Source organism: Mytilus galloprovincialis, chromosome 10 (genome assembly GCF_965363235.1).
Source record: "Mytilus galloprovincialis chromosome 10, xbMytGall1.hap1.1, whole genome shotgun sequence".
Taxonomy (NCBI): Eukaryota; Metazoa; Mollusca; class Bivalvia; order Mytilida; family Mytilidae; genus Mytilus; species Mytilus galloprovincialis.
Genome location: NC_134847.1, coordinates 35,875,246 through 35,931,496, shown reverse-complemented (window position 1 = coordinate 35,931,496; position 56,251 = coordinate 35,875,246). Strand labels below are relative to the sequence as shown.

Genomic DNA, 56,251 nt, shown 5'->3' with positions numbered 1-56,251 from the left:
ATAATACATTTAAACAATCAGTCAAATAATCATATAAGTAAGTATGCCCATATAACAGTACAGCAGAGTATGATAAAATATAACACATATTTAGCATTTATAAATAAATTAAATTACGTGCCTTCTCGGACAGAAATAAATACTTCCCTAAAGTGTTAAGTTCCTTTACATTATGAGTAGATAGCAATTGTACGAGTTTAAAATTCGATGGTTTTCTCTGATAATATGATTTGATCAACTATCGAGGTTCATTCATCTTCGCTAGCCAAGGGTTACGATCCACTCCCGTTTTCTCCATCCTTGGCGGATAAAGATACAATTTCGGAGACACAAAGTAAGGATATTTATTGGTTGCAGGAGAAACTCGCTGCATCCAATCAAAAAGCGCATATAACATGATCACGTGTAAATGTAAAAATTGTATACAATTGCCATGTGTTTATGGTGCAACAAGTCTTTACATTCCTAAACACATGGCAATTTTAAGTGACAATTTAAAAGTTTTTAATCAACATAATAATAAAAGTTCCTGTGTATGTTTCATGCTCAAATGCATGAATGTTGACGTATATTTTCGTTTCCGGCTTTAGCAAGTGTGTAAATTCTGGACGCTACCGTCAAATGAAAGAGTTCATGTGCTACCATTAGTCAAGATTGATGTATTCGGAATGAGCGTGACTTTAATCTTTCGATGGATGGTGCAACATTGTTATCACAAATGTTGACTTAATCTGCCAAGGGTGGAGAGAACGGGAGTGGATCGTAACCCTTGGCTAGTGAAGATGAAGTTCATTATACTTTTCACATACTAAAATGAAATGATATTCATCTGCAATTACTTGTTTATCACACATATAACAAAGTCACATATGTTTCTCAATATTATAAGATCTACCAGTTACTATATTCAAACAATGAGCAGATATACAATATTAACAAATAAATTGTTTATAAATATAATTTACAGTATGATCTAAATAAAATAGGTATCAAGTGTTTGAAATTTTAATAATATGTTATATTTTATTTAATGCAGAGTATGATTATAAGCCTCCCCAACCAATAAAAAGATTGAAAAACCAGAAAAGCAAAAACAAATAAAATGAGATAATCGTGTTTTGAATAAATAGTTCGTTAATTTATTGTGCACTTGGGTACAACTATTATCCGTGCAATTGAATCATCGCTCGTCCTTTACATTTCAGTTACCTTAAAACTTGTATTTCTCATACTTTACCATATTATCCATTTGCTGAATATTTGCTTTGAAGAGCAAATAAATGTTATCAGGTGATCATGCCAACATCAGAGAAACAATATTACAAACAATAAAACAACATATAATTAATCTATCGTTGCTTTTTCGTCTTGTTTTTTTTTATCTTTCCAATTTGTATTACCACAATGGGATATATAAATCTAGACTATTACTTTTATTATTTGTTGGCATTCTAGAGCCCCTAAAACATTATATCTATTTTTCCAGTTTGTGTTGATTTGTTTCTCGAATTATGTGAGGTAGTCATTATATTTGCTTTCTAGAACCAATAATAATGCCCCATTTATGAATATTATGTTTTCTGGTCTGTACGTCCGTCCGTCCGTCCGTCCGTCCGTTCGTCCGTCTGTCAGTCGCGCCTTTTTTGGTCGAGGTAGTTTTTGATGAAGTTGGAGTCCAACCAAATTGAAACTTAGTACACACGTTCTTATGATGTTATCTTTCTTATTTTAATGCAAATTTAAAGTTAGAGATTTTTCCCCCATTTTCACAACAATTGATCATAGAAAATGGTAGTTCGGATTGGGCATCCGTGTACTATGGACTTTTTTTTATCATTTAACTGTTGTATATGCATCAAACATGTGTATTTTTTTTTTTATTAAATATGACGTGTGTATATATTTAAACATTATAATGTAGGTAGAACTGCCAATCGATCTTTTTACATATTAAGATTTAAAAAAATGTAGATCGAATCATTTCCATTATGTAGACAAATCACCTCAGAGAGAGTCTTTTAATATGACCAGGGCTTTTTAAATTAATGTGATTTTTTTAGCGTAATAAAATTCTCATTTAAGATACTAAGCCTATCTTAGTATTCAAAGTTATAAAAACGCAACTTGACGCTCAAAACATATTATATCATAGTAAACCATGAAATAATACATATTGTAGCGTTTTATGATATCTTTTTTTTTATGAATGTGTACATTTGTTCGTGTACAAGAGTCTTAAATTAAAATATCGCATGTGTTGACACCGCTTTTATCACATGTATATAAAACAATAAACGTTCAAAGATAAGAATGACAAATAATTGAAACAAAGAATCTATTATCCAAGTAAAAGTAACACAAACAAGAGTGGGTAAAATTTGAAAATATTTCAATGTATTCATCATTTATATCAATGTACAGTTTTATCATGTTTATTTGTATAATCAATATATATCATCTTAGTTAGAGCTTTAATTAAATAAAATAGTATTTATACGAAAGCCTTGGTGTTGTGGTTTTTTTCGTTATATCATTGAACAAAAATAAGAAAAAAACAGAAGACAACAGTGTATATTGGTTCTGTTGGTTTTATCTAGACATACTTATTTTGGTAAAGGAATTACAATGTACTGACCAGCATACGAATATAGTACTGTCAAATTAAGCAGCATATATTGGTAATTTTCGTACAAAGTAATTCGTGCATCTTAGAGATTTTAGATCAGTGTTACCAGGGTGACAATTTGGTATGCAAGAGACTTGTTTCTTCTCCTTAAAAAATATCAGTGGCGCTCGTCTCAAAACAGTTTGAAGGCCAAATAAAATATGAAGTGAAAATGCACTTTAAAGCAAACGTGACTACTTGGTTTGTAATGCTTCAAGCTTTCAACTGTTGGTTTTTTTGGGTACTTTTTACGATCAATCTTTTTAGTCGAATGCGTTATTATTTGTTTTGGGGAAATATGAATATAGTCAAAATCTTGAATGTCTAAGACTTTAATTGCATCCATTTGAAATGTGTATATTTTTAACACATATTTGTTATTATTGTCAGGCTCAAAATGGAGTATATACCAGTACCCTTTCCAAGTGTTAATTTTAACACTTTAATTTTAAATTGAGAAACCATGATTAGAAAAGTTTCCAGCACTTATAATTTAGTATTTTCAAATTAACAAATTTCTCAATTTTCTGCTATCTGTAACACTCAGGGGTTCACGAAAAAAATCCTCATGCTCTTATAAATTATGTGCTTGATTAAAGCAACGAGGTGATGGAAAATTGGATTGACATCTTAACTAACAGGGTTGATTTTATACGGATTTGAAAATCACCTAAGGCATATTATATTTATCTTCTTTTGTTTAGATATTTGAGTTATAATTAGGACAAGAAGCTGCTGGTAATTTTCGATGGGAAGAAGGCAACGATTATAATGCATTCTGTTAAGTCTGTGCTATACATACTCCCTGTTTATATCCAAACCTTACCACAAATGGACATAGCATTGTTCCGATTTGTAGAAATGGTTTTTATATTACAAAATATGTCTTGGAATATATATATATTTACTGCTTTTGTCCGATTAAAGTCGCATCTCAACTTTATAACGTCATTATATATATTTTTTTAATTACAAAAAAAGAAATATGACAAATCAATCCATTAAATAATGATGAATATCCTTTCAAATGAGATAGTAAACTACGAAAAAAAGAAGGGAATGACGACAAGAATATATTAAATCGTTTTGCACCCTTCAACTCAATTGATTAGCAACGACAAACAATTCAATGGGAACCTTAAATGTAATCCTTTAACAGTTTAACAACAAGTATATTGTGATGAAATATCTGTAAATTTGGAATCAATATTTTCTTGTAAAACTGACAATATAAATAATGTTTTTGAACATTATACTCACGCAAAGTAATACTTTATAAGTTCCAGTTGGCATTTAAAAAAAGTCATATTTAGATATGATATTGAGACATCTGCTAAAAATCAGGTAATGACAATTTTGTTCTTTCTGTATACGCATAATAGTTCTAGATATACATATATTATTCAAAATATTCTCCATGTGTTCTTTAACATATTCAATTGAACCTGAACTTTTACTTTTACGCATAAATTGTAGTGTACGGTAATTAATGTCTTCCGTTTTATCTATAGACCCGGTCAGATAGGATACTTTATTGCCTTTGAGTGAGGGAATAATGCTCTCTACTTATAGTAAAACTCTTGAAACTACTGTACAAGGAGTTGGGGTAGCCTGTTCTGCACTGTCGATACTTTCAAAATTTAAGTCCAAAATGACAAGAAAACTAAACATTGACCAATGAAGCATGAAAATGAGGTTAAGGTCAGATGAACCATGCCGGGCAGGGATGTACAGCTAACAATTCTTCCATACAACAAAAATAGTTGACATATTGCTTATAGTTTAAGAAAAACAGACCAAAACACAAAAACGTAACACTGAGCAATAAACCGTGAAAATAAGGTCAAGGTCAAATTAAACCTGCACGATTGACATATATATTATAAAATATTTCCATACACCAAATATAGTTGATCTATTGCAATTAGTATTAAAAAAGAGATCAAACTCAAAAACTTAACTTTGACCACTGAACCATGAAAATGAGATCAAGGTCAGATGACAACTGGCAGCTAGACATGTACACCCTTCAATCATTTCATACACCAATATCGAAGACCTATTGCATACAGTATAAGAAAAACAGACCAAAAACACAAAAACTTAACCATAACCCTGAACCATAAAAATGAGGTCAAGGTCAGATGACATCTACCAGTTGTACATGTACACCTTACAGTCCTTCCATACAATGAATATACTAGAATTATTGCTTATTAGTATCTGAGATATGGACTTGACCATCAAAACTTAACCTTGTTCACTGATCCATGAAATGAGGTCGAGGTCAAGTGAAAAATGTCTGACGGGCATGAGGACCTTGCAAGGTACGCACATACCAAATATAGTTATCCTTTTACTTAAGAGAGAATTTAACATTACATAAAGTGTTACCTTTTTTTAAGTAGTCACTGCACCATGAAAATGAGGCCAAGGACATTAGACATGTGACTGACGGAAACTTCGTAACATGAGGCATCCATATACAAAGTATGAAGCATCCAGGTCTTCCAACTTCTTAAATATGAAGTTCTTAGGAAGAGCGCTAACACCGCCGCCGCCGCCGGATCACTATCCCTATGTCGAGCTTTCTTGAAAGTTGCAGGCTCGACAAAAACTACAGAACTTTTATGAAAATTCAAATCGGGAAGTCCTTTGTCAAATGGCAAAATCGAATTAAGCTCAAACACATTAAACGAATGGAAAACCAATTGTCATATTATTGAGGTGAACTCGTCCTGAAAATACATTCAAGAAACAGGTTCCAATTAGACTTAAGCAAGCAAGACTCGATAAATTATTCAACTAGCAAAATGTTTTAAAGATAATCTGTCGTTATTTTCTGTAATCAAAATAATAAGCATGCCCAATAACGAATTAAAGATACAGAGTGTTATCATATGATTTATAATGGGCTATCAAATAACACATTGGAACATCTTTTTTTTGAATTTTGTAGTTATTAATACTCTCCACTTCGTAATACATAATTTGAGTGAAACTGCTGAGTATTATGTCAGCGAAACCGTCGTCTCACGTGACAATTGTTAAGCGTGGTATCTTTTGTCAAGAGTTGGCAAACATTGTCGTTCCAGACGGTTTCTTCATCCAAGTAATCAGGTTATTTGTACTACAAGACCTTCACTGTTTATAAAACGTTCAAATATTCAAAACGCTATGGTTATGTATATGCCTAATATTATTTTCCTTATTATATATATTAGTCACAACTTTTCTGTATTTATGGTCTCCCAGTCCTTCAAAGTATTTGAATGGGCTTTGCGATTGTTTTTATTTAAGCATAACTATTGCTTTTTACTTAACCACAACGCGCGTCAGCAATACCAAATTTAAATCCTTTTTTTTTTAGTTTTTAAATTGAGTGTTTGCCGGTTTCTAAAATCATATCAAACTCATTTAGACGATTACAGTTATACTGTTTATTTATTAAAATGAAAATACAATGTATAGTGTTTAAAAAAATATTATTTCAACACTACATTGGAAGCTATTAAGAGGCCTGGCATTTGCTTATTTTATAAAAGATTATGGTATTGAAAAATAGATTAACTTTTGTACTAAAAAATAGTCAGTTTTAGTCAACAAAATAACAATTTTGCTACGATTAAAGACGAACTATCAGTTAGTATAACAAAAGGAGGTATTAATCATAATCCTACAATATTTATAAAAAAATCATTGCCAAAACAACATTTCTCACAAACGATTTTATGTGAATATAAACAACGAATAGACACTGGTTATCTAATATTTAATGTTTTTTTCTCATTCAGGTCGATATACATCATTTTCTCTGTTTATGATTCGGGAAATTAGAAGGAAACAAACTACGACTTTTAACTTGGTAAATGTGTTTATTATAACTTAGAGTTCTTTAGGGAGTAGACCGTCTTGGGAAATATTACTCACAAATTAAAAACTGTAATTAAGAATTTTGTTTCATTCATTTTTTGAGAATGATCTAGCAGCAACTTATAAAAATTAGACAAGTTTGATTATATCAATCATTTAAATAAGGAATTGCATTTTTTTAAACCTACGAAAATTCGAAAATTCAAAACTGAAATGTTGAAAAATGATCAGTCATACTTTAAATGCTTCTACAAAATATGTACTTGAAAGTTTTAAGAATGACTTTGACTACATTTTGAGTTTCGGAAACTTGACTAGATCACCAACGCTGTATTTGGCAAAACTTTTAGGAATTTTTGGTATTCAGTGCTCTTTCACTTCGTACTTTATTTGGCATTTAAAAAAAATAATAATACGAGCGTCACTGATGAGTCATTTGTAGACGCAATGCGTCTGGCGTAAACATAAAATTTTAATCTTTGTATCTTTGATGAGTTAATTATTTATCATTCAGAGTTTCGGAATGAGTGAATAATGTTACAGCGGTAAATAATCTCTTCATAGATCAGTGTATATAAAGTGCGAATCCAGTCAGTTCATTTTCACTGTTGTATGCGAGTATGTTCATTGTAGAATAAAGGATCATGGGAAAACTTTATTTGTTTACGTTTTGAAATTACCATAACAATTGATTTGAAACTAAATTTTAACATATTTTCATTATGATGTGTCTTTTTAATGTAAAATAAATGCATTAAAGTTCAAATATGTGTTATAAAAGCAACATAATATAGAATATCAATTATTAAAAGCGATCCATTTTCACTATAGATGCGATGAGTTATCACTGTACGGCATTCATTCCTGATGTAGAATTTTCGAAGATGCGATGAATTTTTATTGTAGATTAATGTGATAATTAGACTTGCAACAAATGAAAAACTTGTTAGATTGCTTTAATATTTATATCTATTTATAACTTGTAGATGTCTATAAAAACTGGCTGGCCATTTATACGTTTTCCCACAGTATTGAAGTTAATATAAAACATGTGTGAACTGTTTTGCAATGTTTCGCTACTTTGTGATTCGCAAGGTCTTTTGAAGTTCCAAATTCCTGATTACACAAATCACACAGATACTTTTTGTTGTTTTTTTTTTGGTGCATGTTGTTTCAAATTATGTTTGTAAAAAAATTACTGTCTTAAATTTATAGGGCTTGCTGTTTAGGTGCTTGTTGACTTGGCCATCAAAGAGTTGTTTTTATACGACCGCAATTTTTTTTTTCGGTTCGAACATTTCTATGATGTCGTCAACGTCTGCGTCGTCCGAAGACACATTTCGTCGCTGGGCTTCTAAAATGTCGTATATGACTTTTTTGGCTAAAAATACTTTTTGACACCAATGGTCTGGGCTGGAGAAATCTTTGGTATTACAAAAAAGCATGCAGTAGACCAATCAAAATGTGCGATATAAGACATATTACAAAATTGCCAATGTCAGTTGTTTGTAAAGTTTGCTTCCAAAATGTTGTATGAAAACTTGAAAATCGTTGTAGAATGGCTTTGGGGAAAAAATAATTGTACATTTCTTTATTTCTGTGAAAATAATTTAAGTTCTTGGATAATCCAGAAATGTCAAAGTTTTTATTTCACTGCTATTTACAAAAATGTTCAAGTTTACATACGACATTTTGGAAGCATGCATTTTGCCAAAATTTTCAAAGCCAGTTTGTGAGCTATTTTTTTCTTGAAAATTTTGTAATTTACAACATTTTAGAAGCCCAGCGACGAATTTTGGTTTCCGGACAACTTTAATTTAAGTGAATGGATCTATATAAATTTTAAAGAAGGTTCAATACCACAAAAGGAAGGTTGGGATTATTTTGGGGATAATGGTTCCAACCGTTTACGAAAAAGGGGATAAAAGAAGCATTCTTTTTAGTTTCAGGATAATTTCTTGTGTATAAGAATTTCGATTGCTCTGAAATTGTACTACAGATTCCAATACCACAAGTAGAAGGCTATATGATTCATTTTGGGGGTTATGGTAGCCTACTAACAGTTTAGGAATGAAGGAACCAAAAAATGGACAAAAACAATCATGTTAACTTTGTAGTTTCCGGACAATTACTTGTGTGTAAGTTTTTTGATTCGAACTCTGCGGTCAGCAAAGCATTTTAAATGTTTTACTACAAAACGAGTTGATGTGATTAAAAGTTTCTGTTGCTTTCTTCATATGGTGAGCCAGGCCAATGTTTTACTACAAAACGAGTTGATGTGATTAAAGTTCCTGTTGCTTTCTTCATATGGTGAGCCAGGCCAGCATAGGCGTATCCAGGGGTGCCTGGAAAAATTTGGTTGATAATATACATTGTATATATAGGGAATCACTAAAGCGTAACTGGAGCGCCCCTCCCCTTTTTTTTTAGAAAATCCATCGGGTCCGCCTTACAAATAGTTCTGGATCCGCCACTGTCCAGTTCAGCTTTTGAAGTGTTTGAAACAATGAGTACAAATCAGGCCTTCTCCAAGCTATCAGTTTTCATGGTCATAGAGAAGTCGTAAAATTTTAATTCACACTGGTCACATTTGTGTTACTCATTAATGTGGATCTTTTAATGCCTGTGCAAACTAGCTACACATTTTGTCTTGAAAAAGGACAATAAGTGCATTGGTATGAAGAACCCTCCTTCTTAATTTTAGTTCTGTGGTTCATCTTCACTTTCCCCGTATTGTAGAACCCCAAATACTTCAATATTCATATTCTGAAGGAAAGATAGTTTTAGCTCGATTATTGCTTGCATGTTCTTTACTGTATAAAATGAAACAACATGTGACACATAAATTATCCAAAGTCATCAAAGCGTGAAACACAAGTCAAGATGTGAAGGGCAAACTTTTTCTGTCAAAAATATAAACTGATAATGTTGCATTGGTACATGATGTACGGTGTTGTAGAGCACCCTTGATACTACCGCAGAGGTCGAACCCTGAACAGTTTGGGGTAAATGTACACAACATTTAAGCAAGACATCATTTTTGATGAAATAAAGAAAATGTCGAATATCGGACCCTTTGGACCTCAATGTGGACCATTTCGATAACTTGGCCCGAAATACCAAAATCACAAAATTAAAAACACGGTGAGATTCAGCATGCCAAAGTACCCCAAATATTCAATTGTTGTTGAAATTCAAAAGAATTTATTTCTTGAAAGTTAGGACCCCACAAACTTGTTAAATGGACCAACAAAATAATAAACACAATCATGTATGGATTCAGCCTACCAAAGAACCTCAAGTTTTATTTTGGATCCTGTGGGACAATTTAAAACCGGACCAAAAATCTAAAATCTTACGTCAAAACCTCGTTAAAATTGGTCAAGAAGTGATTTATAAAAAAATATTAGAAAAGCATTGTTGTTTTTTATCCCTTTTTTTTTTTTATCCCATTCTATTTCGATACACATGATAGATGTACGTATTCAGTAATGAAGTGTCATTGCATTGGATAAATATAACTGCACTTTAAGTAAAGATGCTGATGAATTATAAAAAAAATCTATGACATGCTTCTTCTGCTTTGTAAATAGACCCATACTAGAAATCCAATGATCAAATTTGTTTGCACATGCGTATAATGACTACTGCAGAAACATGAATTTTATCAAATCGGCATGCATTTTAAAATATATTTCTTTAATCTAAAACAGTTACACTTTCAACTCTTAAATGATCCACATGTTGTTATATTATGACTACAATGTATCATTTTTAAAACAAATATTAATTCTATTGAATTTAATGGGTTGTTCAATCAAACTTTCCATCTCAAAGTCAGTGCTAGCAAACCCTTTTCTTACTTTAATCATTGTTTGAGCAAGTCGGCTGAATTAGGAATTTATTGCATAAAAATGAATAAAATTCATACAGTGAAAATGCACCGCATATACAATACTAATGAATCGCTCTATAGTGAAAATGAAAGTAAAGTATCATTATTCAACAGTATACATGACTCGCATAAAGATAGCATCATAGTGGAATTCAATACAATATGGACAAATTGAATAACAACAGCTATTCCACGTTATACAACATTAATAATCGTGTTGAAATGAATATTTTTCTTCAACTACATCTTTCCTGCTGGTTTTTAATCACCTGCACCATTTGTTCGTAAAAAGTCCTAAATATTCACCTATTTCGGTATATATTTCACGTATGGAAGGCTCTCGGCGCGATAAAAACCCGTTCCCATCTCTTACTTTGTCTAACTTGTATTATTTATTACTAAAACTTTACATGTGACCTATTTTAATTCATTTTCTCCAAATATCATAATTTTTTCGTCTGTTTATTTACCATTCTACATCAGAAATGCATGGCATATACAGTGAAAATGGTAGTTTAGGATCCGCACTTTACATACACTGATAGATACCAGACTTGAAATTTTGTACGCTAAACGCGGACTATCAAAGACTCCTCAGTAATAGATAAATTTAAAAATTTAAAAAGACCAAATAAAGTACTAAATGAAAAAGCTTTGCAAACCATTTAACAAAATATTCTGCCAAGTACAGCGAAGGTACAAATGACACTAACATCAATAACATGGTCTGCTCATCAAGTTCAAGCTAAAGTTTGAAGACAACCAAATAATTAATTAGCACAGACATATTGCTTTATAAATGTTCATATTATCATATTTGTTTATCTATTTTAGGATACGTGAAACTTGTTCAAAAAGTTGTAAGTGGTACTTTTTATCCAGGATTTATATATAACCATTGGATTTCAGATTAACGTTACTTCCCCTTTTAATAGACAAAGATATTCCTTTTAAGGTCATGTGCACAAACACACAAATGATTTATGTTTATTTGTGTTTTCGAACGTTTTAATTCTATTTAAAACCGGCCATATTCAATTCACCCTACACTTAAAATGCAAAGGTGTATTTCAATAAGACTGATGTAGAGAATGCAATTACCATTTAATTTTCAAATATGTAAATATAAGATGAAAATATAGGAGAAATAGTTTGGAGTAGCCAAGTCCCCTTAAAACATTGTACTTATACAAGCTTAATAAAGGAGTGAGACCATTATTTCTTAGTTCCATTATCATGTAAAATAGTTGGATTAAGATAGGTTTTGGTTCTGGTTTAATGTAATTGTATGATATGTACCCTTGTGTTGAGTCAATGCTAAACATACGGAAATTGTATAAAAAAATCCACAGCCTTTATCCTTGTACTCTCATATTTGCCAGTTTGGTGACTGATAGATATAGGATTATTGCATGCAGTGCTAGCATTGATTTCCTTACAACAAGTTTATTTAATGTAGTTATTTGTTAAAACTAATATAAATATGGACCAAATCAAGTACACCTTTTAGGGTGCGCTCGACCTTAGTGACACAGCACAAGGTGTTTTGGAATTTATAGGTTTGCTTAGGACTTTTTGAAAAAATAAACACTAGCACATCATAAAAAATCAAGTGAGTAATTTCTGTTTCAAATTTATAACAAAACTCTCTGTATTAAACATGATTAAAGGATGTGGATTTTCTATAAAATTCTTGATTTATTTGCCACAAAGTCCTCTTTTTCTATTTAATGTAATGAAACAGTAAAAAATAATGTTTTGCATCAAGTTTCCCCTTGGAATATGTACAAAATGGCCTATCTATATTATTCATTATCTCTGTAGTTTTGAATCAATTGAAGTTTTGAAAGTTCGTACAAAAATGGCTACAGGAGGGGTCATAAACCTTAACTCAACTTGAACATGTTCTGTATTATATGAATCAAAAATATAACTTTATGGCAAATAAAGGGATCCAAATTCGTTATTACAATTAAACTGATTTAAACATGATATTTCGATCGAGATGATGATTTTCTTTGGATATATATTTTTCTTGTTATATTTTTATACTAGAAAAAAATTGTATTGACAATATTTTAAAGCATATAGCAACTCAGGGACGTTCGATGTAAATAACAGCAAAAAAAGTGCAGTTATAATTTTGAAATGAATATTTTTTACCAGATTTCTCAATGTTTCCAAATTTGTTATACTAATAAAGTATTATACACGTACGAACAATCAGATGATACTTATAGATTATCGTTGATCATCTCAACGAGATTGATTTTCTCGCTTGAGCTGGTACAGCGAAAGTGAGAAAAGCAATTGAGTTGAGATGACCAATGATAATCTGTTTATCGCTATTTTACCTATGACGACGTTGTCAATTTCATGTCAATTTCGTTAGCAACGCCACGTGGTCTCCTCAGTTTCTAGCGATAATTTTCCATCTCGAGCGAGAAGCATGATATGAAAATTCTCACAAAAAAAGATCAAAAGAAAAATGCACAAAATAGCGATAATAAGTTTTCTTTTCTTACATTTCAAACATTTATCAATGAAATAAACAAAATATTAAGAATAACGCTTTCCCTTTCTCATCTGTTGTAGAATATGTACCGGTATATTATGTTGTTTTCCTTCTGCACATTGTTCATTGTGCCTCTTTGCCAGGCGGTATGTACATTTGTTGGTTTATTTATGAAGATATCACTTCTATTGAAGCTGTCAGAGTAATAACTGTGTCGTTTACCCCTACTGGTGTACACTAAGTATATGAAGCTGTCTTCAGTCAAGAGGTCAGTGCTTCTGTATTTACTTGACTAAAATCATAACTTCAAATTCTCAGCAGAAAACAAAATATATCAGAAAACAAAACAAAGTAGCAAACTCATAAAGACATGAATTTCGCTAATCTTGTATGTCCTGTTAAATCACAAAACTCCAAGCGATTCTCTGTGGAAACGTTTCCTGATGCATGTCAGACAAGAAATAGCTTTAGATGTACGAATTTAATGAAGTAAAAATAACGCATAATGATTGTGTATGAAAATATTTTCATTTGAAGTGGGATCCAAACTTCGGCCGACATAGCAAAGCGTATGATTTGAATGACAGTTACGAAGAGATCAAAATTAACAGAAACCTCAGTCTTCATATACAGTTGGGTGCAGACCAAGCATTACATAAAGTAAACGCAAGTTAACGCGGCGTGCACATATTTCGTTAGTTAACTTTAAATTTCGCGTTTACTAGTAAACGCCCGTTTACTTCATTTACGTTAACGCGGTCAAAATGGAAATTTCTAATGTCTACTCGAGTAAACGCGCGTTTACTCTGTGTCCGTTTAGTCAGTAGTAAACGGCCGTTTACTTCAGATTTCACAAGTTTAATTTTACGTGCACGTAAAAGTAAACGTACTACAGATTTCTAAATTGTATTTTTACGTGCACTTGAAAGTAAACGCGCGTTTACTTTTCGCGTTAACTAATTGTGTATATTATAAAATAATCGTCGCGTGCATTTGTACATTTATTTATGTTGTTAAAATGACTTAATATTTTACGTATTTGTGTTTTAAACCTTAACATTCAAAAACACTTTTTATTACAAATATAAACATTTATTAATTGCCAAAAAAAAAAATCAGTTCCAAAAACTTTCAACAGCGGCTTTTCTACTTTTTCTGTTCAAAATTTACATGTACAAATATCAACTCACAAACCGGCATATTTAAAAAAAATATGCTAAAATTGATTATTGCAAAACTATGTGTACATGTAAATTATGTTGTTAAAGTAATTTGTCAACATTTTGCCAGATCTTCTTAAACTTAATATCCTCTCACGAATGTAAACTGAAAGTCTTGTAGGTTTTACAGTTCCAGGACGAATTTCCATTTTGTTCTTATATGCAATTATTAATTTTCAATAAATTAATTAATTAAAGAGGTGTCATTTCATTAAATGCAATCGTCAATATGTTGATCGAAAATGGACAGATGGATATTTTGATGTACCTTATCATGTGATATATTAGGTCAGTGTATCCAGGATACGAGGACAATCTGCGTTAACGCGCGTTTACTACAAACAGTAAACGGGCGTTTACTTTATTATACAAAATTGGAAGACACGCCTTTTTCGCGTTAACGCGAAGTAAACGCCCGTTTACTCTTTACAAAATTAGAAGACGCGCGGTTTTTGCGTTCACGCGGAGGTAAACGCGAAAGTAAACGCCCGTTTACTATTTATGTCTACTAAAATTTCGGAGTTAACGCAGAGTTAACGCGGCGTTTACATGAAGTGCACGCGAGTAAACGCCGCGTTAACTTTTAAGGCCCGTTTACATGTAATGCTTGGTCTGCACTTCTTATTTCATTAATAAGCGCCTTGATTATTAAAGTGTAAACACATGTGCAGTGGGGATCATTTACCAGTTTACCTCTTATAATAGCTGCAATTGCTTATTGAACAATTCTAGAGTAGAACTGCCAGAATTAGTTCTAAGGTAGGACTGTCAGAATTAGTTCTACGGTAGAACTGTCAGCATTAGTTCGAAGATTTAACAGTCAAAAGCTGTTCTTAGGTACATTTAGTTTGAATGTCCCTTTCAAAATATTTATCCCAATCTCGCCCTCCAGCTGGGAAAAATGGCATTCCACTTGTTCTTAATAGTAGACTTAACTGTTCACTTGATTTTCATACATACAGTGGAGATCACTTCTAACCTCTCATTAGAACTGTCAGAATAGTCTGGTATAGAACTGTTCTAACCTGTCCTAGAACAGTTCTAGCTAGAACAGTTCTACCCTCGAACTGTTCTAGGTAGAACTGTCAGGATCAGTTCTAGGTAGAACTGACTAAATCAGTTCTAGGTAGAAATGTCAGGATCAGTTCTAGGGTAGAACTGTCTAAAACTGTTCTAGGTAGAACTGACCAAATCAGTTCTAACCGTAGAACTGTCAGCAGAACTGACTAAATCAGTCAGGACTGTAGAACAGCTCTAAATAACGTCACTGCAGAAAGGGCAATTTAGAATTTAGAAGAAAAAATCAGTTCCAATTACTTTACTATATATAATAGCAGATGTTTCTATATTTTTTACTTTCAAAAGTTACATGTACAAATATCGAAGTGGATAGGAGGTTATCCAACTCATCGGAGACATATTTTTATGAGATTGCAAATGAAACATCATTGTTTACGTTTCTTCGTTCCCCGTTTTTCACAGTCTCTTAGTAAATATAACTTTATAGGTTACAATACACCATTAGATTTTATGGGCGCGTCCATTTTATGAGCAGGTGGCAGTTAGGTCCGCTGCTGTATGCCCTGAGGTAATCGGTGCCCTGAGGTAATCGTGGTAATGCGCCATTGATTAAATACGCACGAAAATATAGTTCTTATTTAGATAGATCTTAATACCAAATTTTAATGTGACCAAATACCAAAGATGTCAACAAACTTCCCAAATGATTTTATTATTGTATTCACCGATAATTTATTTCGTATGTACGTGTAGGGTGGGGATGGCTGGTAAAATTATAAACTTTTTTTTTTAATAAAAGTTCAATTAATGATCTGAAGTATTCATTCATGACAGGGTTACCTGAGGTAACCCCAATTATAACAACAAATACAACCATTAAACTCAAGTCAACTGAGGTAACTTTATATATACATCACATAAACAATACAAATCTATGAAGTCCTACATTCTAAATTAATAAATTGTGTTATTAAAATATAAATGTATACACTAGCAAAGTATGTACTAAAAATTCTTTCATAACAGGGTAACCTGCGGTAACCCAAACAATAACAGCAAATACAACCTATTTAACTCAAGTTAATTCAGATCACCTTTACATATACATCACATAAACAATATAATTTCAATGAATTCCTACATAACAAAAGAAGAAAATGGTTTGTTACAGCATAAATGCATATACTAGCAAATTATCTACTAAGTATTTTGTTATGACAGGGTTACCTCAGGTAACCCATAAAATAGCAACAAGTATTATCCATTGATATCAAGTTAACTAAAGTCGCTTTTCCGATATATCACATAAACAATACACATATATGAGGCCTACATGTAAAATAAAGAAATTGTTTGATTACAACATAAATGTTTTCACTAGCAAACTATCTCAAAAGTATTTTTCATAACATGGGTACCTGAGGTAACCCCAGACATAATTACAAATATAACCCACTTAACTGAAGTAAACTAAGGTCACCTGTACATGCGCATCACATAAACAATACAACTTTCATGACGTTCTAAATTTAAAATAAAGAAGTTTGTTTATTACAATTAATGTAAACACTAGCAAAGTGTCTACGAAGGATTCATTCATTACAGGGTTACCTCAGGTAACCATAACAATAACAACAAAGTTAACCCATCTAACTGAAGTTCACTGAGGTCACCTTTTAATATATATACATCACATAAACAATACAAATCTATGAAGTCCTACATTTCAAATTCAAAAATTGTGGAGTTACAATACAAAGGTATACACTAGCAAAGTATCTACTAAGAATTCTTTCATAGCAGAGTTATCTGAGGTAACCAATACAATAACAACAATACAACCTATTTAACTCAAGTTAATTCAAATCATCTTTACATATACATCATATAAACAATATAACTTTAATGAATTCCTACATTTAAAAAGAAGAAGTTGGTTTATTACACCATAAATGGATATACTAGCAAAGTATCTACTAAAAATTCTGTCATGACAGGGTTAACTCAGGTAACCCTTGAAATAGAAACAAGTATTATTCATTCATATCAAGTTAACTTAAGTCGCCTTTCAGAAAAATCACATAAACAATATACATCTATGAAGTCCTACATTTAAAATAAAGAAATTGTCCGATAACAACATAAATGTTTACGCTAGCAAACTATCTCAAAAGCATTCTTCATATCATGGGTACCTGAGGTAACCCCAGACATAATTACAAATATAACCCACTTAACTGAAGTTAACTGAGGTCACCTTTACATGTGCATCACATAAACAATACAACTTTCATGAAGTCCTACATTTAAAATAAAGAAGTTTGTTTATTACAATTAATGTAAACACTAGCAAAGTGTCTACGAAGGATTCATTCATTACAGGGTTACCTTAGGTAACCATAACAATAACAACAAAGATAACCCATCTAACTCAAGTTCACTGAGGTCACCTTTAAATATATATGCATCAAATAAACAATACAAATCTATGAAGTCCTACATTTCAAATAAAAAAATTGTGGAATTACAATACAAATGTATACACTAGCAAAGTATCTACTAAGAATTCCTTCATAGCAGGGTTACCTGAGGTAACCAATACAATAACAACAAATACAACCTATTTAACTCAAGTGAATCCAGATCACCTTTACATATACATCACATAAACATTATAACTTCAATGAATTTCTACAATATAAACGAAGAAGTTGGTTTATTACACCATAAATGCATATACTAGCAAAGTATCTACTAAAAATTCTGTCATGACAGGGTTAACTCAGGTAACCCTTGAAATAGAAACAAGTATTATTCATTCATATCAAGTTAACTTAAGTCGCCTTTCAGAAAAATCACATAAACAATATACATCTATGAAGTCCTACATTTAAAATAAAGAAATTGTCCGATAACAACATAAATGTTTACGCTAGCAAACTATCTCAAAAGCATTCTTCATATCATGGGTACCTGAGGTAACCCCAGACATAATTACAAATATAACCCACTTAACTGAAGTTAACTGAGGTCACCTTTACATGTGCATCACATAAACAATACAACTTTCATGAAGTCCTACATTTAAAATAAAGAAGTTTGTTTATTACAATTAATGTAAACACTAGCAAAGTGTCTACGAAGGATTCATTCATTACAGGGTTACCTTAGGTAACCATAACAATAACAACAAAGATAACCCATCTAACTCAAGTTCACTGAGGTCACCTTTAAATATATATGCATCAAATAAACAATACAAATCTATGAAGTCCTACATTTCAAATAAAAAAATTGTGGAATTACAATACAAATGTATACACTAGCAAAGTATCTACTAAGAATTCCTTCATAGCAGGGTTACCTGAGGTAACCAATACAATAACAACAAATACAACCTATTTAACTCAAGTGAATCCAGATCACCTTTACATATACATCACATAAACATTATAACTTCAATGAATTTCTACAATATAAACGAAGAAGTTGGTTTATTACACCATAAATGCATATACTAGCAAAGTATCTACTAAGTATTCTGTCATGACAGGGTTACCTCAGGTAACCCATAAAATAGCAACAAGTATTATCTTAACTTAAGTCGCCTTTCCGGTATATCACATAAACAATACACATCTATGAAGTCCTTCATTTAAAACAAAGAAATATAAATGTTTACAATAGCAAACTTTCTAAAAAGCATTCTTCATGTCATGGGTACCTGAGGTAACCCCAGACATCATTACAAATATAACCCACTTAACTGAAGTTAACTGAGTTCACCTTTACTTGTACATCACATAAGCAATACAACTTTCATGAAGTACTACATTTGAAATAAAGAAGTTTGTTTATTACAATTAATGTAAACACTAGCAAAGTATCTACGAAGAATTCATTCATTACAGGGTTACCTGAGACAGGGTTACCTCAGGTAACCTAATAATAACAACAAATACAACCCTTTTAACTCAAGTTTACACAGGTAACATATATCTATACATCGCATAAACAATACAAATTTATGAAGTCCTACATTTTAAATTAAGAAATTGTGTAATTACAACATCAATGCATGTACCAGAAAAGTATGTACGAAGTATTCTTTCATAACAGGGTTACCTCAGGTAACCCCAAAAATAACAGTAAATATAATCAATTCAAATAAAGTTAACTTAAGTTGCCTTTCCTAAATATCATATAAACAATACACATCTATGAAGTTCAAATTTATAAAAAAGTAAATCGTTTATTACACCTTAAATGTATATTCTGGAAAACTATCTACAAAGTATTCTTACATGACAGGATAACCTCGGGTAACCATACCAATAACATCAAATAAAAAATACAAATCTATAAAGTCCTACATTTTTAAATTAAGAAATTGTGTGATTAAAATACAAATGTATACACTAGCATAGTATCTACTAATATTTTTTTCATAACAGGGTTACCTGAGGTAACCCAAGCAATAACAGCAATTACAACAAATTTAACTCCAGTTAATTCAGATCACCTTTACAGTTACATCACATAAACAATATAACTTCAATGAATTCCTACATTGAAAATGAAGAAGTTGGTTTATTACACCATAAATACATAATCTAACAAAGTATCTACTAAGTATTCTGTCATGACAGGGTTACCTCAGGTAACCCATAAAATAGCTACAAGTATAATCCATTTAAATCGAGTTAAAACAGATCGCATTTTCTAAATATCGCGTAAGCAATTTACATCTGTGTAGTCCTACATGTAAAATAAAGAAATTGTTTGATTACAACATAAATGTTTACACTAGCAAACTATCTAATAAGCATTCTTTCATAACAGGGGTACCTGAGGTAACCCCAAATATAATTGCAAATATAACCCACTTAACTGAAGTTATTTGAGATTACCTTTACATATATATCTCATAAACAATATAACTTCAATGAATTTCTACATTCAAAATGAATAAGTTAGTTTATGACAATTAGTGTAAAAACTAGCAAAGTATCTTCGAAGTATTCATTCATGACAGGGTTACCTCAGGTAACCCCAATTATAACGACAAATACAATCCATTTAACTCAAGTGAACTCATGTAACATTTAAATTAAGAAATTGTGTAATTACAGCATAAATGCATATACCAGCAAAGTATCTACGAAGTATTCTTTCATAACAGGATTACCTCAGGTAACCCAAAAAATAACAACAAATATAATCGATTCAAATCAAATTAACATAAGGTTGCAGTCTTGTTATTGACTGCTCCATAGGCTTACATGCAAAACAGCCGATCTTAGAAAAAAAATCATGTTCATATCATGTATGTACCAAAGTGACTCAGATTTTTCCTATTGTATTTCATTCTCTCATAAATCTTCAATGAAGTTTGCAACATCAATGCATAAGAGATCACTAAATTCAATTGGGTATAAAATTTGTTCTATTGATGTTTTTGGAAATCTGAGACACTGTTTTGGAGGTCAAGCTGTGTTGTACAAGAATCTATAAAATATTTTGGAATGCTATGAAGAACAAAGACGCTAAATTCATTCAAGTGTAGACATCACAATATAGCAACTAATTACATAACAATTAATTATGTAATAATTATGTCATAATGAAATTATCACAATTTGAAAGATTAATCTTTCTTCTTTCTTTTGGTACCTCATTTATAAAATATAAAGAAGGATAAAATGAATTACATCAGTTTAAAGTTGTCTGATTGGGAGTGAAAAAATCTTTGTATTGTGCTACCTTAATTGAAAAAAGGGGGTCTTGCCACGAAGAATAAAACGTTACGCAATCGTGAAGTCAACTCATTTTTTTTCTACTGTCTGTTTGCTATTTTTACTAGACCTCACCACTTCAAGTAAACATGATATCCTTCCATTTTCCTGGAATGATATCCCAAAAAGATGCAAGATTTTTTAAAAAGTCTATAATTATGTTTCCATTCACCATAAACCTATAAACAAACAGAAAAAAATGAGTTCAGAAAAAAATTCAGTCTACTAAATTATCTGTAAATCTCATTCTTGTCTATCTTTATGAATAACCTGACCATGCACAGTTGTACAGCGGTTCACTGAGGTAACCTGACCATGCACAAGAGTACAATGGTTCCCTGAGGTAACCTACCATGCACAGTAGTACAATGGTTCCTGAAGTATTCTGACCAGGCACAGTAGTGCAATTGTTGCCTGAGGTAACCTGACCATGCACAGAAGTACAATGGTTCCCTGAAGTAATCTGACCATGTACAGTAGTACAATGGTTCCCTGGGTAAACCTGACCATGCACAGTAGTACAATGGTTCCCTGAGGTAACATGACAATGCACAGTAGTACAATGGTTCCCTGAGGTAACCTGGCCATGCACAGTAGTACAGTGGTTTCCTGAGGTAACATGACCATGTACAGTAGTGCAATGGTTCCCTGAGGAAACATGACAATGCACAGTAGTACAATGGTTCCCTGAGGTAACCTGACCATGCACATTAGTACAATGGTTCCCTGAGATAAACTTACCATGCACAGTAGTACAATGGTTCCCTGAGGTAACCTGGCAATGCACAGAAGTACAATGGTTCCCTGTCGTAACCTGACCATGTACAGTAGTACAATGATTCTCTTGGGAAACCTGACCATGCACAGTAGTACAATGGTTCCCTGAGGTAACCTGGCCATGCACAGTAGTACAGTGGTTTCCTGAGGTAACATGACCATGTACAGTAGTGCAATGGTTCCCTGAGGAAACATGACAATGCACAGTAGTACAATGGTTCCCTGAGGTAACCTGACCATGCACATTAGTACAATGGTTCCCTGAGATAAACTTACCATGCACAGTAGTACAATGGTTCCCTGAGGTAACCTGGCAATGCACAGAAGTACAATGGTTCCCTGAGGTAACCTGACCATATACAGTAGTAATGTGGTTCCCTGAGGTAACATGACCATGTACAGTAGTAGAACTAAAAACACAAAAATACTAAACTCCAAGGAAAATTCAAAAAGAAAAATCAAAAATCAAAAGGCAAAATCAAAAGTCCAAACACATAAAACAAATGGATAACAGAATGGTTCCCTGAGGAAACCTGACAATGCACAGAAGCACAATGGTTCCCTGAGGTAACCTGACCATGCACAGAAGCACAATTTTTCCTGACGTAACCTGACCATGCACAGAAGTGCATTGGTTCCCTGAGGTAACCTGACCATGCACAGTAGTACAATGATTCCTTGAGGTGAACTCACAATACACAACAGTACAATGGTTCCCTGAGGTACCATGACCATGCACAGTAGAACAACGTTTCCCTGAGGAGACTTGAACGTGCACAATAGTACAATGGTTCCCTGGACAGTAGTACAATGGTTCCCTGAGGTTACCTGACAATGCCCAGTTGTATTGTGGTAACCTGGTGTAACATGACCATGCAGAGTAGTACAATGGTTCCCTGAGGTAACCTGACCATGCACAGTAGTACAATGGTTCCCTGAGGAAACCTACCATGCACAGTCGTACAATGGTTCCTGAAGTATTCTGACCAGGCACAGTAGTGCAATTGTTCCTGAAGTATTCTGACCAGGCACAGTAGTGCAATTGTTCCCTGAGGTAACCTGACCATGCACAGAAGTACAATGGTTCCCTGAAGTAATCTGACCATGTACAGTAGTACAATGGTTCCCTGGGCAAACCTGACCATGCACAGTAGTACAATGGTTCCCTGAGGTAACATGACAATGCACAGTAGTACAATGGTTCCCTGAGGTAACCTGGCCATGCACATTAGTACAGTGGTTCCCTGAGGTAACATGACCATGTACAGTAGTGCAATGGTTCCCTGAGGAAACCTGACAATGCACAGTAGTACAATGGTTCCCTGAGGTAACCTGACCATGCACATTAGTACAATGGTTCCCTGAGATAAACTTACCATGCACAGTAGTACAATGGTTCCCTGAGGTAACCTGGCAATGCACAGAAGTACAATGGTTCCCTGTCGTAACCTGACCATGTACAGTAGTACAATGATTCCCTTGGGAAACCTGACCATGCACAGTAGTACAATGGTCACCTGAGGTAGCATGACAATGCACAATAGTACAATGGTTCCCTGAGGTAACCTGATCATACACAGTAGTAATGTGGTTCCCTGAGGTAACATGGCGATGTACAGTAGTAGAAGTAAAAACACAAAAATACTAAACTCCAAGGAAAATTCAAAAAGGAAAATCAAAAATCAAAAGGCAAAATCAAAAGTCCAAACACATAAAACAAATGGATAACAGAATGGTTCCTCTGAGGAAACCTGACAATGCACAGAAGCATAATGGTTCCCTGAGGTAGCCTGACCATGAACAGAAGCACAATTTTTCCTGAGGTAACCTGACCATGGACAGTAGTGCATTGGTTCCCTGAGGTAACCTGACCATGCACAGTAGTACAATGATTCCTTGAGGTGAACTCACAATACACAACAATACAATGGTTCCCTGAGGTACCATGACCATGCACAGTAGAACAACGTTTCCCTGAGGAGACTTGGACATGCACAATAGTACAATGGTTCCCTGGACAGTAGTACAATGGTTCCCTGAGGTTACCTGACAATGCCCAGTTGTATTGGGGTAACCTGGTGTAACATGACCATGCACAGTAGTATAATGATTCTCTGAGGTTACCTACCATGCACAGTAGTACAATGGTTCACTTAAGTAACCTGAATATACACAGCTCAATGGTTCCCTACAGATTAGTATAATGGTTCCCTGGGGTTACTTGACCATGCCCTGTTGTACAGTGGTTCCCTGAGGAAACCTGACAATGCACAGTAGTACAATGGTTCCCTGAGGTAACCTGACCATGCACAGTAGTACAATGGTTCCCTGAGATAAACTTACCATGCACAGTAGTACAATGGTTCCCTGAGGTAACCTGGCAATGCACAGTAGTACAATGCTTTCCTGAGGTTACCTGACCATGCATAGTTGAACAGTGGTTCCCAGAGTAACCTGACAATGCATAGTTGAACAGTGGTTCCCTGAGTAACCTGACAATGCATAGTATTACAATGGTTTCCTGAGGTTAAATAACCATGCACAGTAGAACAATGATTTCCTGAGGAAAACTGACAATGCAGAGTAGTACAATGATCCCCTGAGGTACCTTACCATCACAGTAGTAGAATGGTTCCCTGAGGTAACCTGACCATGCACAGTAGTAGAGTGGTTCACTGAGGAGACATGACAATGCACAGAAGTACAATGGTTCCATGAAGTAACCTGGCAATGCACAGTAGTACAATGTTTTCCTGAGGTTACCTGACCATGCATAGTAGTAATGTGGTTCCCTGAGGTAACATGACCATGTACAGTAGTAGAAGTAAAAACACAAAAATACTAAACTCCAAGGAAAATTCAAAAAGGAAAATCAAAAATCAAAAGGCAAAATCAAAAGTCCAAACACATAAAACAAATGGATAACAGAATGGTTCCTCTGAGGAAACCTGACAATGCACAGAAGCACAATGGTTCCCTGAGGTAGCCTGACCATGCACAGAAGCACATTTTTTCCTGAGGTAACCTGACCACGCACAGTAATGCATTGGTTCCCTGAGGTAACCTGACCATGCACAGTAGTACAATGATTCCTTGAGGTGAACTCACAATACACAAAAGTACAATGGTTCCCTGAAGTACCATGACCATGCACAGTAGAACAACGTTTCCCTGAGGAGACTTGAACATGCACAATAGTACAATGGTTCCCTGGACAGTAGTACAATGGTTCCCTGAGGTTACCTGACAATGCCCAGTTGTATTGTGGTAACCTGGTGTAACATGACCATGCACAGTAGTATAATGATTCTCTGAGGTTACCTACCATGCACAGTAGTACAATGGTTCACTTAAGTAACCTGAATATACACAGTTCAATGGTTCACTACAGATTAGTATAATGGTTCCCTGGGGTTACTTGACCATGCCCTGTTGTACAGTGGTTCCCTGAGGAAACCTGACAATGCACAGTAGTACAATGGTTCCCTGAGGTAACCTGACCATGCACAGTAGTACAATGGTTCCCTGAGATAAACCTGACCATGCACAGTAGTACAATGGTTCCCTGAGGTAACCTGGCAATGCACAGTAGTACAATGCTTTCCTGAGGTTACCTGACCATGCATTGTTGAACAGTGGTTCCCTGAGTAACCTGACAATGCATAGTTGAACAGTGGTTCCCTGAGTAACCTGACAATGCATAGTATTACAATGGTTTCCTGAGGTTAAATAACCATGCACAGTAGAACAATGATTTCCTGAGGAAAACTGACAATGCAGAGTAGTACAATGATCCCCTGAGGTACCTTACCATCACAGTAGTAGAATAGTTCCCTGAGGTAACCTGACCATGCACAGTAGTAGAGTGGTTCACTGAGGAGACATGACAATGCACAGAAGTACAATGGTTCCCTGAAGTAACCTGGCAATGCACAGTAGTACAATGTTTTCCTGAGGTTACCTGACCATGCATAGTTGTACAATGGTTCCCTGAGTAACCTAACAATGCACAGTATTACAATGGTTTCCTGGGGTAACTTAAACATGTACAGTAGTACAATTGTTCCCTGAGGTAACCTGACTATGTACAGTAGTACAATTTTTCCCTGAGGTAACCTGACTTTGCACAGTAGTACTATGGTTCCCTGAGGTAAACTCACAATACACAACAGTACAATGGTTCCCTGAGGTACCATGACCATGTACAGTAGAACAATGATTCCCTAAGGTAACATAGCCATACAAAGAAGTACAATGGTTCCCTGAGGTAACCTGACCATGAACAGTTGCACAGTGGTTCCCTGAGTAACCTGAACATGCACAGTAGTACAATGGTTTCCTGAGGTAACCTGATCATACACAGTAGTACAATGATTCCCTGAGGCAACTTACCATGCACAGTAGTACAATGGTTTCCTGAGGTAACCTGACCAGGCACAGTTGTACAATGGTTCCCTGAGGTAACCTGACCATGCACAGTAGTACAATGGTTCCCTAAAGTAACCTGACCATGTCAATAGTACAATGGTTCCCTGGAGAAACCTGACCATGCACAGTAGTGCAATGGTTCCCTCGGTAACATGACCATGCACAGTAGTACAATGGATCCCTGAGGTAACCAGACCATGCACAGTAGAACAATGGTTCCTTGAAGTAACCCGATCATCATGCACAGTAGTACCATGGTTCCCTGAGGTAGCCTTACCATGCACAGTAGTACAGTGGTTCCCTGAGGTAACCTGGTCATGTATAGCAATTTACATATGACCTGAGGTAACCTTGTCATGTACAGTAATTTACAGATGACCTGAGGTAACCTGGTCATGTACAGTAATTTACAGATGACCTGAGGTAGCCTGTCCGTGAAAAAAAGAACATAGATGTTATCTGGACGGACTAAGCTGACGAAGGGAGTTATGAACATTCAATTGTGGTCACCTGAGGTTTGTAGAAAATTAGCGTTTTGCAAAGTTTATCTGTGGTAACATGCAGCTGGTACAATGACCATGAAGTTGTGACCTTAGGTAACCTCACCATATTCTAACATACAGGGGTATTCTGAGGTTACATATTTATATACAGTAGTTAAGAAATGACATTAGTTAACATGTGCACTTGACCATGTATAGAAATGCAGAAGTGCGCTGAGGAAAACTAAAAAAATAGTGTTTTGTAAAGTTTATTCAAAATGTGGTACCGTATAGCGGGTTATTTTCGCGGGGTGTAAATTTTCGCGGATAGAACAAAATCGCCAAAATAAATTCCGCCAATTTAAAAATGTACATGCAAAGGTAATGCTAAAAATGTTGAATCCGCCAAAATAATAACCGCCAAAATTTTTCGTATACCCTTTTCAATGAAACTCGCGAAATTTTACACCCGCGAAAATAACCCGCTATACGGTAATACGAGTATGTGCAGTAATACAGAGTAACCTCACCATGTACAGCAATACAGAGGTAATATTAGGTAACCTCACAATGTTCAATCATACAGAGGTGACCTGAGGTAGCCTCACCATGTGAGCAATCATGGATATGATCTGATATACAGGAAATACACAGTAATTTAGAGATGACCTAAGGTTATCTGACCATGTACAAAAGTCCACTGGAGATGTGAGGTTTTTCCTTGAAAATATCCAACATCTCTCAAATAAGATTGATTAAGACAATTAACATTCTAAAAAAGCAGTTATATACTGTATAACCTGTGCTTGTCAAATGAAAAAACAAATAGATTACTGTTCGTACTGCAATGTTTCTCTTTTTTAATAATGGTGAATAAAATCATTTTAGTATGTACTGGCTGGTCATCATCGCGTATGATACGATTTTGATACTCATACACAGCTAATGAATATTATGCATGAATATAGATAAGATCAGCACGTGTAGCCATAGACTGAGAGTTGTAGATTTGTAGTGTAAATATATAGATGCCGTTTATAGAATACAAAATTAGATCAGAAACATATAGTTATTAAAATAGAGAAAGGAAATGGTGAATATGTCAAAGCGACAACCACCCAACCATAGAGCAGACAACAGTCGAAGGCAACCAATGGGTCTCCAATGTAGCGAGAATTCCAGCAGCTGTAGGTGTCCTTCAGCTGGCCCCTAAAAATATGCATAATAGTTCAGTGATAATGGACGTCATACTAAACTCCGAATTATACACAAGAAACTAAAATTTAAAATCATACAAGCCTAACAAAGGCCAGAGGCTCCTGACTTGGGACATGCGCAAAATTGCGGCGGGGTTAAACATGTTTATGAAATCTCAACCCTCCCCTTATACATCTAGCCAGTGTAGAAAAGTAAAAGCATAACAATACGCACATTATAATTCAGTTCAAGAGAAGTCCGAGTCTGATGTCAAAAGATGTAACAAAAGAAAATAAATAAAATGACAATAGTACATAAATAACAACAGACTACTAGCAGTTAACTTACATGCCAGCTCCAGACCTCAATTAAACTGATTGAAAGATTATGTGTTCATCATATGAATATCAGGCACAATCCCTCCCGTTAGGGGTTTAGTATCATACTATCATAAAATATATGAGAAGAACATAACCCGTGTCATGCCAACAACTGTTTTTTTAGAAATAGATGTGTTTAGTTCCGATTCAAAGACTCTATCAGTGAATCAATATTAAAGCCAAAATATGCAATCTTTAATGACCTGACAACAGTATCGTAACTATATCCCTTTTTAATAAGTCTATTTAAAGGTTTTGTTAGTTTCTGAGGAGAATACTGACATTTTTGTTCTTTATATAGAATATTTCCATAAAAAATTGGATGTGAAATACCTGAACGTATAAGATGTCTGCATGTTGAGTTAAATTTACGAATTATTTCCTTATACCGATGATAAAATTTAGTAAATGTTTTGACCAGTTTGTGATATCGAAAACCCTGGTGTAATAATTTTTTAGTAATACATAAATTTCTCTCGCTAAAATCTAATACGTTGTTACATACACGAGAGAATCGTACAAGTTGAGATATATAAACACCATAAGATGATGACAAGAGAACGTCACCATCTTCAAATGAATAATTAACAATAGGAAATGAAAAAAACATCTCTCTTATCAACAATTTTTGTATTAATCTTCCCGTTTATAATATAGATATCAAGATCGAGGAAAGGGCAGTGGTCATTGTTATCATTAGCTTTAATTAAAGTAAGTTCTACAGGATAAATTTCTTTATTATACATACGGAAGTCGTTATTATTGAGAGCCAATATATCATCCAAATATCTAAAAGTATTGTTAAATTTTTGTATCAAATATTGTTTTGATGGGTCTTTGCTAATTTAAGTCATAAATTGTAACTCATAACAATACAAAAACAGGTCCGCAATAATTGGTTCACAGTTAGTCCTCATTGGAATTCCAATAACTTGACGATATACGGAATCTCTAAAGCGAACAAAAATGTTATCAAATAAAAATTCAAGCGCATATTTTATTAAATAGTATCAAAGCATGTCCAATTAACATAGTTCTTTTGTTTATTGCTACTAAAAAATGATCGCAAAGAGTTTGAACATATGTACTCGCATTCCGACTTTTTAAATGCCCAGTTAATTAGGGATGTGAATTTTTTCTTAATAAGAATATGAGGCAAAGTGGTATATAGAGTAGAAAAATCTAAACTTTGAACAGATTTAAAATCACCATTGTATGCATGCAATTTTTTGACACTCCAAAAGTAATTAACTCCACTATTTTCAAGGGCCTTATTTGAACAATTTATTATCAGGTTTTTTATTGTACCAAGTGTACTAGTAAGTAAAACAGACAATTTAGTAGTTGAACAATGGACAGTGGCGGGTCCAGGGGTGTTCTAAGTATAGGCACCTTTTTTTTTTAGATCAATGCATTTGAATGGAAACATATAGTTGGAACCCCCTCCTTGTGTCCTGAATTGGGAACCCCCCTTTTTTAAATGGATGGATCCGCCACTGCCTCTCATGCAGTCGGACAAGATGGACTGATTTTCAATAACCTATCTATTAAATGTTATCATTTTCTACTTATATATGTTCACGGCCGACACTCGGCTAACCGAGAGATAGGTCGGTTAATCTATATTGAGTATGCGGCTATATCGGTGGTGGGTCTGTTAATCGGGTTGGCTAAAGTCTGTTAATCAGGTGTTATCGTGAAAATCAGTGCAAGGTCAGCATGTTTCATTGTATAACTTTTTAGTTATATTTATATCATAAAAACTATTCATGTCTGACAAAATGATTTGGAGTACTGAATCCAGTGGTGTAATTAATTTTTTTCTAGCTTCAATAAACGATCTATAAAATGAAAAGGCGAGTTACTCATCAGTAAATTTATACACATTTTACACACACAAAATGTACACAAAAATGACAAGTTGGTTGAGTTTACTTGCATGCAATCTTTTGAACATCGAAAAAAGACTGGCATTATGTTTGTTTACCATATTAACATCAATATGTGAAAAATCTACACGAAAAACTGTATTTTGGTGACATAAATCAATTTTTTATAAAAATATGGTCTGTTAATGGGTCGGATGTATAAAACTCGGTCTGTTAATTGGTCTGTTAAGAGTTATGAATGACATTACAATTATATAATTCAATTGTTATATGGGGTGTTATCTGAATAAAGAGATAGGCCCAATATTAGTGGCTAGAATAAATGGAAACAACACATGAACAATGAAACATAAGTTTAGACAATGGAATCTGAAAATTGATATAAATGATTTTAAAAAGTGTAAAATCAGAGTAATATTATTTCATCAAAGAAGGGTCGCATATATCATGTGGATTCTGTTTCATTGATATGAATGGCACCAATTTGTCATTTACATAGTTAACAAGTACATAAATCAGAGATAAACTTCGTAATGTTTTGATTTTTTTATCAAATGAACTGAAATATGTTTATAATGCAAACAAATATAGACAAACCTTTCAACATTAACCTTTCTCTACACCACCTTGAAGGTCACTCGATAGAAAAACAAGCACGTTTGCGGACTGCGAGTCGGCTAAATGACTTACGATATCATTGGTATAGATCATTACTCGAAAAATAAAATTATTATTATGCATTCATTGTGATTTACAGGAATATAAATTGTCTTGTTGTTACACATTAGATAAGCACCCAACACTTTAAAAAAAAAAACTAATGTCTATCTCTTGTTTAGAACCACGGTTTAGAACTTGGTACAGACATTTCCTTAGGCGGCAGAAAATGAGAATGATGACTCGGTACAAAGGAATATACATACCGGAAATAAACTCCTCATAGATACCAGGATTGAAATTTGATACTTGCGCCTTATATTTACGCCAGACACGCGTTTCGTCTACGAAAAACTCATCAGTGACGCTCGAAAAAAATGTTTAAAAGGCCAAAAACAAAGTTGAAAAGCATTGAGGAAATACAACTAATACCGGCGTCACACATCAGCGTATAGCTCCGGCGTGTTAAAAATCATTTACGCTGCCAATATGCTTTAAGCGTGTATTGGGCGTACTAGAAGCGTACCTAAGGCTAAGCGTTTATCCGGTGTTCAAGAAACGAATGTTGGCGTATGTTGTATTTTTTTTTATGCTGCATAAAAATTTCCTCGGGTTGTAGCGTTCATCAAGCGTATTTACTTTCCTTCAGTGGCTAGAGGTATAGGGGGAGGGTTGATAATACATAAACATGTTTATCCCCTCCGCAATTTTGCGCCTGTCCCAAGTCAGGAGCCTCTGTCCTTTGTTAGTCTTATATGATTTTTAATTTTAGTTTCTTGTGTATAATTCGGACTTTATTTTGACGTCCATTATCACTGTACTAGTATGCATATTTTTTAAGGGGCCAGCTGAAGGACGCCTACGGGTGCGGGAGTTTCTCTCTACATTGAAGAACCATTGGTGGCCTTTGTCTGTTGCCTGTTCTTTTGTCGGGTTGTTGTCGCTTTGACACATTCCCCATTTCCTTTCTCAATTTTACCTTTGTATTTCGACGTACTTCAAACTTATGCAACGCGCTTTGAACGATTGCTAAGCGTTCCTATGGCGTGCAACTAACGTATACCGACTTTGTCAGTTTTCTCTGTACGTTTGGTGCACGCTGGTCTATCCGCCAATGTGTGACGCCGGCATAAGGTAATCTATTCCTAAGGTAGAAAAGCCTTAGTATTCAAAAGAAAACGCATGGAATTTAACCAGCTGAATTGCAACACATGACAGATTCATAGATGTTACAGACTTTGAACAGACAAAAAAATAAGGCTGATTGATAACTTGGCGTAAATAATAAATTCATGCGAATTCGAGCGGCCAATCAGTCCATATAACGCTAATTAGAAGTGACACACCCTTTTAATGAAATGCAGAGAAAAAAAAATTAAAATAAAAGTGCTCTTTCTATAAGGATACTGTTGCACCGTATTGTAATTTTTTCGTCATAAGTACATCTCATTTTTTTTCATGTGAAAATATAAACTCAAGGTAGTAAGACTATTGTCGTGGCTAAATAACTCTTAACTGACACGATTTAAATTGTCCAACCCATTAACAGACTGTATTCCCCTAATATTCATAAAAATGTGGTATAACTCAACTTATATAACAATTATGAAATATTAATCAATGACAATTGATTTTTTAGAACCAAAGTACTACTTTGTGTCCTTTAAATCATATCTAAAAATGGTTTTTGGCCTTTTATCTAAAATATTGCTATGCGTACAAGCATAAAAACCACATACTTGCGCGACGCCTTTTCGTTTTACTTAAAATTGCGCAGGCTATGCATTTTTTTTAATTGTGGAAAATGTTCTATGATAGATATCATTTTGTCAGACACTTTTCTTTTTTTGATGTGATTCTCATAATGTGCCAAAAAATCTGTATATTTAACAGAGTTCAACATTAAATTGTGAGTTTTACTCTTAACAGACTTTAGCCAACCCGATTAACAGACCCACCGCCGATATAGCCGCATACTCAATATAGATTAACTGACCTATCTCTCGGTTAGCCGAGTGTCGGCCGTGATGTTACTTTAAAAGAAGTAACCAAAATCAATATATGCGTAATCTGTCCATATGTTAGTGTCATATATTATTAACTACTTGTATTTTAAAGCCAATCGAGTAAAATACGGATCTATTAATGTATGCTTTGCTTAATATACTTTGATATAATTGATAGAATACTTTTCACATATCGATTGTTTGTACAACTTTTATGAGAAAAAAAAAAACGTATGTGCCTGCCCCAAGTCAGGAGCCTGTAATTCAGTGGTTGTCGTTTCTTTACTATTTGTTTTTGTTCATTGTTTTATATAATTAAGGCCGTTAGTTTTCTCGTTTCAATTGGATTTCATTGTTATTTCTGAACCTTTTATAGATGACAATGCGATATGGACTTTGCTCATTGTTGAAGGCCGTACGGTGACCTACAGTTGTTAATTTCTGTGTCCTTTTGTGAACAGTTGTCTCATTGGGATTTATACCACAGCTTCTTTTTTATATGTATCATTATTGAACGCATACATATCGTCATCTAGGTTCTTCTATTTTAATTGTATATATATATATTTATATCTACTACCCCTTTCGAATAAACAAAGAATGGTACACAAAGAAGCTTTAAATAAAATACATTTCAAACAAAAATAAGAAAAAACCAACGAAAGTGTTAATTATTTAACAATTTTGCATTAGTGTTAATGCTAATCTTACAGTGCAAGACGCATACACTTAAATTCAAATAATGCCGTGACAGTTTATAGCGATATTTTTTGTAACAGCTCAGTGGCGGGTCCAGGGGTGTTCTGGGGATAGGAACCCTTTTTTTTGGAGATCAATGCATTTGAATGGGAACATATAGTTGGAACCCCCTCCTTGTGTCCGCTGCTGTATGCCCTGAGGTAATCGTTTTTTCGTGAATTATTTGTCGTGACTTATTGTAAAAATAAGTTGGGGACTTCCCCTTTAAAAAAAAAGGAATGAATCCGCCACTGCCCCTCATGTAGTCGAACAAGATGGACTGATTTTAATAACCTATCTATTAAATGTTATCATTTTCTACTTATGTTACTTTAAAAGAAGTAACCAAAATCAATATATGCGTAATCTGTCCATATGTAAGTGTCATATATTACCAAACACAATGATAGTCAAAGTTTCAACAGGACATTCACGAAACTTAGGCAGCAATCATTTCATTTTCAGGGGGGGGGGGGCTATGGTTTTTTTTTTTAAAGTTTGCTTCTAATTGTTCTGCCACTATATGTAATGCTAAAATTGAAATGAAAGAAAAAAATGTTTTCGACCTGTCTCCAAAAAATATTGTCTTTCGCCGAAGGAAAAAATTCATAGCCCCCCCCCCCCCCCCGAAAATCAAATGTTTGCTGCCTTAGGCATGTGTGGATAACTTTTATTCTTAATAGTTAGTTTAAATAATTGTATATACATTTATTTACATAAATCTCTATGAAACCAGTTTTTGACAACTATTATTATAAAAGTTTAAATCGCCATTCAAAAAGTGTTTTCTTTTTAATTATTTTAAGTCATTTACGTTTCACTAAATAAATATCTGTTCACATTGCAATGATCACAAATAAACCAAATATTTGAATTTTTTTCGTGAATTATTTGTCGTAACTTATTGTAAAAAATTGTATGTGTTCCTGTTTTCTCCTATTTTTCGCACATATACTGTCAGTCGAAATAGAAAGTACAATGATGTATTTTTAGTTTATTCTATTTTTAGATCATGTTATTACTACGCAAATGGGCACTATTGCCACGATTACCTGAGGGCACCGATTACCTCAGGGCATACAGCAGCGGACCTAACTGCCATCTGCATGGTATTCAGAATTAAGAATATGGCTTATCCTGATTGGTCGATATGTGCGCCCGTTATTTTTTATTTTTAAGAGACTTCGTACACTCTGCTTTATACAAAAGGCAAAATAAAAATTATTCCGTAGCCCTAAAGGCACTGAGATGACTTTTCAACGCTTAGACAAGACACGTATTTTTAAGGGTAAAATTGATAGGCATGGGAGATAAGTACACAATACGCTAAGAAAAACAACGCGAACCTATATTTTTGGGACCAAAAAATACTGTCTTAATAACTTTTCTTTGATTCTAGCAAGGTTTCGTTACAAAAATCAACTTTCTAAAGTCTGTTTCTCGAAAAAGGCTACCATTGTCGCCTATGGGGAAATTAATTGTTTATTTCAATCTTAATTCAAGTAAATTTGATCTTAATTTACCTTGTTTGCCTTGGATTTACATTCATGATTTGAGATTCTGTTTTGACAAATGTTCAAACGAAAATTGTACAGTGGATGAATTATGTGATATCATAGTAATGAACACAGTGTTGTTAAACGCAAGAAAACTATGTACATTTTGCACTGAGGTCTCAGATTTGCATTATCTCGTTGCCAAACTTATCCATAACGATAATGAATAATATCTGGGAGTAAATATACTCGATCTGAACATGAATGAAATATTTGCCACTGGTCCCCCCCCCCTTTTTTTAAACTGCTGGATTCGTCCCTGGTGGTTTTGGCCGGAATAACGTATTACATTAAGGTCAGATAATTTTGTTATGTAAAACGAGTCATCCTGACTCCCCGAATGACAAATGTAAAATAAATGAAATAATAACCCCCCCCCCAAATATTAACGGCTTACAGGCTCCTGACTTTGAACAGTCACATACATGCAGAATATGGCGGGGTTAAAACCGGCAAAATAGCAATTAAAACTCTTTATAATATTAATCGCTATTTTGCCGAAGCCTTTATATTTATACAAAGAGTTATTAAATTTAAACCAAATCAATTCTAGCCGTAGAATTTATAAATCAATTTTAGCTGTAGGATTTATAAATCAATTCTAGCCGTAGAATTTATAAATCAATTCTAGCCGTAGAATTTATAAATCAATTCTGCCCGTAGAATTTGTAATCAATTCCAACCGCAGAACTGTTCTAGAAGTAGAACTGACCAAAGATTTGGTCAGTTCTAGGTAGAACTGTCTAAAACTGTTCTAGGGTAGAACTGTCAGAATCAGTTCTAGGTAGAACTGTCCAAATCAGTTCTAGGTAGAACTGACCAAATCAGTTCTAGCTAGAACAGTTCTAACCTAGAACTGACTAAAAGGTGTCAGGCTGACAGTTCTACGTACTGTCCTAGAACAGTTCTCCTGACAGATTCTGACAGATTTAATGAGAGGTTAGAAGTGATCGCCACTGTAAATGTACATCGTTTTATCTTCTGCACCTGATTCCTGATCTTATCTGTGATCTTTTTCAGTTTGTAGTAGTCTTGGTTTTTCTTTTTTTTTCTGTATTTTGCCTTTGTAAAAGAAGTTCTTTCGTTTCCTGCTTTCCTGCTTTCGTCTTTCCGAATTCTTTTCTCCTTTGACCACCTTGAGTTCAGATTATTTTCGACTTTGCATGAGTTTGCATGTGCCTATGGTATTTTTCGCCTCTCTTGCACAACTATCAGGATCAGGTACAGAAAATTAAAATCACCAATGATACCAGGCTTAGGCCTAGATTGGGTAAGCCATCCGTTCGCTTTGTCCTCATATGTACAGCCAGTGACGCTCAAAACAAAACAATGTCAACGTGAAATAAAACAATGAGGATGAAGAATATTAAAAACCAATTGCAAAGATCTGAAAAAAGTACAATATACAATTAATCAATCCATGCGAGGGGTAAAACAAATGACTTAGTTTCTAATAATTCAACATTTACAGAAAATTGACACATTCTTTTTTTTCTACGTCAACTGAAAAGTACTGACTACTTTACTGGTTATAGCCGCTAGGACTAAATATCCAGCAGCAGGTAATTAACGCATCAAACATTCCATGTTTTTATTATGGAACACCGGACGCACTTGTTGTCAACCTGACACTCATAAGTGGCACTCAAACCAAAACATTTAAAATATGAGAAAGACCAAATGAAAAATAAAAGTGAAGAGCATTGCCTGTCAGAAACTGATGTATATGTATGTGGATAAGTTTACTTTCCCGAACAGATCCCCTGACAGTTACTGTTCGATTTAAAGAGAGGTTGACACTGTTCCCTGCAGTATGAACCATTGAATAACAAAACAAACATTAATTTCTACACTTCTACACTAGCGAAAAAGTTCAGGAAATATGTCATCCCAGTATAATAAGTAATGTAAATAATTATGACTATACTAGATACATGCTATTTTAACGGGATTGTTTCATTAAGTGGACTTTTGTACACATATTTAATATACAATATACCATACTGTGAGTGTTTCAGATGAGTTAAACACTACAAAGAACCTTCAAATAAACATCTTTTCGTTTGCAAATGATATCATTCTGGGTTCATTGAGAGGTTAGATGAAAAACTTCGTATGTAATGCAGCTTTGCTTTTGTCTAAGTGTATGTTACTTTATATTTTTTTTTATCTTATAAAGCATGTTAAGGGATGGTTTTGGGGAGGTGGAGGTGGTGGATCTAGTGGAGTAACGGCGGAGAAGATAGCAGACAAGGCATACAGTCATAAGGACAGTACTGAATGGGCATTTGAAGGTTGTAAAGGAGGCAAAAAATTCTGCAAAGCAAATAAATGCAACCTGTTTGTAAACGATGTGCTAAAAAGTGTTGGTGCAACTGTTCCTAAGAGGTACGCAATTTTACATTTATTTCTTAAGAACAACGGTATATAAAGGTCAATGGTCTTCGGACGTATCGTATGATTACGATGTTTTCTCAAATATTTTTTCGACAGATGTTAGTTTAAACTGAGGTATCTGAAAGTGCCTATAGTCAGGATGAGCCCTAAAGCCACCTTTCACCGATTATGACCGAACTAGTTAGACTTATCCCCGGGTTTGTACTGATATAGACAACACGACGGTTCCACTGGTTCTGATCTCCTGTACCTTCTTGATCATCGAAGATCATCCCCGGTTTTCGGTGAGGTTAGTGTTGTTCGTTCGATAGTTTTCTGTGTTGTGTTTTTGTGTACTGCTGTTTCTCTTTTTGTTGTTTCTCGTGTTTGCCATGCATGGCGTACTGAGTTTCAAAATGTCCCCTTGAAATCTTTTGTCTTTCTCTTTTCTAAAATTTATCAGAATATAATGCAGAAAGTTTAAAACATTAAAACCTTGTAGTAAAAAGTAAAATAACAAACATAACAAACTCCAATGAAAATTTAACACGGAAAGTCCTCATCAAAAGGGTGAAATCAAAAGCTAAACATCAAATGAATGGTAAAAAGTAAAATCACAAAAATACTGAACTTAGAGGAAAATCAATTCGGAAAGTCCACAATCACATGGCAAAATCAAATAACAAAACGCATCAAAAACGACTGGATAAGAACTGTCATATTCCTGACTTAGTACAGGCATTTTCAAATGTAGAAAATGGTGGAATAAACCTGCTTTTATAGCGCCAACCCTCTCACTTTGATGACAGTCTCATCAAATTCCATTATATTTACATTGATCATTGTTGATGCGTTAACTAAACAGACACAATAAATAAAATAGTCAGAATTAATAAACAAGTGTCATAATCTTTACTTTTTACAGGCATTTCCTAAATACTATGTAGAAAATGTTCTAATCAAATTATCATAAAAAGATTCCTTTAGTAATTTTGTCATCAAATTTGTATGCTGCTATATATTAAATCGATGTCTGCCTTCCTTCTTTTATTTTTGTTATGGCTAAATACATATAATATTGTTTCAGAACAAAACAGTCTTATAATTTATGAACTGTGTATTATCCATTGTTTTAAACAGAGTATTCTCAAGTGTACTATAGCCAAGATTACTAGAAGGTCTTGTTTGACGGAATGAAGCAAAAAAAAAAAATACATTATGATTTTCTACTTTAAAAATGTTCTGAGACAGATATTTGAAGGAACGAAACGTTTAAAAGAGTGACGTTATGTTTATATTGTTAGATATGTGCTTTTTTACTCTCATGTTTGTCGAAAAAAAAACTTCATTTAAACGGAAATATTCACAGTAATCACATACAAATATATATGTTTGATTTCAAAACACAATTTTCATACTGTTGAAAAAAAATTGAAATAATAAGTCATACGAAACTGCATTTTCGCTCCGCTCGTAATGCAGATGTAGTTTGCACATTAATCACAAATGTAAACAAGGAGTTCAAGAACATTTTATATCTCACATTGTTGCACGAAATGGAAAACGAGTGAAAAAAACAATTGTTAATTTCTACAAATGCTGAGCTTAAAACTCTGATACGGGAAAAGATAAAGTCAACCTTTATCGTTAAACCATTATTAAGAAAATTCAATCATAATATGGTTATCCTTAAATTGGGAAAACTGGGAGACATGCATGTCCCTAATAAAAGACACTTACGAGTATGTACGTCATAATATTTTGCAGACAGCATATAGTCATTAGACACCTGGAAAACACAAATCGCAGGTCCTTGCTTTAGTTTTGTATATAATGACACGTTAAATTTAGCGTTATGAAACGGTTTTATTAGATATATATAATTATATATTTAAAACTCATTCACTAACTTAATAAATTTAAAACTGTGAAAAAGACTTGATTATTATGTTTTTATTTATCTTTTATGTATACACTCTGCAAATGTGCGGCAAATTTAATCGTTAGTTTCTAGCTGTGTATATCTGTATACGGAAGTAAATGTGATATAGTTTAAAAAAACTAGAAACTAAACATGATATCAATTTTTAATTACAGATATACTTGGTGGTATTCTCCAATTAGTGCAAACGACTGGGGAAATCCGAATTCAAGCAAAGTTAAGAGCACAGGATGTTACAGTTTAGTCAGCAGTTTCTTGTCTAAACAACGTGGTGATGTAATTGCTTTTCCAGCATCGAGCGGTAGCGGTCACGTTGGAATTGTTTATGATGGGAATGCATATATCAGCGCCGGTAAAAATCAAGTGAACAAGAAAGGAATTCCAAGCGTAAAATCAACCATCTGGAGATACAAATATGACGACAACAACTGTTATATTGCAATGAAAGAATAATGCTTAACAGATTCATTTTTGTTTCTCACTTCTGTTTCATTTTCTGCTAATATTTATTTCAAGAGTTGATATTGTTGACCATCTTTTGGTAAATATTTAAAACATATGTAAATAAAAAAAATCTGCTTGATTTGATTTGATTTTTATTTATTTATCAAAAAACAAAAGCAAAAAACCCTGCATGTTTCATATATTTATGCAGTTTCAAATGTGAATGTTTATTAATTACTTAATAAAATATCAATTGAAGATATACAATGGTTTTTGTTTGTTAAGAAAAAGAATAGTTATTTGTGTTTGCCAAGATCATTTAAAAATCACAAATTTATTTTTTTTACGCTATAAGTCTCAAACTCGAATTTGCATTTTTAAGCCTCTCTTGGTTTTTTTTATTGGTCGTAGCACTTACATGCATAGTTTATGATTCCACCTCTACCGAAATGTTTAAATTATATCAAGATGATAATATCAAAATGCGACAGTCATTATTATCATACCTTACATAATATACAAACAATTCTATTGAGTAACACGTTATCACGTGACATAGAATAATTCGATTTATTTTCATTCAATTGCAAGGAATGACGAATAACCCTTCAAATTTATACCAGCGGTGAATAACCCTATTATTCACCGGCGAATAGCCTTTTGAGTTTCTTGCTTTGTACAAAATGTATCTCCCATGAAATGACGTCACAGACGTACATAAACAAAATGGTAAAGTTCAGGTTACAAGAAGCCCACCGAGTGGCGAGGAAATAAGCATTAAGACAGGCAACAAGTGCCGATGATATCTCTTATAAACGGTTTTTTTCAGGGCCATCACTATTTTACAAAAAGATTCTATCTTTGTTGCGCGTATGAGAAATTCTATGACACAAATGTATTTTCGAACGTCATCTTGTGTTTACTTTGTTACCAAAGTTTAAGTAAAGTGAATGTTTTGTCAGTGATTTAAGAGTCCCTGCCAGTGCTAGCTCGGTATAATAAAACAATTAAGGCCCCTCAAAAGCAATGAATATCCTTAATTGTCAACCCTTAAATTAACGTTATTTCACTTCGGGCTGCGCCCTCAGTAAAATAACCTTCTCGTGTTGACAATTTCGGATATTCACATTTTACGGGCCATAATTGTATATTGGACGAAAATTATGTGAACGTTATCAAAGTCAGACCACCATTGGCTTCCAATAATGAGTAAATCTATAAATTATACTAGTATACTTTCAAAAATCGCGACATGAGGAAATGAAAAATAAAACAATTCAGACAAAAAGCCAACTGTCTGATTTATGCTAAAGTAATAACGAAAAGCAAATATACTAACAGACAGCAAGCACAAAAACAATAATAACATGGAAAGGCGACATGCAGTTACACAAAACCCAAAAAATTTCATAATCATTGATAAGTTTTATTCTTTTTTTTTTTATTTCTTTTCAATTATTATGCGAATACACTCAGTGAAAATATCACAACAAAAAAATTTACAGTAAAAAGGACTTTTACACTGGTACCTTTCAAACAAAAATCTTGAACCGCTAAAAACAAAGGTTGAGACACAGACACATCGCATCGGTCAACCAAAATGACCAATGTGTAAAGGTGAACGTTAAACGTATTGAGTGTCTATATCAATTTGAGTATTTTTTGTTAAAGGAACATGCCTCTATTCAAGAAGTCAATTCTATATGAACATCATCGAGGGTAACATATCTTAAAATGAGACAAGGAAACACCGTACGATAAAACAGAATATATGTTACAACTGAGAACTAACTGGAAGTAAACTTTGAATAGTTGAAATATTCACATTCGTTATAGATTAAAGTTTGAAATCGTGTATCTAGGTGAGTATAGAGGAAAATATTGAGATATTGAGCAGAACGTCTAACCTCAGTAGATCTTCAATTACATGTTCACTTGAATTTACCTTTAGGCAGGCATTGAAATATGGGTAGGTTATTAAGTGACCTGAAATTATTACTATATGTACAGTGAAATTAAGGGCATACAATACAGTTTTAATCCCGTATTTACATTGTGATAACAATTTCCACATAGACTATTTTTTTTTCTGATTAAATCAAATATGTAATAAAAAAATATACCGTCATGTGCTACTTTTTGAGTAAAATGAGGTCGAAATTTTGTATATTTGCTCAAAATTCGGATTTGAGGTCTTATATTTTCCTTTCGAAAGAAAGACAAAACTTTGTTTTTAAAGACAAACACAAATTGTTTGTTGTTAAATATTTGTAATTTCTGTATTTTTTATAAGTATCATAAAAACTTATACAGTTTTATTCCGAAATATCTCATATTTATCAAATGTTCATGAATGTAGAAAAAACCAAATTTTTTGCTCTGTATTTAATAAAATTAACATAAATGGCACTATTTACGTTTTCGTGAAAATTGGCACACATGTTCTTCTGACGTAATCAAACCAAATAGCATTTTAAAACATAGGGTCCATGAACTCGTTTTCAATTTAAACACAAAAAGTAAGTTTGAATGATAAAAATCAGTTGAAAGCTGAATCGTTTCCCGTTAAGTCATTATTTTGACGTCGCGAAAATAACAATTTACGTTAGCAACGTCATTACCTATAAATGTAACTGTATCGTATGCCCTTAAAGAAAAAAAAATAGATGATATTCAGTGGTTTTTATTAAAAAAAAAACATGGATTTATAAATACGCAGAATCGTAAGAATCTAAATTAACAAAATTTAAAAGGGACATAACTAGAATAACTAAATTATTCGTGTGTCATTAATATAGGGCTGGAACTTTACCTTTGTTTTAGTAATTTCTAAATCTAGTGACGAAGAATTTTATACAAAAGAGAAACATTGTATATAAACCTTGTCTATACACCATTTCATTACAGAAACTGTATTTATTGGTGAGTCCCTCAGGTTCTACGGTCCAGCAGGAGTGATATCAACCCTCTGATAGTGTATGTTAATAAAACTCATTAACTATATAAGTAAAGTGGGTATGTACAATTTTACAATTTGAGACTTCCGTTCTGGAATTGGCAATATCAACAAGTGAAAAATATGTTATTCCAACTTAGGTAAGATCTATCTTAAAGCAAAACGAAATGGAAATATTAAATGTAACAAGATCTCGGAATATTAAAACAAGTACTTTTTAATAATGAACTAGGTATACATAATATAACAACTATCAAAGATCAAGAAAAAATATATTTATTCTTAGGGATCATCATTCGGTCTTTAACCATGTTCACAAAACCAGCCAAACTCGTATAGGTCCAAAATGACAGATGTAACACAACAAAAAAGATAAACAAATAGCATAATCAATAATTGTGAAATGAACAACAACAATCTATAATAACCATTGAGAACTGCTAAATGCAAAATTTGAATTTACAATAATGCTGTTTTAAATAAACTATATTTTTTTGTATCCATATCTAATTTATGCCATGTTTGTGTAACAGGGTCGATTCTTGGATAAAGATATAACAAACTCTGTTTAGGGTTCGGATGATTTAATACCAGTATAAGGAAATAAACTCTGAAATAACAATATCACAATTATAAATAACAGTTCCATTATAAAACACAAGTAACTTAAATAACACATTCTCACATATGGTATAAGTAAAATACAATGTTCTTTATTATTGCTTACTATACTTCAAGTAAATATTATAGACAATCAGTGAGCTGATGTTATGTGTACTTTAAATTCTCATTGTGATACACTACACACAAATGTAATCCTTGATCGTAAATAATATACTATATAGTGTTTACTGGTAAACTATGTGAACGGGTACATCTATCATACTAATGTAATAATCAAACTTTACGAGGAGAACGAAATCATAACATAGAAACTTTGCTAAATTTATCATTGACATGTGAAAATATATAACAAAGGAGTTAACTTACATAATCAGTTGTACGACTTTGCCCCCCGCAGAGCTATAGAAAAACAGTACATTAACGGGTGTTACACGGACTCTTTTTAGACGATACACGGACTCTTTTTAGTTGTTACACGGACACTTTTTATGAATAGAATCACTCGTGCACCGACTTATTTCTCGTCTTTTTATTGAACAACATCAATATCTTTTTTTTCAAACATTTCCAGTTAATTACTATTCACATCAGTACACTAAGGGATTAGACATTTAACTTCAATAGTGGGGGGTATTTTCTCCTAAAATAGATATTTTGGTCCCAAATTATATGAGAAAAAAATTATTATGGTCAAGCAGATGACAAATTAATGTTTTGAATGATTCCTGATTTTCCAAATATCGTTAATAGTGCTCATTGGCGGATCCCAGGGGGGGTCCGGGGGTTGGAACCCCCTTTTTTGTTGGCCGATCAATGCATTTGAATGGGGACATATAGTTGGAACCCCCCTTTTTAAAATGACTGGATCCGCCCCTGGTGTTAATTTAAACAAAAACATTTGGGTGATGGCGTTGAAAAGTAAATAGTTAATATACTCAAAAAAGAACATACCGCCCCCTTTATGAAGCAAAATATTCGGTCAATAAATGTTTTCTTAAATATATGGACATGAATAGTATTTTGGACAATGCTGAAAGTAAAGAAAGGATGATACTGACGTGAACATTTCAATAAAAAATAAGACAGGAAATAAGTAAATAAAAATCAAATCTAATATCAAAAGATAAAATACCTATCAACTCACCAATGCACGATTGATCCTATAAACAAAAAGTGTTCATGTAATGCACGTCCAAATAAGCAGCAAATCTAGAAGAAAATCATTCAACTTGTCATCAATTTTGGGTGGTAAGCTGCGATTGGATCATATGGTAACACGTGTTTAATCCCGATCAACACTTGCATATCTAGAGACGAGCATGAATTAAAAAAAAAAAAATCAAAGTATATTCCTGAATATATATAATATTAAGACAAAATCCATTTTTTTCATAAATATTTCATTCACTAATGAAGTAGGAAATTCATTCTTTTGATACCTTTATATTGTTATCGAATTTATATCAGTGGCGGATCCATGTCTAAATCCAGAACAAAACAGGGGGGGGGGGGGTCCAACTTTATGTCCCCATTTAAATGCAGTGATCTTCAAAAAAAGGGTTGTTCCAACCCGCGGGACCCCCACCACTGCATATTAAATTCATGTATTTGGCAACAAACGCGCGATTTTTACGATTTTTTTAAGGGGGAATGGCGGGATTTAATGGCTCATCCTGCATTTTTTCATCAAATATAAAGATCACAGCCTGTGTATTTTAAAATGAATTAGCCCCCCTCCCCCTCCCCGCTTTCCGTTTTATTCATAAAAATCAAACATTATCTTACTTACCACTAAAATATTCCTTAATATATTACTTTTTTTACGAAGTTGCATTTTAAAAAGTCTTAAATGTGTACAACATTTATATTTTACTTGAAATGGTTCTTTTTTTTTTTTTATCAAATTATTAGATTCCTGATTTTTTTCTTGAAAAAAAATCTCGGTTGAAGGGAAATGAAAAAAAAAATGTGTTTATACTATAACTTACATTTACTGCTTTATGGCTATCAAAGATTCTCAAATGTTTAGTCTTGCTTAACGTATTATTACTTGAAACGTCGTACAAGTCAGATAAAAAACAAAAGTAACAAAAGAAACAGGCCGGTAACAACCAGCCGAATAGTTTTTCTGCACTTGTAGTCAGGTCAAGGTCCTCGGCTATCGCCTCGGACCTTGACCTGACTACTCGTGCAGAAAAACTATCCGGCAACGGTTGTTACCGGCCTGTTTCTTTGTTACCTTTGTATTTTATCTAATACATAATATGTTGTGAATGAAAACAATACAGGTATTTACATCCCAGCTCCTTTGTTCTAACAGGGGTGATCTGAGCCGGATCACCCCTACCAGATCACCCTAGTTTGAGATTCTTTGTTATGCATGCTTTCCTTTGTTCTGTAACATTTTGGCGGGAATGTCAAATCCACTATAAAACTTATAATTAAATATACAATTATACGGAATAGACTATCTATCAAAATTCACGTAGAAAAAATCCAGTGTAAATGCTGGGATTCGAACTTAAGACCATTAACATATCAAGCCACGACACAACCACTACACCAGGACGACTGGATACGAACACTCAGTAATTCAACATACTTAAAGGAAGCAAGATGGTTTTGTTTTAAGTGGGGCGAGTTGTCAGACCTTTATTCAGTGGGGTTTAAACCCTTTTTGTTAATAAGTGAGTTGTCAGTAATTGTTCAGTTTGATTTTACACTTTTTCAAAAGTGCGGCGAGTCAGTAAACAAGAGTGGGGCGATTTTTTTCATAAAGTGGCGATATAGGTTGGGCCGATCGGCCAGTGGGGCGAGTTGACGTTGTTTGATATCTACTCATCGTATTCGGGGGTCAAAAAAGGTATAAATAATATAGTAATGTATAAAGTATATTATAATGGTTGTGTGGCGTTCTAAACTAGATTTTATGAATTGTAAATGGTTTTTCGTCTAATCTAAAACAACTGGGATGTAAAATAGTTATCCCACTCGGACTTGGTGTGTCAGTGTTAGATCACCCTCTGGCCTCCCGCTATCGGGGTGATCTTACACTGACACACCGCGTCATCGTGGGATAACTATTAAATAAATTCGGTATACAATATAATGCGACTGTCATTAATAGTTATCCCATAAGGACGCGGTGTGTCAGTGTAAGATCATCCCGATGGCCGGAGGCCAGAGGGTGATCTTACACTGACACACCAAGTCCGAATGGGATAACTATTTTACATCCCAGCTGTTTTAGATTAGACGAAAAACCATTTACAATTCATAAAATCTAGTTTAGAACGCCACACAACCATTATAACATACTTTATATATTACTATATGATGTATACCCTTTATGACCCTCTAACACGATGAGTAGATATCAAACAATGTCAACTCGCCCCAGTGGCCAATCGGCCCCACACTATATCGCCACTTTATGAAAAAATCGTCCCACTCTTGTAACCGACTCGCCCAACTTTTAAAAAGTGCAAAATCAAATTGAACAATCAGTCTGACAACTCATTTATTTAACGAAATGGGTTTAAACCCCACTGAGTAAAGGTCTGCCAACTCGCCCCAGTTATAAAAATATCTTGCTTCCTTTAAGTATGTTAAATTTCTGATAGTTCGTATCCAGTCGTTCTGGTGAAGTGGTATGTGTCGTGGCTTGATATGCTAAAGGTCTTGAGTTCGAATCCCAGCATATACACTGGATTTTTTCTACGTGAATTTTGATAGATAGTCTTCACCGTATATTTAATTATAAGTTTTATACTGGATTTGACATTCCCGCCAAAATGTTACAGAACAAAAGAAAGCATGCATAACAAAGAAACTTAAACTGGGGTGACCTGGTTGGGGTGATCCGGCTCAGATCACCCCTGTTAGAACAAAGGAGCTGGGATGTAATTTTCAATCTCGTGCAAATCTACCTGGTCAATACAAAATATAAATTGACAGCGAAATTACAATGACCAATCAAATACGTAAGTTAAAGTAAGAACCTTAAAAGTTTTGAATATTCATGAACTCACTATAAAAAGTAAAGTGTAGATTTGGATTTAAATAATGATATTCCTTTATCAAAATTCAAGAGTTAAACCTTTATAATAAATACAATTAATTTGAAGATATTTTTACTATTATCTAATAGGCGTAAAAATTACACTACTACATTTGGATAGTATCAGTGTATGACATTAAGTTAAAAACGGGGTGGTTCTCATAGCTTACGTTGCACAATTTGTCTATATAAAATTTAAAGGATAACGAAATTTAAAAATAAGAGTTAAAAATACGCTATTACATTAGAAGTATAAATTATAACAGACATTAATACAGAATAAACACGGCAGACACAAACAAACGGGAAAAAAAAAACCAGAACAATTTGAAATTCAAAATACATGTTTAATCAGTATACTAGCGGATTATAAACGGGGAAAGGTTGAGCGAGCATGAATTTCTACTGATTACCCAGGTGACAATCAACTGATTGAGGCGCGTGTCGAGAAAACATTAAATAACTTTCTAATTAAAAAAGATATAATTATAAAATTTGAAATTATGTATTTTTACAAAGTCTATTTCTATATGCCATGCCCTTTGTGACAGTTGTATCATTCCACCAGGTCCTTAGTGCACTAAGGAGGTCCTTTGCGGTATTTCTACGGACCCCAAAACAGGTCATCGGATCTAGTACTAGTCTATGACTTTAAAATAACAATTTTATTTATATTCTGTGGCGGGTCGAAGGGGGATGGAATCCGGAGGTTAGACTCCCCTTTTTGTGAGCAATCATTGCATTTAATCCCGGGAATCCTCTCAAGTTCCTACATACAAGGTGATAGGACGTGCCGTTGGAATAGGTCACCTTTTCGGGCTTAAAAATATGTGGATAGGTCGGGAAAAACTCTCTTTTGACACATAGGTATTGCACTGTTATATTACACACCAAACAAAACGCAAACAATATTGGAAAAGATAACATTTTAACCTACACAATATATGAATAGGTATACACTTTTGAAATCTAAATTATATGCAAAGAGTGGGGTAAAAGAAACCCAGCGACAACGACACCTCTTATTTAATGGAGACATGTAGTTGGAACCCCCATTATCGTGGCTGGATCCACCCCTGATTTTACATGTAAATCAAGCCCCGGGTTTTTGTTAGCATAACGGTAATCACGAGATGGTGGTCATTAAAAGCACGAGGAACTATGAATATACAATTGAACAGGGGAAGAGTGCATGGAGGAATTGGAATTAAAATTGTTACTTCACGATGATCGAAAATAGTATCTGGCACGTTATTTTCATCATCTTGTCTGAAACACTCTGAATAATCACTGGTGGTAAGCGGATGGTCGTAACTTAAAGTTACGACCATCCGAAGATGGGAGACAACTCTATGGATAAATTTTTCTTTTCCGATTTTCGTGCAGTAAAAAAAATGTTTCAGTCCAACCGCTTGTCTCATACATACTTATCGTCATTGCGTTGATATTGAAACAAAATTTGATACATAAAAACATTCCAATTTTCGTAAAATGATCATTCAATAATCCGAGCATGATGGTCGTAACTAACAAAACAAAAATGTTCAGGATGGTCGTAATTTAAAATTGTGATGGTCGTAACTCTTTATTAAATAGGACAGAATAAGACAAGTCAAGAGTTTTAAATGTGTCTTTTGTTATATAAATATATTATATGATATATTTGTGAAGTTGATTTCACTAAATGATAAAAACTAAAAGGGATGAAGAGAGGGATACCTGTAAAGTGCGAAAGGAAAGAAAATTGAAATGAATCGAAAAAAAAAACCAATACAAAATGAAATGACCAGTCACTGTTACTTAAAATATAATGTATAAAATCGACCATTCACCAAGAGGCAACTAATTATAAGCGGTTAAGTTTAATAACAAAATAAATTCTCAAAAGTGGAAAATTCATTTTAAAACACAGCTCTGGTTATGATCATTCTTAGTTACGAATTAAGAAAAGGCGCTTTTAACAAATTTGACATCACATGAAATAACAGTATCCTGATTTATTTTCTTTATATTTTGCATGTATTGAAAAGATAAACTTTTTAAAAACTAGTATGTACTTACTAGGTGGAATTTAAAAGAAAAATCTACAATTTAAAATTGATACTTTAAGTCGAGATAGCACAAGTAAGGAATAATGGTATGGGGGTCGTTATCGAGACAAGACCATATCCGCGAATTCGCAGGTCCGTAATCGAATTAAAGAACATACATCTTATTCTTAGCCTGGATTTTGAGAAGTCGTATTGTCATTTGGTATATAGTCAAGTTGATTGTAAGGTGCAATTTCGAAGTTCAGGTATAATTATTACCCGTGGTTTTAGAAAGTTTTGAATACGCCTATTGGTACCATGCTATCCGCTATACATCTTTGTCTTTCTTATGGAAAATACCATGAACCCTGGACCACAGGTTTTTTTTATTCCAAATTCATAAAGGGAATGATGCATCCGATCTTAATAACCATCGAGGGAATTCTTAGATAAATATCATATCATTGATGATAGCCAAATTGGGTTTACCAAAAAAAAAAAAAACACGACCATCTGACCATATGTTCATTCTAAAAACTATTATAATTTAATAAGTATTATAATACAAAAGAAGGTAGAGTGTTTGCCTGCTTTGTTGATTTCCAGAAGGCTTTTGATACTGTCATTCTCCCAGGGACAAAACGTATGCTATTGCTATTGCATATAGTTAAAGAGTATGGTAAGAGATCTCTTTAGAACTAAAGTTGGAGTAAAACAGGGAGACAAAAGAGCAACACATTTTGCCAATCTTTCTTAACTCGGTAAATTCACTCTGTATTTTGACATTGCTAAGTCTATAATCAGATACTGGCACAAGCTTGACAATTTGGGATCATCTTTCCACTACTAGAGGAGCCATATTTAGAGTCAAAATTACTACATGAGTAAAAAAATTCCTTCACAGTATGAATCCTTAATCTTCTTTCTAAAGAATATCAAAGGGTTTAGCAATTTACATTGTTTACTATATGCTGATGATAATGTATTTTTTTGAATTTCAGCAAACAGTATTCATACATAGCTTGTAGCCAGGATACTATTTAAAAGATTGAACTTTATGCTTCAACTCAGCGTGCTGGTCTTTTAAATCTGAGTACATTCATACAATATAAACATATAACATAAACATTATTTTGCAGCTGCATATGTATGTGATAGTTGCCGCAGTACATGTAGTTCTACCTTGTAATATTATCCTAGCTACAAGGCTGGCTATAAATTACTAATATTTGATCTTATTCTTAAATTCAAAGCGTGTAGCATTGTAAAATATATACCTGCATAAGTATGTAATATTTGCCGCAGTACATTTAGTTCTACCTTTTAATATTATCCTGGCTACAAGCCTGTCTACAAACTACTAATATTTGATCTTACTCTTAAAGTCAACGTGTGTAGCATTGTAAAATATATACCAACCTTATTTATACTTTCTAGGTTAACACAATGTTCATTGCGACACCATGGATTAAGTCTTTTTTATTCTAAACCAATACTTAGAACAAATATCAATGATATACCGCAAGATCGTCATGCAATCGATAAAAAATAAAGACAACACGTTAAAAACACCAGGCATTTATGGATTTTCATTAATCATGATTCACCAAAAGCCGAATATTTGAAAGCCAATGGGTTATAAAAACTGAAATAGCTGATTTAAAATTAAAGAAGATTGTTCAAAAATGTACGTTCAATAATTTCATCTGCCGACATGATTGCAGGTAATAAAAAGTAGTAAATAAAAAAAAATCTGAAAGCAACAATTGTATGCCTTAACGTACAGTAAAAAATATATTAATACTCAACCCTAACATACTATTTGGCTTAATGCGAGTTGATTAGTTTTCAATGTTTCTCCTAAATAATGATCGTTTGGAACATATCAAAAATGTATGTTTGATAATTCTTTAACTTAATTTCTGCATACCATTATCGGAGTAACAAATGAAATAATATTTTTTGTAGTAAACTTTATATAACAACAGAGTTTATTAACATGGTTATGCATGTGCACAGTACTTTTAAAATAGTTTGATAAAAGTTCGTCTAAATACTTGAGTTACGGTCATCTTTCAAAGTTACGACCATCTTTTGTCGGTTACGACCATCATCCAAAATACTATAGTTGAAATTACGACCATCACAAGTTAAAGTTACGACCATCATGCTCGAATTTTTGAATGACTATTTTACGAAAATTGGAATGATTTTATGCGTCAAATTTGGTTTCAATAACAACGCACTTGCGATATGTGTACATGAAACAAGCGGTTTGACTCAAATGAAACTTTTACTGCACGAAAATCGGAAAAGAAAAAACTTATCCCTAGAGTTGTCTCCCATATTCAGATGGTCGTAACTAGTTACGACCATCCGCATGTAATAAGTCATGTGAAATACTAACAACATACACCACGGCCGACACTCGGCTAACCGAGAGATTGGTCGGTTAATCTATATTGAGTATGCGGCTATATGGGCGATTGGTCTGTTAATCGGGATGGTTATACGTCTGTTAAGAGTAAAACGCTTAATTTAATGTTAAACTCTATCAAATATACAGATTTTTGGCATGTTATAAGAACCAAATTAAAAAAAGAAAAGTGTCTGACAAAATGATATCTATCATAGAACATTTTGCACTTGTAAAAACATTTCTTAGTCTGTGCAGTTTTCAGTAAAACTAATTTAAAAAGGCGTCGCGCAAGTATGTAGTATTTGTGCTTATATGCATAGCAATTTTTTTTAATAAAAGAAGAAACAAACAAATTTAGATATCATTTAAAGGACAAAAAATAGTACTGTGGTTCTAAAAAATAATTTGACATTAGTAAATATTTCATAATTGTAAAATAACGTGTATAATACCACGTTTTAGTTAAAATTATGGGAATAAAGTCTGTTAATGGATTGGACAATTGAAATTGTGTCAGTTAAGACTTATTTAGCCACGACAATAATTTTCCTACCTTTATATTTTCCCCTTGAAAAATTTAAGAATGAGATGTTCCTGAGTAAACAAAAATGACAATACGGTGCCACAGTATCCTAGAAAGAGCATTTTTAGTTTGACTTTTTTTGCATTTTATTGAAGGGTGTCACTGCAATATTGAACAGATATACCCCTCAATAACATGATATATTTCTGTTTAATTACACCGAATGTTAATGTACTTAAACGCATTGAAGATCGTGACGTTACTTGTACAATCGTCCAGTCGGATAGAGTATTTTTTGGCAAATACCACGGCAGAGAGGGTAAAAAAGGGGCGTTAAAAATGAACGATATTCATTTGATAACAGTAAATTGGTGAAAAATACACTGGCTATTAACCAATCAAAACCCCGGATTCTTACATAAGGTGTAATTAAGCGTGATATGGATTGGCCCCTGGAATATGCATGAATTTGTTATTGACGTTTTAAATCAGCCTTAATTTTTGTGTCTGTTCGAAGTAGCACGTTCTCAATTCCGACTGAAAGAGTCTTTCTAATACAACACAGGGTACATATAACGTGTTCTCGTTCACATATGAACATGATATTTGTCACTGGACGTTAAACCCTAATTCGTCAGCATCATCCAATTGGTTGTCTATGGTGACCGGTGAAGTCCATTTCGCGATTTCGCCTTTCATATTCTATAGCGCAAAAACGCGAAATTTCGAAAACGCGAAGTCGAAAATGAAAAATCGGTTTCGCGTTTTCGCGTTTTCGACTTCGCAATTTCGCGTTTTCGCCATATAGAATATGTAAGGCGAAAACGCTAAAACGCAAAATGGCATTAACCTGCCACCATAGTTGTCCGCATGTAAACTTCTGGAATTTGTCACCAATATAAGAACATCGCAATCCGTTACTGTTTCAACAGCCATCGGTGTTTCATGTGTGTATTCTTAAACAAGTATTATTTTTCTCCCCTTTTTTAGCAATGTGTCACTCTCTATTGTCCTTATATATTATTCTATATTCTGCGTTTCCAACCAGATTCTCGTGTATACCATGAGGGTCCGGATTGGGGGTATTGTTTATTTCTGTATTCTTTAAATTGTTATGTCATTTTTTTCTACATTTTATTTATCTTACTCTTTATTTTTTCTTTATTTTTCATATTTTGTCATCCCAATATATTTGACTTACTGATGTTTAGTTACATTACGACGTTTATCTCTGATTTATATACTGGTTACCAATGTAGATGACAGATTTGTGTCATTCATGACAATTTAACAGAATCAACATGATATATGCGATCATTCTTGGATGAAATTAATATGACTTTAATATTACACTTTTTGAAACCATTTTTATCAATTTTCAATTTCATGTGTTGTTTCCGTATATGTTATGTTTCATTGCTCATGTGTTTTTTTCGTATATTTTAGCCACTCGTCTTGAGCCTACTCATTTGATCCGATAGCACCCAATATAGCAATAAAATTATACTTGTATTGCCATTCATAACTCTTAACAGACCAATTAACAGACCGGGTTTTATAGATCCGACCCATTAACAGACCAGGTTTTAAATAAAGATTGATTTATGTCACCAAAATACAGATTTTCGTGTAGATTTTTCACACAATGATATCAATACGGTTAACAAACATAATGCCTTTCTTTTTTCGATGTTCAAAATATTGAATGCAAGTAAATTTAACCAATGTGTCATTTTGTGTACATTTCATGTGTGTAAAATGTGTATAAATTTATTGATGAGTAACACGCCTTTTCATTTTATAGATCGTACATCGAAGCTAAAAAAATAATAATTACACCACTGAATTCAGTACATTGAATTGTTTTGTTAGACATGGATACTTTTTATGATGAAAATATATTTAGAACGTTATACAATGAAATATGCTGAACTTTCAATGATTTTCTCGATAACACCTGATTAATAGACTTTAGCCAACCCGATTAACAGACCAACCGCCGATATAGCCGCATACTCAATATAGATTAACCGACCAATCTCTCGGTTAGCCGAGTGTCGGCCGTGTACACGTAGAATGGACAAACCCTTAAATCCCTCAACAAAAATTGTTTAATTCATGTCATTTCAAATAAATTATAGCGCGGAAAGGTAACTTTAATTAAATATCAAAACTAAATATTCGTTATAGTTTTCAAGAAATCATATAATCAATAAATTTATAAATCTTAATTAGGCATGCGTGAGATCCATTTCATGAGACCTACCAGGATTTCTATAAAATAAATAAAGATTATAAATACATTCATTTTATTTTACTTCATAATAACGATAAATCCTTTAGTTCTTCAATTTTTAATTAAAATGAATATTTCATTTTGATCTAACGATAAACTTTTTAAATTGTAGTGACATGGTCAGTCACCTGATTAGTTGCATGGCTGATTACCATCTTACAGGTGGCCCAGTAATTTTCCATATGACAGTAGCGTGTACCCTCGGGGTGTGTATAACTTATTTTCTGGGGAACATCCTATCCACGTGTAATACTTAGTATATATTGCAACATTAAACAAATTTTCTTTGTAGCAACGGTGTCAATTTCATGTTCATCCACACAAAAAATTTCACAAAAAAGATAATATGATAAAATCACAAGAAGAAAATTAAAAAATACTAACAAATAAACTTCGCATTGAGTAAACGGGGATTCGTGTTTTAAAGAGCTTATTTCCAGTGGACAACAACAAATGGATTTTTTTTAACGACCTTGACTGGCTATACAGCACTTGCACGGTCGGTCCAGTGGACATATTTCATACTAGATAACTTATAGAAATACTGTTTTATATATACGACAATTAATAAAAAAAAAAGTCCGACTTGAAATACGTACCTATAATGTACAGATTTTTTAGCAGCTTCAAATATATGGACTTATTATTGGTAATATACCATATTAGCAGACTGTCACTTATTGCTTAACGTGTTACCAAATTAAAATGAAGAAATAGGCTCAAAACCGCATTTTTTAAAGATATTCAATCCCAAAATAGACAAGGGGTCCGGTATACAGACTAAAGTCCAAATGAGAAGATTAACTTGCTTTTCTATCGAGGTAAATATATTAACAAGCCATTAGGATTTATTATTAAATTCATAAATTTATTTGAACATGCGAACCAAATAACGAAACAAATAAACCGGAATTTGGCCATACCTTTTAAGTAAGTGGACAAATAGGCAAGGATAATGTATTTAAAATTGTTCAAATATATAAGAAAAGTTCTAAAAAAAATCATATTCATTACCTTTTTATGATCAGTTAAGGTAATTTTCTTATTAGCCTAGCGATGAAGCCATATATTTACCTAGCCATTTCAACTAATAGTTTTAATAATCTTTGAAGAAAGAAAGAAATATATTTTAGATAACTATTTCCTTTATATTCAATATATTAGTAGCCTGGTATAAGGCCAATTTTCTGTCCCTCCCTTTTCAATGGCAGTCGAAAATATTCCCACCGTATTACGGGTGGTCTCAATTACAAGACCTACCTATCGTATTGATTATTACTGATTTATAAAAATAGTAAACGTTAAGAAAAATCCCATTTTATCATCCAATATGACTCCAGGTATCCTTCTGATAACCGTTTGTTTTTCCGTCACCTTTATTTTTTATTTTTCTTGTTTTATATTTACCTTCTCCATTTTTTCTGATGATGATGTGTGCAAGTTACCATATGAAAAATGCCGTTGGCTGTCGTTATACTTAATTTCTGT

The 56,251-nt window shown here is 33.4% G+C and overlaps 1 protein-coding gene across 1 annotated transcript; it reads left to right on the top strand.

Moving 5' to 3' along the window:
* Positions 1 to 13,034: 13,034 nt before the first annotated feature.
* On the top strand, positions 13,035 to 39,919 carry LOC143049114 (uncharacterized). The gene is made up of 3 exons (XM_076222880.1): positions 13,035 to 13,094; positions 37,273 to 37,481; positions 39,567 to 39,919. The coding sequence occupies exons 1-3, from the start codon at positions 13,047 to 13,049 to the stop codon at positions 39,862 to 39,864; spliced, it is 555 nt and encodes a 184-aa protein (XP_076078995.1). The 5' UTR covers positions 13,035 to 13,046; the 3' UTR covers positions 39,865 to 39,919.
* The last annotated feature ends 16,332 nt before the right edge of the window (positions 39,920 to 56,251 follow it).

What these genes read in the sequence shown, in the direction of transcription:
- LOC143049114 (XM_076222880.1), top strand. Translation starts at nt 13,047, where the DNA reads ATGTTGTTTTCCTTCTGCACATTGTTCATTGTGCCTCTTTGCCAGGCG. An exon ending in TTGTGCCTCTTTGCCAGGCG is followed by an intron (nt 13,095 to 37,272) that starts GTATGTACATTT and finishes TATCTTATAAAG; the next exon opens with CATGTTAAGGGATGGTTTTG. An exon ending in GGTGCAACTGTTCCTAAGAG is followed by an intron (nt 37,482 to 39,566) that starts GTACGCAATTTT and finishes TTTTAATTACAG; the next exon opens with ATATACTTGGTGGTATTCTC.